The sequence below is a fragment of the Vulpes lagopus genome, chromosome X (genome assembly GCF_018345385.1).
Source record: "Vulpes lagopus strain Blue_001 chromosome X, ASM1834538v1, whole genome shotgun sequence".
NCBI classification, from domain to species: domain Eukaryota; kingdom Metazoa; phylum Chordata; class Mammalia; order Carnivora; family Canidae; genus Vulpes; species Vulpes lagopus.
The window spans coordinates 44579381-44651469 of record NC_054848.1 but is presented as its reverse complement, the minus strand read 5'-3'; the positions used below and the strand labels follow the sequence as shown (position 1 = coordinate 44651469).

General features: G+C 42.6%; 1 protein-coding gene, 1 non-coding gene and 2 pseudogenes across 3 annotated transcripts; 3 read left to right on the top strand and 1 right to left on the bottom strand.

The window, feature by feature from the left end:
* The first annotated feature begins 27997 nt into the window (after positions 1-27997).
* LOC121483622 (melanoma-associated antigen D4) lies at positions 27998-35686 on the top strand. Of its 2 annotated transcripts, none has more exons than XM_041742323.1 (13): positions 27998-28133; positions 29091-29331; positions 29603-30439; positions 30814-31017; positions 31125-31188; positions 31435-31514; positions 31892-31983; positions 32710-32789; positions 32872-32914; positions 33326-33388; positions 34364-34478; positions 34834-35264; positions 35457-35686. In XM_041742323.1, the coding sequence occupies exons 2-13, from the start codon at positions 29122-29124 to the stop codon at positions 35464-35466; spliced, it is 2229 nt and encodes a 742-aa protein (XP_041598257.1). In that variant the 5' UTR covers positions 27998-28133; positions 29091-29121; the 3' UTR covers positions 35467-35686. The 2 variants fall into 2 exon arrangements, with proteins under 2 accessions (XP_041598257.1, XP_041598258.1); XM_041742324.1 differs by lacking the exon at positions 27998-28133 and adding an exon at positions 28149-28267.
* Positions 33991-34122, top strand: LOC121483723. Its single transcript, XR_005985832.1, has one exon. It is a non-coding gene; the product is annotated as a small nucleolar RNA SNORA11 (small nucleolar RNA).
* Positions 35687-36310: 624 nt separating the features above from the next.
* Positions 36311-43907, bottom strand: LOC121482510 (annotated as a pseudogene).
* Positions 43908-54336: 10429 nt separating this feature from the next.
* On the top strand, positions 54337-55446 carry LOC121483236 (annotated as a pseudogene).
* The last annotated feature ends 16643 nt before the right edge of the window (positions 55447-72089 follow it).

The window sequence follows — 72089 nt, the reverse complement described above, 5'->3', positions numbered from 1 at the left end:
AGAATATGTAACCTCCAAATCAGCTCTGCAAGAAATTTTAAGGGGGACTCTTTTTTTTTTTTTTTAATTTTTTTTTTTAAGGGGGACTCTTAAAAGGCCTCTCAAAAGGTGCAGGGTTTAAGACTGGATAAAGAAGCAGGACCCATCTATTTGCTGTCTACAAGAGACTCATTTTAGACAGCAGGACACCTACAACCTGAAAATAAAAGGTTGGAGAACCATTTACCATTCAAATGGTCCTCAAAAGAAAGCAGGGGTAGCCATCCTCATATCAGATAAATTAAAATTTACCCTGAAGACTATAGTGAGAGATGAAGAGGGACACTATCTCATACTCAAAGGATCTATCCAACAAGAGGACTTAATTATCCTCAATATATATGCCCCGAATGTGGGAGCTGCCAAATATTTAAACCAATTAATAACCAAACTGAAGAAATACTTTGATAATAATACACTTATTCTTGGTGACTTCAATCTAGCTCTTTCTATACTAGATAGGTCTTCTAAGTACAACATATCCAAAGAAACGAGAGCTTTAAATGATACACTGGACCAGATGGATTTCACAGAAATCTACAGAACTTTACATCCAAACTCAACTGAATACACATTCTTCTCAAGTGCACATGGAACTCTCTCCAGAATAGACCACATACTGGGTCACAAATCGGGTCTGAACTGATACCAAAAGATTGGGATAGTCCCCTGTATATTCTCCGACCATAATGCCTTGAAATTATAACTCAATCACAACAAGTAGTTTTGAAGGACCATCCTGCTAAAAGATGAAAAGGTCAACCAGGAAATTAAGGAAGAATTGAAAAGATTCATGAAAACTAATGAGAATGAAGATACAACCGTTCAAAATCTTTGGGATGCAGCAACAGCAGTCCTGAGGGGGAAATACATTGCAATACAAGCATCCATTCAAAAACTGGAAAGAACTCAAATACAAAAGCTCACCTTACACATAAAGGAACTAGAGAAAAAGCAGCAAATGGACCCCACCCCCAGCAGAAGAAGAGAGTTAATTAAAATTCGAGCAGAACTAAATGAAATCGAGACCAAAAGAACTGTGGAACAGATCAACAGAACCAGGAGTTGGTTCTTTGAAAGAATTAATAAGATAGATAAACCATTAGCCAACCTTATTAAAAAGAAGAGAGAGAAGACTCAAATTAATAAAATCATGAATGAGAAAGGAGACATCACTACCAACACCAAGGAAATACAAACGATTTTAAAAACATATTATGAACAGCTGTACGCCAATAAATTAGGAAATGTAGAAGAAATGGATGCATTCCTGGAAAGCCACAAACTACCAAAACTGGAGCAGGAAGAAATAGAAAACCTGAACAGGCCAATAACCAGGGAGGAAATTGAAGCAGTCATCAAAAACCTCCCAAGACACAAGAGTCCAGGGCCAGATGGCTTCCCAGGGGAATTCTATCAAACGTTTAAAGAAGAAATCATACCTATTCTACTAAAGGTGTTTGGAAAGATAGAAAGAGATGGAGTACTTCCAAATTCGTTCTGTGAGGCCAGCATCACCTTCATTCCGAAACCAGACAAAGACCCCACCAAAAAGGAGAATTACAGACCAATATCCCTGATGAACATGGATGCAAAAATTCTCAACAAGATACTAGCCAATAGGATCCAACAACACATTAAGAAAATTATTCACCATGACCAAGTAGGATTTATCTCCGGGACACAAGGCTGGTTCAACACTCGTAAAACCATCAATGTGATTCATCATATCAGCAAGAGAAAAACCAAGAACCATATGATACTCTCATTAGATGCAGAGAAAGCATTTGACAAAATACAGCATCCATTCCTGATCAAAACCCTTCAGAGTGTTGGGATAGAGGGAACTTTCCTCGATATCTTAAAAGCCATTTACGAAAAGCCCACAGCAAATATCATTCTCAATGGGGAAGCACTGGGAGCCTTTCCCCTAAGATCAGGAACAAGACAGGGATGTCCACTCTCACCACTGCTGTTCAACATAGTTCTGGAAGTCCTCGCCTCAGCAATCAGACAACAAAAAGACATTAAAGTCATTCAAATTGGTAAAGAAGAAGTCAAACTCTCCCTCTTCGCCGACGACATGATACTCTGCATAGAAAACCCAAAAGCCTCCACCCCAAGATTGCTAGAACTCATACAGCAATTTGGTAGCGTGGCAGGATACAAAATCAATGCCCAGAAATCAATGGCATTTCTATACATTAACAATGAGACTGAAGAAAGAGAAATTAAGGAGTCAATCCCATTTACAATTGCACCCAAAAGCATAAGATACCTAGGAATAAACCTAACCAAAGAGGTGAAGGATCTATACCCTAAAAACTATAGAACACTTCTGAAAGAAATTGAGGAAGACACAAAGAGATGGAAAAATATTCCATGCTCATGGATTGGCAGAATTAATATTGTAAAAATGTCAATGTTACCCAGGGCAATTTACACGTTTAATGCAATCCCTATCAAAATACCATGGACTTTGTTCAGAGAGTTAGAACAAACTATTTTAAGATTTGTGTGGAATCAGAAAAGACCCCGAATAGCCAGGGGAATTTTAAAAAAGAAAACCATATCTGGGGGTATCACAATGCCAGATTTTAGGTTGTACTACAAAGCTGTGGTCATCAAGACAGTGTGGTACTGGCACAAAAACAGACACATAGATCAATGGAACAGAATAGGGAACCCAGAAGTGGACCCTGAAATGTATGGTCATCTAATATTCGATAAAGATGGAAAGACTATCCATTGGAAGAAAGACAGTCTCTTCAATAAATGGTGTTGGGAAAATTGGATATCCACATGCAGAAGAATGAAACTAGACCACTCTCTTTCACCATACACAAAGATAAACTCAAAATGGATGAGAGATCTAAATGTGAGACAAGAGTCCATCAAAATCATACAAGAGAACACAGGCAACACCCTTTTTGAACTCGGGCACTGTAACTTCTTGCAAGATACATCCACAAAGGCAAAAGAAACAAAAGCAAAAATGAACTATTGGGACTTCATCAAGATAAGAAGTGTTTGCACAGCAAAGGATACAGTCAACAAAACTAAAAGACAACCTACAGAATGGGAGAAGATATTTGCAAATGACATATCAGATAAAGGGCTAGTTTCCAAAATCTATAAAGAACTTATTAAACTCAACACCAAAGAAACAAACAATCCAATCATGAAATGGGCAAAAGACATGAAGAGAAATCTCACAGAGGAAGACATGGACATGGCCAACATGCACATGAGAAAATGCTCTGCATCACTTGCCATCAGGGAAATACAAATTAAAACCACAATGAGATACCACCTCACACCAGTGAGAATGGGGAAAGTTAACAAGGCAGGAAACAACAAATGTTGGAGAGGATGCTGAGAAAAGGGAACCCTCTTACACTGTTGGTGGGAATGTGAACTGGTGCAGCCACTCTGGAAAACTTTGTGGAGGTTCCTCGAAGAGTTAAAAATAGACCTGCCCTACGACCCAGCAATTCCACTGTTGGGGATTTACCCCAAAGATTCAGATGCAAAAAAAAAAAAAAAGATTCAGATGCAATAAAACGTCGGGACACCTGCACCCCGATGTTTCTATCAGCAATGGCCACAATAGCCAAACTGTGGAAGGAGCCTCGGTGTCCATCGAAAGATGAATGGATAAAGAAGATGTGGTTTATGTATACAATGGAATATTACTCAGCCATTAGAAACGACAAATGCCCACCATTTGCTTCAACGTGGATGGAACTGGAGGGTATTATGCTGAGTGAAATAAGTCAATCGGAGAAGGACAAACAGTGTATGTTCTCATTCATTTGGGGAATATAAATAATAGTGAAAGGGAATATAAAGGAAGGGAAAAGAAATGTTGGGAAATATCAGGAAGGGAGACAGAACATAAAGACTCCTAACTCGGGGAAACGAACTAGGGGTGGTGGAAGGGGAGGAGGGCGGGTGTTGGAGGGGAATGGGTGACGGGCACTGAGGTGGACACTTGACGGCAAGAGCACTGGGTGTTTTTCTGTATGTTGGTAAATTGAGCACCAATAAAAATTAATTTAAAAATAAATAAATAAATAAAATCTTAAAAAAAAATAAAACTCGATGATGTAAGAGGAAAATACTGCCCAAATTGCTCCATAGAGACAATGTAATCAAAATAATTTTTAAATTTTTTTTTAACTTATTCATGAGAGACACACAGAGAAAGAGGCAGAGACACAGCCAGAGGGAGAAGCAGGCTTCTTGCAGGGAGCCGGATAGGGGACTCAATCCCCAAAGCCCGGGATCATGCCCTGACGAAAGGCAGACACTAAAAGGCCGAACCACCTAGGCTTTCCTGTAATCAAAATTGTAAAGAGACCAGGGATTTCAGGGAACAACTGAGATTTCCCCATTAGGTCAGGAAAAAGACTGTCAAGAAACAGAACCTGAGGTTACAGACTCATGCGCAATGTATTTCAGATATTACTGTATCGATTTAATTATAACATATACATAAACATTTTAAAATATACCCCCCTAACATGGCAGAAACATGATCAGATGTTACAATTTTGATCACTCTCTGTCTCTCTCAATCAGAAATCTGTACATCCTAGGATTCAACAAAGGCAATCATAAGAGGAAAGTATAAAGCAATACAGGCCTACCTCAAGAAGTGAGGAAAGACTCAAATACACAGCCTAACCATACACCTAAAGGAACTAGAAAAGGAATAGCAAATAAAGCCTAAAGCCAGGAGAAGAGAAACAACAAAAATTAGAGCATAAATAAATGATATAGAAACAAACAAACAAAAACCCCAAAACAGATCAATGAAACTAAGAGATGGTTCTTCTAAAGATTCAGTAAAATTGATAAACACTTACCCAGACATATCAAAAAGGAAAGAAAAAAAATCAAAAACTAGAAAAGAAATCACGAATGAAAGAGGAGAGATCACAGCCCACACCACAGAAATACAAAGAATTCTAAGAGAATATTATGAAAAATTATATGCCACCAAACTGGAAGAAATGGATGAATTCCTAAGAACATACAAATGACCAAAACTGAGAGAAGAAATGGAAAATTTGCACAGACCCATAACCAGCAAAGAAATTGACTCAGTAATCAAAAATCTCCCAACAAACAGAAGTTCAGGGCCAAATGGCTTCCCAGGGCAATTCTACCAAACATTTAAAGAAGAGTTCATATGTATTCTTCTCAAACTGTTTCTGAAAAGAGATGAAGGAAAATTCAAAACTCATCCAGCATTACCTTGACTCCAAAATCAGACAAAGTCCCCACATAAAGGAGAATTTCAGGCCACTATCCCTGATGAACATGAAAGCAAAAGATCTCAACAAGTTACTAGCAAAACATATCCAACAATACATTTAAAAAATTATTCACCCTGGGGGGGGCCCAGGTGGGCACTGCAGGGAACTCACTTGGGCATCCAGTGCTGCCCAGGCTGGAGGGATGCCTACCTGGCCCCATGCTCAATGTAAGCATGAATCCAGGCCTGAGAGGAGCAAACTCTGCAGAAATAAAACTCCTAAGAGAAAAAAAAATTATTCACCATGATGAAGTGGGATTTATTCCTGGGCTGCCGGGTGGGTCGATATTTGCAACTCAATCAACGTGATACACCACATTAATAAAAGAAAGGATAAGAACTACATGGTCCTCTCAATAGATGCAGAGAAAAGCATTTGACAAAATACAGCATCCATCCTTGGCAAAAAGCCCTCAGCAAAGTAGGGTAGATGGAAAATACCTCAGCATCATAAAGGCCATATACTTAAGATCCACAGCTAATATGATCCTCAGTGGGGAAAGACTGAGCTTTTACTGTATGGTCAGGGACAGGACAAGGATGTCGACTCTCACCATTGTTATTTAACATGGTCCTGGAAGTCCTAGCAATCAGACAAGAAAAGGAAATAAAAGGCATCCAAGTCAGCAAGGAAGAAATCAAACTTTCACTATTTGCAGATGACATGATACTCTATGTAGAAAACCCAAAAGACTCCACCAAAAAAAAAAATTGCTACAACTGATATATGAATTCACAAGGTCAAGGATATAAAATCAATGAACAGAAACCTGTTGCGTTTCTATACACCAATAATGAAGCAGCAGAAAGACAAATCAAGGAATTGATCCCATTTACAATTGCAACACAAAAACATAAGATACCTAGGAATAAACCTAATCAAAGAGGTAAAAGATCTGTATACCCTGAAAACTGTAGAACACTTCTGAAAGAAATTGAGAGGACACAAGGAAGTGGAAAAACATTCCTTGCCCATGGATTGGAAGAACAAATATTACTAAAATGTCTATGCTGGGCAGCCCCGGTGGCTTAGCGGTTTAGCGCCACCTTTAGCCCAGGGCGTGATCCTGGAGACCCAGGATCGAATCCCATGTCAGGCTCCCTGCATGGAGCCTGCTTCTCCCTCTGCCTGTCTCTCTCTCTCTCTCTCTCTCTCTGTGTGTGTGTGTGTGTGTGTGTGTGTGTGTGTGTGTGCATCTCATGAATGAATAAATAAAATCTTTAAAATAAAATAAAATAAAATGTCTATGCTACCCAAAGCAATCTACACATTCAATGGAATCCTTATCAAAATACCACCAGCATTTTTCACAGAGCTAGAAAGAACAATCCTAAAATTTCTATGGAACCACAAAAGACCCCAAAGAGGCAAAGCAATCTTGAAAAAGAGAAGCAAAGCGAGAGGCATCACAATTCCATACTTCAAGCTATATTAAAAAGCTGTAGTCATCAAGACAGTATGGTACTGGCACAAAAACAGACACATAGATCAGTGAAACAGAATAGAACACCCAGAAATGGACCCACAGCTATATGGTCAACTAATATTGACAACGCAGGAAAACATACCAGTAAATAAAAGAGTCTCTTCCACAAATGGTGTTGGGAAAACTAGACAGCAACATGCAGGAGAATGAAAGGGACCCATTTCTTACTCCATACACAAAAATAACTTCAAGATGGATGAAAGATCTAAACGTGAGACAGGAAACTATCAAAATCCTAGAGGAGGGGTGCTGAGTGGCTCAGTCAGTTGAATGTCTGCTTTCAGCTCAGGTCGTGATCTCAGGGTCCTGGGATCGAGCCCCGCATCAGGCTCCCTGCTTTGTGGGGAGCCTGTCTCTCCCTCTGCCTCCCTCTCTCTCTCTCTGTCTCTCATGAATAAATGAACAAAATCTTTAAAAAATCCTAGAGGAGAACAGAGACAGTAACCTCTTTGACATGAGCCGTAGCAAATTCTTACTAGATATGTCTACTGAGGCAAGGGAAGCAAAAGCTAAAATAATAAAATATAAAAAATAGCAAAAGCTAAAATAAAATATTGGGACTACATCAAAATAAAAAGCTTCTGCACATCGAAGGAAACAATCGGCAAAGCTAAAAGGCAACCTGGGGTGCCTGGGTGGCTCAGTTGGTTAAGCGTCTGACTCTTGATTTCAGCTCAGGTCATGAACTCAGGGTTGTGGATCAAGCCCCACATCAGGCTCCATGCTCAGTGAGGAGTCTGCTCAAGATTCTCTCTCTCTCTCTCTCTCTCTCTTTCTCTCTCCTCTCCTCTCCTCTCTTCACTCTCTGTCTTTCTCTCTCTCCCCTCAGCCCCTCCCTCCAGTCTCTCTCTCATAAATAAATAAACAAATTTTTGTTTATCTAAAAGGCAAACTACTGAATGGGAGAAGTTATTTCCAAATGATATATCTGATAAAGGGTTAATACCCCAAATCTATAAAGAACTTATCAAACTCACCCCCTCCAAAATAAATAATGCAGTTAAGAAAGTGCAGAAGACATGAACAGACATTTCCCCAAAAAAGACATCCAGATGGCCAACAGACACATGAAAGATGCTCAGCATCACTCATCATCAGGGAAATGCCAATCAAAACTACCACCTCACACCTGTCAGAATCACTGAAATCAACAACACAAGAAACAGCAGGTGTTGGTGAGGATGTAGAGAAAGGGGAACCCCCTTGCACCGTTGGTGGGAATGCAAATTTGTGCAGCCAGTGTGGAAGACAGTAGGGAGGTTCCTCAGAAAATTAAAAATAGAACTAACCTATGTTCTAGAAATCACACTATTGGGTATTTACTCAAATAATACAAAAACGCAAATTTAAAGGGATACATGCACCCCTGTGTTTATAGCAGCATTATTAACTATAGCCAAATTAAGGAAGCAGCACAAGTGTCCACCAATAGATGAGTGGATAAAGAGGATGTGGTGTATATACACAATGGAATATTATTCAGCCATAAAAAGAAAGAAATCTTGCCACTTGCAATGGCATGGATGGGGCTGGAAAGTATAATGCTAAATGAAATAAGTCAGTCAGGAGACAAATACCATATGATTTTACTCATGTGTGGAATTTAAGAAACAACAACCACAACAAAAACAAAGAGTAAAGGGGAGAGAGAGGGGGAGAGAGAGAGAGAGAGAGGCCAAGAAACAGATTCTTACGTATAGAGAACGAACTGATGGTTACCAGGAGTAACGAACTGATGGTTACCAGGTGGGGAGGGGATGGGTGAAATAGGTGATGGGGATTAAAGAAAAGTATAGATGAAGGACTCCATAAGAAGAGTTAATAGAAAGTTATAATGAAGACATTGCATCATTGGTGCAAGGATAAACAGGCAGATGGAATAGACTAAAGGGGGTCCAGAGACACACATGCACATATATGGTCACTGATGTTGTAAATGCCATTGCAGTGAGGTGGGGGAAAAGGTGGTCTTCTTAATAACTGTGTGGTATCAATCATATATCTCTATAGGGGAAAAGAGAATATTCCCCCATCTTCACAATATGTGAAATAATCCATTTGAGATGTATTTCATATCTAAGTAAGAACTGTAAAATAATAAAGCTTTTAGAAGAAAATACAGGCAGGCAGCTGGTGTGGCTTGCTGGAGCCAGCACGGGCAATAAGGACCTTGTTCTCTAAATATTGAGGTTCTGTGTTCTGACTGTTGATCACAGCTTTCCATAGCTGAGGTACTGGCAGCTTCCCAAAAAGCTAAACACAGAACTACTGTATGACCTAGCAATTCCACTTATAGGTATAGATCCGGAAAATTTGAAAGCACAGATTCGAGCAGGAATTTGTACACCTATGTTCTATAGCAGCATCACTGACAGTAGCCAAAAGGTGTAAACAGCCACATGTCCGTCAACAGATGAATGGGTAAACAAAATGTGGTATATGCATACAATGCAATATTATTCAGACATAAAAATGAAATTTTGACATATGCCTCAATATGGATGGACCTTGAAAACGTTATGCTAACTAAAATAAGCCAGACACAGTAAAACAAATACTATATCTGTATTTATACCATATAATGTATTCCACTTTCATGAGTTACCTAGAATAGGCAAAAGGTAGAATAGAGATTGCTAGGGGCCAGTGGGAGGAAGAAATGGGGAGTTATTTTTTAATAGGTACAGAGCTTATGTTGGGGATGGTGACAAACTTTTAAGGTATAGTTAGTGGTGATGGTGATGGATACGTTGTGAGTGTATTTCATATCACAAATTCTACACTTATGAGTGGTTAAAATGGTAACTATTATGTTGTATACATTTTACCCACATTTTTAAAAAAGGTATGATCATTTTGGAGATTTCTTTGGTGCTATTTAATAAAGCTGAGTGTAGGCAATATCTTATGACCTAGCTGTTCAGCTCCTAGGTAACTACACAAATTCACATATATAAGTCCAATTTTCACTAAGTATGTACAATATTGTTCATATAACAAAATATTTACTATCCCAGACAAAAAAACCTACTCAAATATTTATAACAAGTAAAATTAATGAATAAATCATACACATCACATGATAGAATACAATGTAACAGTTAAATGATTGAATAACTGGCAGACCCAAGAGCATGGATAAAACACAGGAAAGTGACGTTGAGTGAAAAGAAGCTAAACACAAAAGACTCTACACCATATGATTCCATTTACATAAATTTAAAATCAGACAAAACTAGACCCTGCCACCGGAGGTGAGGATTGTGGCAACTTTGCAGATAAGGGATGGGGGTCACTGGGAAGGGGCACAAGAGGGGCCTTGTAGGGAGCTACGTGATATTCTACATTTCAAATTGAGTGGGGATTGCATAGGTGTGGTGTGTTCACTTTGGGAAATTTCATGGAGCAACACACAATCATGAGTGTATTCGGAAAAAGAAAAGGGGAGATGGGGGGGCGGGTGTTGTGATAGAAAGTGCAGGGGAACCATCCTCTTCATATGTTATCTTCCAAGGCAGGGATTTTCCTGAGCCCGACAAAATTTAAATGAGTCATGAAAATAAGAAAGGTCCCAAATATATAATGTTACTGAGAACCTACTTTCTTAACTTTGGAGGAATCTTCCAGAAATATATGTCCCAAAACCAAGATTCATCTCTTTCTTGTTCCCTTTCTCTTTATTCTAGCATACCGATAAAACAAAATGTAGTATATTTTTGTTTTGATTGGCACGTATGGTACAAGCCAATTTTTGTGATATTCATTTCTTTCAAGTCTCCCCCCCTTTCTTGCTTTCTGTCCACTAACCCATCCGTTTATTTCATAGATGAATAATAAGGTATCCAAAGTGATTTTGAGCCACTGTTAGAACTAAATAATTCTGGATGTTAAAGTTGCTATAGTTTATTGTTTTGCATTTATTTTTCCTCATAGTCCTTGATTTCTTTTAACAATCGAGATATCATAATAAATTTATGAAATCACACTCCTATATCTTTAAATTTATGTACACTTCGCCCTCGTACATTTTGTAAATGTAGCTCCGTGTTGTTAATTAAACCATGTGTTCAATTTATACCCACCATTGAAAACTTTAAAATCCTCAGCATCTATATGCTAGGTTTTGTTGCTTTTTTTTTTTTTTTTGACTTTTTATTTAAATTCCATTTAGTTAACATATGGTGTAATATTCGTTTCAGGGGTAATTTTGTGTGTGCGAATTCACATTTGTTTTTGTCAATAGACCCACATTTTATCGGTTTCCAGGATTCTTCTTCCTTAACCTTGGAGTAATCTTCCAGAAACTACTATCTCTTTGGGTAAAGAAATCATTAACTGAAGATTTACCTCTTTCTTGTTTCCTGCCCTTTATTTTATCATAGTCTAATAAAATAAAATCTAATACTTTTTATTTGAATAGCATGTATGTTAGAAGCTGATAATTGTAAAAATCATTCCTGTAAATTTATCTACCTTTTTTGCTATCCCTCTGCTACCCTGCCAGTTTATCTCACAAGTGAAAAAATAGATGTTTGTATGGAATGATTTTGAGCCAGTGTTAGAACTAGCTAATTAATTCTGAACATTACAATTTGATATAATTTATTGTATCCACCTTCATGTTTTCTTGTAGTGCTTGATCTTTTAAAATAATCAACATGCTATAATAAACGTATAAAATAAATATCCTCTGTTTATTAACTTATATAAACCTCACCCTGTTATATTTTATAAATAGAGTTCTTTGGTGTCAGACAAAGCACGTAACCGATTTCCACCATGATTGAAAGTTTTAAAGTCATCAGCTATTACATGCTAGATTTTATTGCCTCTTCATTTTCTAATGAAAATCCACTTTTATGAATTCACATTTGTTTTTCTCAACAGGTCCACGTTTTGACAGTTTCCAGAACTGGTGCATTTGAGGTTGTAACAGCAAAACCAGTTTTTCTACATGACCTGGTTTTTGCATGATCAACTCACTTTCTATCTGTGGTTCTAGCTCACAGGGAAGAGGGTCAGGCTTCTCTTTCCACTCCCCAGTCCAGGAAAGGCCCTGATCCCAAGCCCCTTCCTCACCCCTCCCTCGAGGGAAGACTCCTGTGATGGGCCGGATTCTGGAGCACTGAGTGCAGTACCACTGCACACTGCAAGGTGACACTCATGCATATAGGACATATATGTGCTTTCTTTCTTACAATACTAAGTGGTAAGCTGAGCCAGTGCCGACCTGGAAAGGCTGGGTGCTGCCACATCACTCTCTCTTCCTTTCGTCTCACTGGAGATTTTGGGCTGAGTCCTCATCCTTGCACTTCAGGGGTCAGTGGTGGTAAGATGCAGAGTGAGTCAAAGGAATTCTGCTTTGTTCTTGAGCCCAAGTCTGTGCTTCAATCCTACTCGACCGGAAGGCTCTAAGTTGAGGGGGTATGGGGAACTAGTCCTGTGAACAATATTCCAAGCCCTTGCGTCTGTGCCTCACTTAGAGAGAGCCCCGGGAGAGGGCAGAGTGGCAGTGTAGGGTAGGAGGAAGATGTTGTTTTGTCCTCTGGACAAACACTAGTCCCATACTGTCAGATTCTTACCAATAACTCCACACTTTCACATGCCTCTCACCCTGCTGCAGATGGTAAGCACACATACCCAAATGTCATAACCCCACATTGAAATGTCACATGTGCCCATTCCAATAGACGTGCCCTCAGGTGTTGCCATAATCTCATCCAGACACCAGCACTTGGTGTTTGCAGGCACAGTTGGTGGACTCAACTCATGAGAAGAGAAGGTAAAGGTCTGTTGGTAGGAGGACTGGTTAAGGCCCCCTGAATTTCAGTCTTTCCCTCACACCTGCTTTTCCATCAGGGGCTCATGCACTATTGTCTCGTACCATGAATCTTAAACTGGTCCCATGTAAACAGGTTGTCCTCATTTAGGCCTCATTTTATCTCTCAGCACTTTGTCCTTGACATTTAGACTGTCCGAACTGGCAACACATCCCATGGTTGAGTTACTGGCTTCTGACATTTCTCAGATAGAATTGGCCACTTCAGGTATATTTAGTAACTACTCCCACATATGCAAATAATTATCCACTTAGTTTGCACACAATGTTATTTTATGTACCTCACATTCCACAGTTATCTACAACTGGACAACACATGCCCCTACTGCCTGTTTGAGAAATGCCTTTTGGCTACCATTAGGCTGTGTATTAACAATGCTTTGCATATTTCTTATTGTACCTAGCCAATAATGGCCCTTCTCACCCTCCTCCCCCCAAAAAGAAGGATCTGAGGATAAAAGGGATCTGAGACGAACTTTTCCTTAATGACCACTCTCTGAATAAGCCTCACAAGTATGTTAGTTAGTTGGCCTCTCGGTTAGGCCTGTATTGACTGTCCCAGGGATACCATTTACCCTCAGAAAGCCAATGTTTCACTCTCATAAGCTCTCGTCATGTTTGCTTTCCTTGTCCTCCCCAAATAAAATCCACTGTGAGGACACACACACACACACACACACACACACACACACACACACACTGCATACACCGTTACTCAAAGGTACCCAAAATGAGATCATTGTAAATTTTTACTTCCCTCATATCTCAGGAGATGGGAGGGGAAGATCTTTTTTTTTTAATAATAAATTTATTTTTTATTGGTGTTCAATTTGCCAACATACAGAATAACACCCAGGGCTCATCCCGTCAAGTGTCCCCCTCAGTGCCCATCACCCATTCACCTCCACCCCCCGCCCTCCTCCCCTTCCACCACCCCTAGTTCGTTTCCCAGAGTTAGGAGTCTTTATGTTCTGTCTCCCTTTCTGATATTTCCTACCCATTTCTTCTCAGGGAGGGGAAGATCTAATGGCAAAACTAAGATCAGGATGTTACAGCAGCTTCATATTGGCATATGAATGCTAAAATGTGGCCATTTGTCTTCATTGTTTCCACCTCAAAATGTGCTTGCAATCAAGTGATCGTGTTTACAAACCTTTTCGTGGCTTGGGATATTCAATTCTCTATTCCAGCTTAGAGGTTGGACATGATGAATTCCCAATACCAGCAGCAGGGCAACTTCCATCTGGAAGTTGTTCCTTGTGTTGTCCCTGACAGGATTCAATTCCTTCCCAGTGCCCCATGTTGGGGAATTCTCCATGGCATATTACACGAAAGACTTGATAAAGTATTTCTTTTTTTTTTCCCCTTTCTACAAATACAATGCATACATCAGCCTGCTGCCTTCACAGCATGTGCTTCCCACATAGCCACCTGAATGCAGCTTGCTTCAGAACGAGGAGTGTGTTCCTGTTCGTGTTTCTTCCCTGTAGCCTTATCACTGGTGAGATCTCAGCTACCAGCTTTTCACCAAAAGCAAGGAGTGACGTGGGACCATTGATGTCTTGATGTTTACAAACAGCTCTAATTTTTTCATCGCCAATGTTGAGAGATGATAGTGATAGAAAGAAGAGAAGAGGGGAAAGCTCTGCAATTCATTATTTTGGTCACCACCCATAAGGTGTGTCACTGTGGAGAGAGGTGCTCCTTAACTTTCTTCCTGCCCCTGGCTTTCTGCTTGTCAGAAAAAGCCTTGCAAGTCCTACTTCCTGTCCCTCTCCCGGACCGCTCCCTCATCTCCCCTGAGTCCTCCCCATCTCTTTGCTGCTACTTCTCTCTCCCTTGTTCCTAAGTCTTTTCAATCCTCTGACTGGTTTTTCTGCTTAGTCCCTCCTTCTCTCTTCCATCGTTACCCACCTCCACCCCCCGCCCCGTATTGCCTATCTGCGGTACCTTTCACCCCTTTGTTCTCCCTCACATATCCCTCTCTTTGTTTTCCCACTGTCAGGGCCACACGGAGCCACATGTGTGGGAAGACTGTGAATATATACATTCATATACCGATCCCTCTACTGACCCTTCCATCCTTTCCATTCAGTTTTCCAATTCATTCGTCTATTTATTTATGCCTCCCACAAACATATTGGAGAGTCTATTATGGAACAGGCATTGGAGTAGGTCCTCAGGATAATCAGTGGAGAAAAAAACAGACAATGGCAACTCTCACCATGGGGCTTGGGCTGGAATGGGGAGACAGATGTTTCAGAAAGGGTCTCTCTAACGAATGTATACTTTTATGACAAATACTGAAACGGAGGAAGTTTTCAGGGTGCTAAGAGAAAGGAAAAGAGGATGAGTAATTTACTTTGGGGATAAAGCAGTTTGTGGCCAGAGAAGACCTTCATGAAAAAGTGATATTTAAGTTGAGGTCTCAAAACTAAGCATGAGGTAGACAGATGAACAGGAGAGGAAAATGGGTTACCACCTCAGGGTCCCTAGGAGCAAGCACCATAAATAAGGTCCCTAAGCCAATCACAAGTATGACTCTCACAGGCCTAAAAGAAGATCAGGATAGTTCCAGTAAAGGGACAGTGGGGGATACTTTAGGGTCAGAGATTGGCAAAATCTTATTTCCAGCTCATATTGCTATTCTCATGATTCTTCCAGACCAGGCCCCCCTCACTTGCCATTCATTTATCTGATATTTTTTGTTTGCCTTTTCCACTCCCCGCTCTATGCCTCTCACAGAGACAAGAAATCTTAGTGTGTTTAATATGTATCATTTTCTTTAGCAACTGAAAAATGCATAGCGTGAGACATGTCTTCTTGGTGTAGGTAGTATTTCATATTTATATTTTATAAATATGCTATATATATGTATATGCTTCTATAAACATATATATAAATATCAAAAATATGTCCTCGCAACTTCTTGCAAGATTCATCCATGAAGACAAGAGAAACAAAAGCAAAAATGAACTATTGGGACTTCATCAAGATAAGAAGCTTTTGCACAGCAAAAGATACTGTCAACAAAACTCAAAGACAACCTACACAATGGGAGAAGATATTCGCAAATGACGTATCCGATAAAGGGCTAGTTTCCAAGATCTATCAAGAACTTATTAAACTCAACAGCAAAGAAACAAACAATCCAATCATGAAAAGGGCAAAAGACATGAACAGAAATCTCACAGAGGAAGACATAGACATGGCCCACAAGCACATGAGAAAATGCTCCGCATCACTGGCCATCAGGGAAATACAAATCAAAACCACAATGAGATACCATTGAGACATGACACACCATGTGAGAATGGGGAAAATTAACAATGCAGGAAACCACAAATGTTGAAGAGGATGTGGAGAAAGGGGAACCCTCTTGCACTGTTGGTGGGAATGTGAACTGGTGCAGCCACTCTGGAAAACTGTGTGGAGGTTCCTCAAAGAGTTAAAAATAGACCTGCCCTACGACCCAGCAATTGCACTGCTGGGGATTTACCCCAAAGATACAGATGCAATGAAACGCCGGGACACCTGCACCCCGATGTTTCTAGCAGCAATGTCCACAATAGCCAAACTGTGGAAGGAGCCTCGGTGTCCATCGAAAGATGAATGGATAAAGAAGCTGTGGTCTAGGTATACACTGGAATATTACTCAGGCATTAGAAACTACAAATACCCGCCATTTGCTTCGACGTGGATGGAACTGGAGGGTATTATGCTGAGTGAAGTCAGTCAATCGGAGAAGGACAAACATTATATGGTCTCATTCATTAGGGGAATATAAAAAATAATGAAAGGGAATAAAGGGGAAAGGAGAAAAAATGAGTGGGAAATATCAGAAAGGGAGACAGAACATGAGAGACTCCTAACTCTGGGAAACGAACGAGGGGTGGTGTAAAGGGAGGTCAGCAGGGAGATGGGGTGACTGGGTGACGGGCACTGAGGTGAACACTTGACGGGATGAGCACTGGGTGTTATTCTATATGCTGGCAAATTGAACACCAATAGAAAATAAATTTACATCAAAAAAGTAAATAAAATAAAAAGAATAAAAATATGTCCTCATCCTTTGTCCTTTTTTCCACAGCTGTATTGAGTTAAAACTGACACACAGTAGACCCAACAGACTTAAAGTGTACAGCCTGGGGGCACCTGGGTGGCTCAGTCAGTCGAGCACCTGACTCTTGGCTTTGGTCAGGTCATGATCTCATGGATCGTGGGATGGAGCCCCAAGCTGGGCTCCGTGCTCAGCAGGGAGTCTGCTCAAAGATTCTATCCCTCTGCCCCTCCCTCTACTCTGGGGTACACTCTCTCTCTCTCTCTCTCTCTAAAATAAATAAATATAAGTCTTTAAAAATTAAAGTGTACAGTCTGATGAGTTTTGGTATATGTACTTGTGAAATAATCAGCATAGTCAAGATAATGAGTATATATGTAAATATATCAACAACCAAGAATATTCTTGTGTACCTTTGAAATCCATCCTGCCCTCCTCATGCCCTTATCACCAGGCAACCATTGAACTGATTTCTGTCACTGTAGATTAGTGTTCATTTTCTAGTATTAATAAATGTAATTATACCACCATGTTCTTTTTTTGGAGGGAGGGGAGTGTTCTGGTTTCTTTTCAGATTTATTCATCTTGCTGGATGTATCGATAATTCATTCCTCTTTAATGGCTTATGACATGTACGGATATACCACAGTTAGATCATGCCCCCGTTGGTGGACATTTGGTTTGTCTCCATGTTTTTGTCTATTACAAATAACATTTGCAAGGGACATTCACAAATACATTTTTTGTAGAAATAGGTCTTCCTTTTCTCTATGTATACCTTGGAGTGGAATGCTGGGTGGTATGGGGGGTGTATATTTAACTAGATAACTACCAATCGATTTTCCAAAGTGATTCCCTACCTAATAATAAATAATGGTGAGCATGTTTTCATGTGTCTACTTGCCATCTGTATTACTTCTTTATTGAGGTAATCTGTTGAAATATTTGCCCATGTTTTTAGGTTTTTAGTCGGATATTTGTCTTCTTTTGTTTGAATTGGAAGAGTTCTTGACATAGTTGAAAAGCGTCCTGTGTTGAGGAGACAGAGAGAGAGAGAGAGAGAGAGAGAGGGAGAGAGAGAGATCCCATTTTCAAAACAGTGACATTTGAAGACCAAAATTTTTAAAAATTTTGGTGAGGTAAAGTTTACTAAAGTTTTTCTTGTATACTTTGTGCTTTAGACAACCTATTTTGAAACACTTTACTCAAATCCAGCACACGATGAAGGTCATAATTTCTTATGCTTCCTTGTAGAAATTTTAGAATTTTAGCTCACATCTAGGTTTTCCACCCATTCCAAGTTTGGTTTTGCTTATGTTCTCAAGTAAGGTTAGAGGTTTCTTCCTTCCTTCTTTCCTTCTTTCCTTCCTTCGCATATGGCTATTTTATTTTTTCCACGACTGTGGTTTGAAAAGATTAGTTTTTCCCCATTGAATTTCCTTGGCACCTTTTTGAAAAAGCAATTGACTTGTGTGTATTTGTGTCTGGAATCATTATCTAGCTCCATTGTTCTATTGTCTATACATCAATGGCAAGCTCTCTTGATTATTGTAGCTTCATAGTAAGTGTTGTTTTTTTCTTTTTCAAAAGTTTTTTTTTAATTAATTTTTTTATTGGAGTTCAATTTGCCAACATATGACATATCACCCAGTGCTCATCCCATCAAGTGCCCCCCCTCAGTGCCCATCACCCAGTCACCCAAACCCCCCGCCCACCTCCCTTTCCACCACCCCTTGTTCGTTTCCCAGAGTTAGGAGTCTCTCATGTTCTGTCACTCTCATTGATATTTCCCACTCATTTTCTCTCCTTTCCCCTTTATTCCCTTTCACTATTTTTTATATTCTTCAAATGAATGAGACCATATAATGTTTGTCCTTCTCCGATTGACTTACTTCACTCAGCATAATACCGTCCAGTTCCAACCACGTCGAAGCAAATGGTGGGTATTTGTCGTTTCTAATGACTGAGTAATATTCCATTGTATACATAAACCACATCTTCTTTATCCATTCATCTTTCGATGGACACCGAGGCTCCTTCCACAGTTTGGCTATTGTGGACATTGCTGCTAGAAACATCGGGGTGCAGGTGTCCCGGCGTTTCACTGCATCTGTATCTTTGGGGTAAATCCCCAGCAGTGCAATTGCTGGGTCGTAGGGCAGGTTTATTTTTAACTCTTTGAGGAACCTCCACACAGTTTTCCAGAGTAGCTGCACCAGTTCACATTCCCACCAACGGTGCAAGAGGGTTCCCCTTTCTCCACATCCTCTCCAACATGTGTTGTTTCCTGTCTTGTTAGTTTTCATTTAAATTCCGCCTAGGTAACATACAATGCAGTATTACCTGCAGGTGTACAATATAGGGATTCAACACTTCCATATAACACCTGGTGCTTATCACAACAGGCACGCTTCTTTATCCAGATCACCTACAAAAAATAAATGTTGAAATATGGTGGTATAGATCCTTCAAATTGTTTTTTCTTTTCCAAAATTGTTTAAGCTATGCTAGGTGTTCTTCAATCAGTTCCTTATAAATTTTAGAATCCGTTTGCCTCTTCCTACCAAAACCCTAATGGGATTCTTATGGAGATCGTGCGGAGTCTATTGATGAATTTGTGGAGAATTGACTCTTTAACAATATCTGGTCTTTGGTGTCATGAATATAGTATATCTCTCCATTACTTTAGGTTTTCTTTAATTGTTTTTCAGCAATATTTTAGCGTTTTCAGGTAAAATGTTGCATGTGTTTTGTCAGATCTGTACCTAAACAGTTCATATTTTTAGGCTATTATAAATGGTATTTTTGCTACTGCAAATGGTATTTTAAATTTCGTTTTCTTGATTATTTATTTTTGTTGTATAAAACTCCATTGATTCCTGTAAGGTTATTGATAATACGCACCTACACATTTTTAATGAAAGATCCTTGGTGACAGTTCTCCCATTCCTGATGTTGGTAACTCGTGTCTTCTCTCGTTTATTCCCCTAATCATTCTAGATACAGGCTTTTCAATTATATTGATATTCTTAAAGATCAAATTTAATGTCTTTTATTTTCTCTGCTGTCTACTTCAGTGACTTCCGCCCTTTCCCTTATTTCCTTTCTTCTGCTATTTTGGTCTTCATTGTTTATGCATTTTTATTTCTTAGTACTGAAGTTAAGGCCGTTGGTTCAAATCCCTGTTTTTATATATAGGCATTTTTGTTCTATAAATTTGTTTCTAAGGACCGCTTTAGATGCATCGTACAAATTACAGTAAGTTGTGCTTTAATTTTCATTCAGTTCAAATGACTTTTTAAATTTCTTTTTGATTTCCTCTTTCACCCATCTGTCATTGAAGAATGTATTACATACTTTCCAAGTACTTTTGAAATATTGCAGATACATTTGTGTTATCTACTTCTAATTTAATCCCACTGTCCTCTAGGAAGATCCTTTGGGTGATGCTAATATCCTTTCAAATTTAGTAAGACTTCTTTGTGGCCCAGAACATATTGCCTATCATGGTAAATTTCCATGTACAAAGACATTAAAGGCATTCAAATTGGCAAAGAAGAAGTCAAACTCTCCCTCTTCGCCGATGACCTGATACTCTACATAGAAAACCCAAAAGCCTCCACCCCAAGACTGCTAGAACTCATACAGCAATTTGGTAGCATGGCAGGATACAAAATCAATGCCCAGAAATCAATGGCATTTCTATACACTAACAATGAGACTGAAGAAAGAGAAATTAAGGAGTCAATCCCATTTACAATTGTACCCAAAAGCATAAGATACCTAGGAATAAACCTAACCAAAGAGGTAAAAGATCTATACCCTAAAAACTATAGAACACTTCTGAAAGAAATTGAGGAAGACATAAAGAGACGGAAAAATATTCCATGCTCATGGATTGGCAGAATTAATATTGTAAAAATGTCAATGTTACCCAGGGCAATTTACACGTTTAATGCAATGCCTATCAAAATACCATGGACTTTGTTCAGAGAGTTAGAACAAATTATTTTAAGATTTGTGTGGAATCAGAAAAGACCCCGAATAGCCAGGGGAATTTTAAAAAAGAAAACCATAGCTGGGGGCATCACAATGCCAGATTTCAGGTTGTACTACAAAGCTGTGGTCATCAAGACAGTGTGGTACTGGCACAAAAACAGACACATAGATCAATGGAACAGAATAGGGAACCCAGAAGTGGACCCTGAACTGTATGGTCATCTCATATTCGATAAAGGAGTAAAGACTATCCATTGGAAGAAAGACACTCTCTTCAATAAATGGTGCTGGGAAAATTGGACATCCACATGCAGAAGAATGAAACTGGACCACTCTCTTTCACCATACACAAAGATAAACTCAAAATGGATGAGAGATCTAAATGTGAGACAAGAGTCCATCAAAATCATAGAAGAGAACACAGGCAACACCCTTTTTGAGCTCGGCCACAGTAACTTCTTGCAAGATACATCCACAAAGGCAAAAGAAACAAAAGCAAAAATGAACTATTGGGACTTCATCAAGATAAGAAGCTTTTGCACAGCAAAGGATACAGTCAACAAAACTAAAAGACAACCTACAGAATGGGAGAAGATATTTGCAAATGACATATCAGATAAAGGGCTAGTTTCCAAAATCTATAACGAACTTATTAAACTCAACAGCAAAGAAGCAAACAATCCAATCATGAAATGGGCAAAAGACATGAAGAGAAATCTCACAGAGGAAGACATGGACATGGCCAACATGCACATGAGAAAATGCTCTGCATCACTTGCCATCAGGGAAATACAAATCAAAACCACAATGAGATACCACCTTACACCAGTGAGAATGGGGAAAGTTAACAAGGAAGGAAACAACAAATGTTGGAGAGGATGCTGAGAAAAGGGAACCCTCTTACACTGTTGGTGGGACTGTGAACTGGTGCAGCCACTCTGGAAAACTGTGTGGAGGTTCCTCAAAGAGTTAAAAATAGACCTGCCCTACGACCCAGCAATTGCACTGTTGGGGATTTACCCCACAGATTCAGATGCAATGAAACGCCGGGACACCTGCACCCCGATGTTTCTATCAGCAATGTCCACAATAGCCAAACTGTGGAAGGAGCCTCGGTGTCCATCGAAAGATGAATGGATAAAGAAGATGTGGTCTATGTATACAATGGAATATTACTCAGCCATTAGAAACGACAAATACCCACCATTTGCTTCAACTTGGATGGAACTGGAGGGTATTATGCTGAGTGAAATAAGTCAATCGGAGAAGGACAAGCAGTGTATGTTCTCATTCATTTGGGGAATATAAATAATAGTGAAAGGGAATATAAAGGAAGGGAAAAGAAATGTTGGGAAATATCAGGAAGGGAGACAGAACATAAAGACTCCTAACTCGGGGAAACGAACTAGGGGTGGTGGAAGGGGAGGAGGGCGGGTGTTGGAGGGGAATGGGTGACGGGCACTGTGGTGGACACTTGACGGCATGAGCACTGGGTGTTTTTCTGTATGTTGGTAAATTGAACACCAATAAAAATTAATTTAAAAAAATTTCCCTGTACATATGAAAATAGTGTGTGGGTGTGTGGTCTTTATTGTTGGGGAGAGTGTTCTAAAATGTTAATTAGATTAATTTGGCTGATAGTGTCTTTCAGTCTGTACGACTTACTGATTTTTTTTTTTTTTTTGGTCAACTGGTTCAATTGTTGAGAGGAAAGAGTTAAAAATCTCTGACCCTAATTGTGAACTTTTATTTCTTTCTTGTATTTTCAAACTCTGTTGTTTATAGGCATATAAACATTAAGAATTTTTACATCTACTTGATGAATTGGCCATTTTAGCCAATTATAAATGATTCTCTCTTATATATGATCCTCTCCATCCCTGGCAATATATTTTGTTCAGACATCTGCTTCGTCTGATACTGATATATCCACTACAGCTTTGTTTTAGTTACCACTAGCATGAGATATCTTTTCCCATATTTTTACTTTTAACCTCTATGTACCTTTATATTTAAAGCGGGATTCGTGTATTTGGCATACAGCTGGATCTTATTTTTAAAATCCCATGTCATGCATCATCAGGGAAATGTAAACTAAAACGATGAGATGCTACTGCACACCTATTAAGATGGCCCAAATCCAGAACGGTGGCAATACCAAATGCTGGCAGGGATGTGGAGCAACAGGAACTCTCCTTCAGTGCTGGTGGGAATGCAACATCGTACAACCACTTTGGAAGCCAGTTTGACAGTTCCTTACAAAACCAAATCTACTCTGCTATGTGGAGCGCTCCTTGGTATTTACCCAAATGAGCTGAAAATTTATGTCCACACAAAATTCTCACATGTATGTTTCTAGCAGCTTCGTTCATAGTTGCTAAAACTTGGAAACAACCAAGATGACCTTCAGTAGGTGAATGAATAAATAAACTGTGGCACATCCAGGCAGTGGAATATTCTTCAGCATGAAAAAGGAATGAGCTATCAAGCCATGAAAAGATATGTAGGAACCTTACTTAAATGCATATGACTTGCTGAAAGAAGCCAATCTGAAACAGCTACATATGATTCCAACTATAGGACATTACAGAAAAGGCAAAACTATGGAAACAGTAAAAAAAAAAAATCAGTGGTTGTCTGTCGTTGGGAGAGAGAGAGGAGTTTGTATGTGGAGCACAGAGGATTTGGGGGTCAGTGAAACAATTCTGTATGATACTATAATGGTGGATACATGTCATTCTTTTTTTTTTTTTATACATGTCATTCTATATTTGTCCAAACCTATAGAATGCACAACACCAACAGTGAACACCCAAGTAAATTGTGGACTTTGGGTGATAATGATGTGTTGATATAGATTCATTGACTGTAAGAAGTATACCAGTCTGGTGCAGGATATGGGTAGTGGGGGAGGCTGTGTCTGTTTTGAGCAAGAGGTTTATGTGATGGCTCCGTACTTTCTTCTCAATTTTGCTATGAACTTAAAAGTGCTCTAAAAAATAAAGTCATGCTGAGTGAAGTAAGTCAATTGGATAAGAACAATCATCATATTATTTCACTCATACGGGGAACATAAGAAATAGTGAAAGAGATTATAAGGGAAAGGAGGGAAAACTTTAGAGAGGGTGACAAAACATGAGAGACTCCTAATTCTGGGAAATGAACAAAGGGTAGTGGAGGGGAGACGGGCGGGGGGGAAGGGGTAACTGGGTGATGGGCACTGAGGAGGGCACTTGATGGGATGAGCACTCGGTGTTATACTATATGTTGGCAAATCGAACTTCAATAAAAAAATAGGATAGAATTTTGAAAAGGAAAAAAAATAAAGTCTGCTTAGGAGAGAGGAATCCAATTTGTCAATCTCTACATTTTATTTGGTGAATTCAGACAATTTGTACTTAATACTGTTAATGATATGGTTGGATTTAAAGCTATCATGCTAGCTGTTTTCTACTTGCTCATCTATCGTCTTGCTCCCCTCCCCGTTTTAGGACTTATTTTAAGCGTCCGACTCTTGATTTTGTCTCAGGTCATGATCTCAAGGTCATGAGATCCAGTCCCGTGTGGGGCTCCCTGATGGGCATGGAGCCTGCTTAAAATTCTCTCTCTCCCTGTCTCTCTGCCCCTCACCCCTCCTGCACATGCTCTCTCTGTCTAAATAAGTAAGTAAGTAAGTAAATAAATAAATAAGTAAATAAATAAATAAATAAAGCGAGCATTTCATGATACCATTTATCTCCCGTGTAGGCTTATTAGTCATAATACTTTGGACAGATACCTTAGGGGTTATATTTGACACTTCTTTAACCTGCCACAGTCTACCTTCAAGTAATATTGTACTACCTCACATGTAGAATTAGAATCTTACAGCAGTATATTTATATTCCCCCAAGTCCCTGTGCTGTTGGTGTCCAAGAAATTAAGAACTCCACATAATTTATATTCCACAATGCATTGGTATGAATTTACGATTACACTCTCAATTGATTCATAAGGAATGTTTAAAATAATAAATATTCAATTACTCTCATCATATTTAGCATCTCCAGTATTGATTATCCATTTGTGTCAAACATATTTACCTTTACTGTACTTTTCTTGTGCCCAAAAGGTACCCTTTAATATTTAGTGTAGTGCATATCTAATGATGATGAATTATTTCAACTCTGGTTAAGTATGAAAAAATTTTTAATTTAATTTCACTTTTAAAAGATACCCATTGAATGTAAAATTCTGAGTTGACAGTTCTTAGTTACTTCACTATTATAAAGATGGTGTGCCACTTTCTTATAACTTGCATTGTTTCTGATAAGAAGTTCCCTGTAATTCTCACTTTTGGTCCTGAATGATTCTATATTTTTTTGGTCTCCCACTTCCTTAGGAGTGAGGGGGAGCAGATTGGAAGAATGTCATGAATACACACCATGCGATATCTGTGCATTGTCACTTCGGTAGATCTTAGATGCACGCATAGCAAAATAAACACATCTTTTTTAAAAAATCGGTGAAAAAATTTCAGGTTTAAGAAACATGTTATACCATCATGCCCATAGCCATGATGGATTAACACGAACCCAACTTACTCTCCCACCTAAGTATCTATAAACCGCCCCCCCAAAAAAATTATAAAGCTTTACCTCATGGTACCACAGGCACCACGGGACGGTGATCCCCAAGAGAAGGGCGAGGCAACTAACATGGTGAGCCCTCAGATTGCCCGATTCCCCCAACTTCTTGCCTGGATAGAGTTTACAGGGCACAGCATGGGAAGACTGAACACAAACAGAGCCCACTGGAGAACCTGAATGAAGGAGACAGAGTTGTGAATTCCGAGAGGCCAACGTGCCTAGAATCTGCTGGAAGTAAGGGAGGGGAGAGCCACACAGAGAGGTAGTTCTGGAGAGCTGCAGAGGTTTCCCATCAGGGTGCAGTGCCCCAGGGTGCAGAGGTTTCCCAAGGAGCAGGGGGTGGTAGCTGACTTCCATCTCCCAGAGTGAGTAGTTGTGTGGATAATGATGCCACTTACTGAGATGATGAAGGTGGGAGTTTTAAAAGCAAGAGAGATGGGGAGTGTGGGTGTGTGGGAAGGGGTAGGTTTACCAAGTGGTTCTAGACAGACTCACTATGAAGAGCCCTCGAGACATCCAAATGGAGATGTCCTGTGGGAGAATGAATATATGGATTTGGGTCTCAAAGGTGAAGTTCAAACTGGGGCTGTAGATTTTGTAGTTATTGGCATATGAGCATAAACAGTTATATAGCATAGAGAGAGGGGCTGATATAAAAACAAATGTAATGAAAGCTCACATCATAGGGGGGAAAAAGGTTGTAGCTATGTACTGTGATGGATGTTAACTAGACTTATTGTGGTGATCCTCTTGCAATACATAAAAATACTGAATCACTATGGTGTACACCTGAAACTAACATAAGGTTATATGTCAATTATATCTCACTTCTAAAAAGGAGAGAGGAAGGAAGGAAGGAAGGAAGGAAGGAAGGAAGGAAGGAAGGAAGAAAGAAAATTTAAATAATAAAGCAAACAAAAGGAATAAAAGAGTCCTCCATGGTTTTTGTAAAAAGAACAGATTCAGTCTGAGATGGGAACATAGTATTTTCTATGAGCACTGAGCAGTTTGTCGAGGCTTTCATTTCTAGGGTCTGGTCACCTCCCACAGAAACAAGGGCTGAAGACAGCGGAGGTTGCTATGCAACAGCTGAGGAAAGCCATCCAACCAGCCAGAACTGATATTGGTCACTGGAGAGTAAAAGCCGTGGTCCTAGCAATAGCTTCCATTCATGTACAGGAGTTCCGGAGAGGCTGACACAAAAAACAAATATAAAAGTCCACCATGGTTTTTGTAAAAAGCACAGGATCGATTTGAGTTGCAAACCTAGCGTTTTCTGCCTCCAAAGCAGTCTCTCCAGCCATTCTGGAAGCCTAGCGGTATGTGTTGGGTTGGGTAAGACCCCAGGAAGTGCTTCCTGTGCTTCCCATTTTGCATATCGAGAAAGCGGGCTCAGAGACCTCCAGTGACCTGAGTAGGCTCACACCGCTAGTAGCAGACTGGCTCAGCACTTCATGCCTGGAATTCTGAAGACCAGCCTAGCTTTTTTCCACAAGACCACAGCTGCCCCAGGCCCCTGCCCTGGAAGGAACCCCGGGCAAACATTTACTCTGAATCAGGGCTTGCCATGGCTCAGACACACAAGTGCCTGATTGTCCTGGCCGCCCCAGCGGGCACCAGGAAGGCCTCGGGGGGCAGCGCGTTTGTGCCACTCACAGCAAAGAGGCCTGACCGTTGGGGCAGGGAGCGGACCCCAAGGAGCAATTCCCACACCTGGAGGGACCCACGTACATTAGGCGAAGGGTGGAGCCTGGGGAATGTCTCTCTACCCATGTCCCTACCCATGCAGAGCTTGAGCTTGAGTCTTGGAGAGCACAAGCTTCACTTGTTTGGGACAGGTGTTGGCAGGCAGGAGAGGTGTGTGTGTTGGGGAGGTGGGGGGGGTGGAACTGTCGCTCAAACTGGAGAGGGGAGCGTGCCTCAGTCCCCAGGCCAGCACTGCTGGGACGTGGGGTTTGGAGTCAGGAAGACTCAGGCACACATACTGCATTTTCTATTTACTGGGTCTGTGGCCTTGTCAATTCACGCGGTGTGTCGGCACTTCAGCTTTCTGATCAGTAAAATGGGGATGTTGACATCTACCACCTCCCAGGGCTGCTAAGAGAGTAGACCAGCCCCAGCAAAGATAGGGCTCTGATGCCCAAGCTGCATAAAGAGTGGCTGGAGAAGCAGATGTTCCCAGTGTGTCTGGGGGCCATAGAGGTGGAGAGTGCTGGGGAACACAAAGGCAACTGGCATCTTCTGGCCATTTCCATTCGCCTTGTTAGAGTTAGAGACCCAGCTAGAGACCTTTGCGTTTGTGACCTAGGGGTCATGCTAGGGAAGTCAGGCATAGTGTATTCCACACCACACTGGAGGAGTTTAGCGGGAACGGGAAGGGCAGGGACCAGAAGCATTGTGCAAAGGTGCGGGGATTGAGGGTAGATGATTGGGTGGTCGAAGCGCACCACAGGCTGCGAGTGCGCGCGCCTCTGGTAAGAGGAGGGGTGGGGGGTATCTGGCGGGAGGGAGAAAAAGTCCCCCACCGCGCCCACCCACTCGCGGAATCGCATGCGCACTGGGGACCTGGTGGAGAGGGCTTTTGTTGGGAAAGCGGGCGGGCTGGAGGGGTCCGCGCATGCGCCGGCTTCCCAGCCGCGGGGGGTGCGCGGGGAAAAGGGGCGGGGTGGTGGGAGCTGCTGTGCTGGCAGCAGTAGGCGAGGGCGCGGCTGCGGGGTTCCTGGTGCTGAGGACGGACGCCATTGGAACCCCAGGGAAGGTAAGGATCCAGCCTCAGACCGGACCGGGAGAGGGCGAGTGGCACCCGGCACGCTGCGCCCTCCCCGCCCCCACACCCGGATCCGAACAAAGCCCAGGCACTCAGAACCGAGCCCTGTTAGACCCACGGTCTAGGTAGGAGCCCACCCCCTCGCCGTGCCGTCTCCCGCCAGGATCTCTGCCAGGAGACGCAGAGCCCTGCGTACACCGGAGCCCACCATCCGAACCCCACCATCCGAACCCCTTTAGCAGATCCGTGTGCTCCGTGCTGAGCTTCCTTAGAGCGGAGGCCCTACCCCCACCCCAACCACTCCTGGATCACTCCCAACCAGCTGACCCGCGTTGCCCCCTTCCTGGAGTTGCAGTCCTGGGGTTTGAGACCTCCAGCGTTCCAATTCATGCCTCACTTACTCCGAGCTCCTACCCCCCCCCCCCCGACACACACACCCCTAGAGCTGCTGTATGAGCCCAACCCAGACCTGAATCAGCTGAATGCCCCCACCCGGACCTAGCGAGAGGGTCTCTGGATTCAATTTCCCATAGCTTTCCGGGGTCCCTGTTGTCTGAGCCCTCTCATGTCATCTGCTCCCCCTTCATCACTAAATCAAAACCCTTTGTTTCTCCCTCTCTCGATGCACATCCCCTTTGGGACTCTTCAGACCCAAGCCCGCCAGTCCACCCCCTATTCAAAGCTAGCCACTGGGATGGGGAGCTTGCCCATCCTAAACTCCCTTTAAGTGCGAGGTCTCCTCCGACCACCTCTGTCCCTCTCTTAGGGTTCTGCCTCTGACACTATCTAACCCAACAGAACCCCCAGACCCCCACCCCCTCCCTGGCCCCTCCCTCTGCCTTGTACTGCCTAGTAACCTGATGACTGCCGCCCCCCACCTCCTGAGAGATCCCACCTCCCGCTGTGTCCCGCCCTCTCCCGCTGAAGAGGCCTCACCCTCCCTCCCAGGCCGAGCTCTCTTCTCCTTGGGACCCCCAGCATGGCTGAGGGAAGCTACCGCACGGAATCGGAAACCTACAACGTTGAAGACATGGATGAGGGCAGTGATGAAGTGGGGGAGGAAGAGATGGTTGAAGGAAACGACTATGAAGAATTCGGTGCTTTTGGAGGCTACGGCACCCTCACCAGCTTTGACATCCGTATCCTCAGAGCCTTTGGGAGCTTGGGTCCAGGCCTTCGCATCTTATCGGTGAGACCCCTTGTGGGCCACCTGCTGGCCCTGGGCCCTTTCCCCTGTGAAGCTGCTGGAGAGGGGGCTGCTGTGGATGAAAGGGAGGGTTGCGTGGGGAAGGACTGCCCAGCTTCCCCAGCCTTCCCTCTCCTGCTCAGAGAAAGGGGGTTTCGGAAGTCTTGGGGGGGGGAGCTGGCTGCAGGGGGGAGGTTGGCCAGCACCGGGAAGCATGATGTGCAGCACATGTAGAGCTGTCTGCCCTCCCCTCCCTTTCTCTCTGGCCTTGCAGAATGAGCCCTGGGAACTGGAAAACCCTATGCTGGCTAGGACTCTGATGGAGGCATTTCAGCTGGATCCAGAAACACTTGCCAATGAGGCTGCTGCCCGTGCTGCCAACGTAGCCCGCGCAGCTGCCTCCAACCGTGCTGCTAGGGCCGCTGCTGCTGCGGCCCGTGCCACCTACAATCAGGTGGTTGCTAACCACCCGGTGACCACAGACCAGGCTTCAGGAGAAGATCCTCGGCCCATGACATATGGGGCCCAGGGTCAGGCAGCCACCCCTGAGACAATCTGTGCTGCTCCACACATCTCCCAGATGCTAGTCAACAGTGAGATGGCCGCCCCAGGAGCTCCGGCAACGTCCACACAGCCCCAGACAGCCTCCCATGCCCAGGAGGCTGCAAACGAGGGCCCTAGTAGCGCCTGTGCTTTCTCTCAGGCTCCATGTGCTAGTGAGATGGATGCCACTCAGCCCAAGACAGCCTTCCTGGGTCAGAACGATATCTTTGATTTTACCCAGCCAGCAGGTGTCAGTGGCATGGCCTTCCCACGCCCCAAGAGACCTGCCCCAGCCCAAGAGGCCACCACAGAGGGCCCCAGTGCTGCCTCCTCCGGGGTGCCCCAGGCAGCACCTGCCAGGGAGGGGGCGGCCACCCGGCCCAAGACGACCAAGTCTGGAAAGGCTCTTGCCAAGACTCGGTGGGTGGAGCCCCAGAATGTTGTGGCAGCAGCTGCTGCCAAGGCCAAGATGGCCACAACGAGCATCCCTGAGCCCGAGGGCGCAGCTGCCACTGCTCAGCACAGTGCTGAGCCCTGGGTCAGGATGGGAGGCAAGAGGACCAAGAAGGTGAGACCTCCCTGCTATCTCCAACCCTCCTTTCTCTGTTCAGCCCTCTTCTCTGGCCCCTCCCCTCCCCTCCCCTCAGCCCTCCCCTCCCCTCCCCACCCTCCTCCCCTCCTCCCTTTCTCTCAGCTCTTGCATGTTTGTCCAACACGAGTTTGCTAGCATGCTCAGACTCTACCGAGTCTCTGCCCTCAGGCGTGGAGGAAGAAGAGGTTGGCTCAGTGCTGGGCACGTAGTAAGCACTCAGCACATGTCATCCACTGTTTGTACTACTCTTATCTCCAAGTACATGCTCTGGTTGAGATGTGTGCTGGGCACTCTTGCACAGTGAGCCTGCTAGCCCTGGGTCTCTCCTCTCTCTGACACTCTGACTATAGTCCAAGCACCTGGATGACGAATATGAGAGCAGCGAGGAGGAGAGAGAGCCTCCTGCGGTCCCACCAACCTGGAGAGCATCGCAGCCCCCATTGACGGTGCGGGCTCAGGTGGCTCCCCGGCCCTCGATGGCCCTGAGGTCCCAGGTGCCCTCAAGACACGTACTGTGCTTGCCACCCCGCAACGTGGCCCTTCTGCAAGAGAGGGTAAGAAACCTGCTTTTCTCCCATCTCCCTCCTCTCCTCTCCTGTGGGCCAGTTCCTGGAGGTCACCCATGCCTTGCTCTCCCCGTGTGCTCCTCTTCCTCCTCCAGGCAAATAAGTTGGTGAAATATCTGATGATTAAGGACTATAAGAAGATCCCCATCAAGCGCTCAGGTGGGCAGCCCGGGCCCCCTCCCCGAGCTCTGCACACCCCCCACAATCCCCATCTCTACCCTATGGGGCCTGACATCAGATGTCTCCACCCGGCAGGCCCAGCTGATCCCTCCATGTGCACAGTACGGGGTGGAGGGGGGAGTGGGGTTCCCGACGGTGCTCCCCTCAGCAGGGTTGACCGAGGGTTGCTGCAGCTCTTTGGCCCCTGCTCAGCCCAGGTGCTCTCTCCACCCCACTCCCCCGCAGACATGATGAAGGATGTCATCCGAGAATATGATGAACATTTCCCTGAGATCATCGAACGAGCAACATACACTCTGGAAAAGGTGTGCGAGGGGCAGAGGCAGCTCACTGTGGTACAAGAGCTGCAGGGAAGCCTTGCACCCTGCAGCCCCCTGAGGTCCACCTTCAGTACACCTCCTCTGGTGGGCTCTCCTAGCTTCTCCCGCATGATCCCTTCTTCGAGGCTTCCCCTCCCTCATGCTGTCTGTTCTCTGAGCCTCCCTGGTCTCCTGAAGCGGGTCCCACTGCTTTGGCCAGTGCCAGAGCTCCCACAGGGCAGTTCTCTGCAGCCTCTCTCCTTGGGCCTTCCGAATAACTTCGGGGTGCCTGTGGAGGGAAAGTCCTAGCGGGGAACTCAAGGACTGCCTGCAGGACAGGCAGCATGGGTTTCTGATCCCATGTTGTCTTCTCCCCTACATAGAAGTTTGGGATCCACCTGAAGGAAATTGACAAGGAGGAACACCTGTACATTCTCGTGTGCACCCGGGATTCCTCAGCTCGCCTCTTGGGAAAGTAAGAAAGGGCAGGAGGGTTGTGGCCTTCCTCACTGTGGCCTCCCGCTCCCCTTCCTCTCAGAGCAGCTGGAAAAGGGGCCTTTGGTGCCTGGCACAGCTCCGGCTCCCAGCACCGCAGTCCATGGTACCCAGTGATTAGGGGATGAAAGGGGAAGTGGCCTGGGCTGAAGACTTGCTCGATGCTCTGGATGCTCTCGGGGCTTCCCCTCCCCATGCCCATAACCCCACCCCCCACACCACCTCCAAACCCCATCTTCTGGGAAAAAAAGTGGGCTCCTTGTTGCCTGCCTCTTCCTGCTATGTGCCTGGCCTGGGCTTGGCAGTGGTGGTCCTGGAGGAAGGAAGCTTCCTGTCCAGTGTAACTCCCGATGCTCAAGGGGCAGGGAAGGTCTGGATGTGCCCCCGAACACGAACACGCTACTGCTGCTGCTGCTGCTGCTGCTGCTGCTGCTGCCGCTGCTGCTGCCACTGCCAAGTGGTTGCTCCCTGCCTGACCCCCTCCTGGATGGAACTCTGTGAGGGGGCATTCACATCCACATTTGAGGCATGAAGCGATTCAGTCTCAGACAGAGGAATGCATGGTCTGGATTAGAGAGCAACTCGTGCGTAGTGTGCGAAGAACCACCCCGTAACCCAGGCCTGTGGGCAAAGCTAGTTGGGTGAGCCAGCCCTAGTCTCTTGGGCAAATGGCTGCCGGACAGGATCCCTCTTTCTACCCCTCTAGGACCAAGGACACTCCTAGGCTGAGCCTCCTCTTGGTGATCCTGGGAGTCATTTTCATGAATGGCAACCGTGCCAGCGAGGGTGAGTGGCTGGACCCGCAGCCAGGGGGTTGCCCAGTCTCAGCCTGGTGTGCTGAATTCTTGTGTCTCTTCTCCTCTCGCAGCCGTCCTCTGGGAGGCACTACGCAAGATGGGACTGCGCCCTGGGTATGATTGGGCTCTCGGCTCCCACTCCTCAGTGCTGTCCTTGGGCACTGGTGGCCCCAGGATTGTAAATAGCCTGGTGGCCTCGTGCAGGAGGGTGGATGTCCTGGACTGGGTCGAGCGCTGAGGGTGCATGGTGAAATGGCCCTGGACTCTCAAGCCCCTTTCTGCTCCGTGTCCCCCCTCTGTCCCCAGATGAGATCTCAGAGAACCCATCAGAATTGAGGGTTCAAATCCTACCCTTGCTGAGGGCATCCCTGACATGGGGCCATGTGGCCCCTGCTGCCACCCCAGACCTCCATGGGGATGCCCCACAGGCTGGGACGCTCTCCATCCCGCTAGGGAGCACACCTGCCCACATCCGGGCACTGCCATTGTGTGTAGTTATGGATTCCTTCCTTTCCTGGCCCTCAGGGTGAGGCACCCATTCCTTGGAGATCTGAAGAAGCTCATTACAGAGGACTTTGTGAAGCAGAAGTAAGTATTGGCCAAGTTAACTCTGTCTCACACTCACGCATTCCTCGTGGACTGATCAGGCTGAGCGAGCCACTCCCCATGCCGGATCTTAGCACAGAGGGATAGGCGTCTCTTCTGTGAGGGTGGGTGAGGTGTGTGAGTGTTGGCGGGGAGTAGACTTCCAGCGCAGCCTTGGAGAGAGGGAGTAGAAGTCGACAGAGACCCCAGTGCAGGGTGTGTTAGAACCACCGTGCCATTTGGCCCCTGTCCCCCTAGGCTGTAGGAGAATGTCTCCTGCTTTACATCCCAGGAACCTGGGGCTCAGAGAGTTGGAAGCCTGAGCGTGGCCCCAGCTGGTGAGGGGCCCATTGGGTCCTGGAGCCCAGCCCGCCTACCTTTCTGGTCAGGGCCCACCCGGTCCTTGGTCCTTGGAGAACACGTGTGTACTCATGCAGGCGCACTACACATGCCCGGGTGCACACAGACATGCAAATGTGTGCGCACACAAACAGACACGGAGTTGGGGGGTGTGCGGGGAGTATGCTGGGCTTCTCCCCTTTACAGTCCTCTCCTATGCTGGATTGTCCTGGGGTTCCGCCAGGCCATGGGCGGGACCCTGCCGTGGAGTGTGCTCAGAGCAGGGGACCCGAAGAAATGGCTCCTCTGTTTATGACACACCCAATGGGAATCTGGGTTCATTGTGACAAGGGGCCAGAAACTGGTGGCCTTACTACAAATAGAGACACCCTACACGTGTTCCACTCTGCACTTCCTGTGGCGTCTGGGCACGACTGGCGCCACGTGGAGGCCTCCGTCCTGGAGGCAGAAACCCTGGGAGTGAGCATGGGCGTGAGGCATGGGCTGGAGGGCCAGGACAGTCCTCCTGCAGGAGCTGAGCTGCAGTATCGGGGCTGGGAAGGGACGACCCGGGAGCCCTTGGCACAACAGCAGGTCTGCTTGGCTGGAGGCAAACGTTTATCTTCCTCTCGCACTGAGGTACCTGGAATACAAGAAGGTCCCCAATAGCAGCCCACCCGAGTATGAATTCCTCTGGGGTCTGCGAGCCCGTCACGAGACCAGCAAGATGAGGGTGCTGAGATTCATCGCCCAGGTAACTGCCTCTGTTTGGGGCCAGGCGGTGGGGTGTGGGTTTGGTCTGTGCCAAACCTCCTCTGTTTCTTGGTCATGGCCCCCTTCCTTAGGCTGTCTGTCCAGTGAGGATACTGACGCATTCCTAAGTAGGTGTCTTCCCCAAGTTCACAGAGATAGTAAGTGGGAGGCCTGGGGTGAGGTCCTGGGGCTGGCAGGGAGTCCTTAGGAGAGCCGGATCCCAGTGGTCTTTCCTTTTGTCGGGACCATGCACAAGGCACTGGGGGTGGGAGCTGGTGGTGGCAGTGTATGGCAGGAAGCAGGTGCCCCGTGAACGTGGGGTCGCTGTTTGCATGGTCTCTGTTGCTCTACCGCAGAATCAGAACCGAGACCCCCGGGAATGGAAGGCTCATTTCTTGGAGGCCGTGGATGATGCTTTCAAGACGATGGACGTGGATATGGCTGAGGAACATGCCAGGGCCCAGATGAGAGCCCAGATGAACATTGGCGATGAAGCTCTGATTGGACGGTGGAGCTGGGATGACATACAGGTGGAGCTCCTGACCTGGGATGAGGATGGAGATTTTGGCGACGCCTGGGCCAGGATCCCCTTTGCATTCTGGGCCAGATACCATCAGTACATCCTGAATAGCAACCGTGCCAACCGGAGAGCCACTTGGAGAGCCGGCGTCAGCAGTGGCACCAATGGGGGGGCCAGCACCAGCATTCTGGATGGGCCCAGCACCAGCTCCACCATCCGGACCAGAAATGCCGCCAGAACGAGTGCCAACTTCTTCTCCTGGATCCAGTAAGATTTTCAGTCCATAAACAAAACCCCGAAGCAAGGGATGGGAAGGGGCTGTGAGGAGTCCAGTCGGGGGAAGGCCTGGGTGCAGTGGGGGAGCAAAGAGTGTGAAAGACCCTTGTTTCGTTCTTCGTACCCCTCCCCCACTGCTGTGTGTTTACACTTCTGCACCTGCTCCTGTGTCTTCCTTTACAGGCAACGCTGACGCTGCCGAACCGCAACCATCCCTCACCAAGCCAGAGTGCCTCCTCGGATCCCTCCTTAACAAGGCACTCTAGGCAGTGCCCATCCCAGATGGCATGCAAGATGAAGCTCTCTTTGCCCTTCCTGCTTTCATCATGTGCTTTCCTTGTGCGCTTCCGTGGTGCGCCTTTGTCGTGTTTTCATGTTTTTGGTATCAGTGTTACATTAAAGTTGCAAAGTTACTTGGGGCGTTTCCTCCTTCCCTTGTGCATGGACCTGGGGACGTGGCTATCTGGGGGGCACGTGGTTGAGGGCTCTGAGGTAGATACTACCCGCCTCTGCCTGGAAGGCAGCAGGTGTGGGTAGGGTGCTGGGAAGATGTGGAGGTGCCAGCTGGGTGTCCAGACCATGAGTTTTGAGAGGCTCCAGTCCCCACGGTGGCGTGACTTCCTACAAGGTACAACCTCACTTGGGCGCCAACGGTGGCAGGGGGTGGGGGGTTGGCAGGAAGAGGGGTGGAATGAAAGGCTGTGGGTTGGTGCCACTATCCCTCCCACCAAGGTACAGGGTCCACAGACATCCACCAAGACCCTTCCACCCCATCTTTGGAGGTGCCATCTTGGAACCCTTCCCTCATCATCCACACAACTTCAGCACCTCATCCCTCCCTCAGGTGGAGTCTTCAGGACAATGAGATAGGCCTCGGGGACATTTTCACCCCTCCAGCAGGTTGAGGGAGGAGCCATAATTGCCCACAGAGTAGGTTTAATGAAAACAGACCTCAACAACCTGTGACCGGACCCGAGGCCTGTTTGTGGGCTCCAGAGCTCTCCTTTTCTGGGAACCAGTGAAGGCCAAGGCTGGGCCTAAGTTCTGGTGTCTTCCAGGGCTTGGGGTGATCTCTGTAGGAGCGGGGTTGGGACTGCGATTCCTGCAAGGGACGACAGTAAGAGCAGAGATGCCTGGGAAGGGCTCAGTGGCACGCAGTAACAGTGTCCAGAGCTCTCTCAGGTCCCTCAGTGATGCCCACAGTTGAAGGACGAGGCCCCAGGTTAAGAAGAAGAAGAGGATCGTATGAGGACCCCTGCACACCATTGCCTCTTTTCCCCCAAGAAGAGGTTCCCTCCTCTCACCCAGACTTGGCTCCTGACCCAGATCCAGGCACATACTTTCACAGGCCCAGTGGAGAATGAAAACCGTGGGACCCCTTGCTCGGAAATCATTAAGAATCCCAAGAGAGTGACGGTAACGTCACAGCACAGGATTGAACTACGTGTGCAGGCCCTCGGAGCAAGGGTCCCATGGGGCTGCATAGGTCACACCCTCAGGACGCTAGCTGTATAAGGTTTCCTCCCCTGAAGTCAGGCTTCAGCTGGGTTTCTGCCTAGCCACACTGCTGTGGTGTCTGCCTGCCTGGCTGCTGGGTCCCTGCTTGGCCACGTGGACACTGTGATTCCGACAGAAATCGAGTCCCCTTCACTTTGGCTTTCCTGATGCATGGTCTGGGATGAGAGAGGGATGAACGATGCCTGGCATCTGAGTCCTGGGGTGATGAATGATCCAAGATTTTTCTGGCACGCTCACCCTGGGAACCTCCCAGGACCCTGTTGTGCACACAGCAGGCACATGCCTTTTCATGGATGAGGGTGCAGACACTCACCCAAAGACACAGGTGTGAGCGTGAGCACTGTGTGCAGAGGACACCTGAGGTACAGCGTCTCATCTGGCGAGGAGGAGAAAGCAGCTCTCAGAAACAGGGTGCTGGTGAGGGTGGCACCTCCCCAGGCCTGTGGGCTTGTAACACTCCCCTCTTCCATCTTCCTTTCCCCTGGCTGGCCCCTCTCATGGGGTGGGCAGGATGGGGGCAAGGGGCTTCCCTGGAGCTGCACTCTGCATGGGACAGTTGAGAGCAGGGTGGGCGGGGAGGAAGAACACAGTGGGGTGGCCTCTTGGAAGAGGGAGGAAGGAACACCCAGGGGAATGCTGACAGATTGACTCTCAGGCTGGTCACCTGAGAGGCAGCCCACCTGCTTACTCACAGGGCAAACGTGCCACCAAGGCAAGTCTCCCTCCTGGGGCCCCAACCCAAGATCCTCCAAGGCTAAATGTGTGCTCTGTCCACTGTAGCTGGCTGCCACCACCTTGGAGGGGCTCACAGTGTCATGGGAGCCACACTTCTATCTCTCACCACTCTCCAACAGCAGACACTCTCACCCATCCAGGCTGTGCTTAGTACTTCCCATCTCCCTTCACTGGGCCAGGACCCCACCCCTCATGGCTTCCCTGTCCCCATGGTTCATCCTGGGCTTTTAAGGCCCCCACCACCCTCCCAGCCTCCTCCTCCTCTTTGTCATCATCACTGTCAGGCCCTGGAGCCCAGTGCTTGGGTGCAAGATCTCATTCCATCCTCCCTGGTACTCTGCAGGGGTGACTGTTCCCACGGCACACATGACAAAATGGACTCTGAGAAGGGGAGTGACTTGCCTGAGGCCTCTGACCTAGCTCTGCCACCACCCGGTCGAGTGACCTTGGCTCAGCCTTTTCTCTCTCTGGCCTTCAGAGTTCCCACCTCTCACAGCACAGGATTGGGCTAGATGTACTCTTAGGGTGCCCCAGCTCTGAGGTCCTGTGGATCTGCTTTCCCCTGTCACATCATCTCTCTGAGCCTCAAGTGTTTCCTCACTGAGTAATAAGGGTAAAAGCATGTACCCAGCACTGCCTGGCCCAGTTCCCATGGGGGCTGGGAGCAGCTGGTATGGCCTGTGCATGAAAGCGGGTAGGAAGTGGGTAAAGCAGTGGGAGAATGACAGGTGCATGTGCCCCCTTCTCAATCTCCACATGTCTGAGATGGAGGTCCTCTGGAAAGCACCTGAGACTAACACCCCTCCCTGTCCCCCTGAGCCCTGTGACCTCAGGCAAGTCACTCCACCTCTCAGAGCCTAGTCTCCATTTTCTCATCTGCGCAGCCAGGGTTACTTACAGTGCTTGCCTCACCGTCTCCAAGATGGTAGCGAGCAGTAGAGATTGGAAGGTATCGGAAATCTACTAGCACCAGAAACCTCAGCCCAAACTCAACCATCTTTTCCAGTGAGGAGACGGAAGGCCAGACAGAGGAAATGACTTGTCCGATGTCAAGCTGCCAAGTTCCCCGGGGTTCAATTTTGGATGACTCCATACTGCAAGTGTGCTTTATTTGGAAACTACCATCATAGAAATGATACAAATCTGCAGGACATCGTACACTTCCAACATGACTTTGAATGCTGCTCACACACCCTCACGGTTTCCCGAGGTGCCAGCACTTCAGTTTCCATGTCAGAAAAGGGCTCTCACACCTGAAGGTGACACAACAGTTCCTTGCTAGGCTTCCCGCCTTAGTCTGTGGCTCAACCAATGCAGGCAATTTTCTTTGGAAATAGTTGACGTATCTATGCGTTACAAAGCTCAAGAAATGAAAGCAGTGTACATACCAATCACCACATGAAGGAAGAAAATTACAGAGACTGTGGGGTTACAGTTTAGGAGGGTGTGGAACAAAGCAGCTCCCCTACCCTGTCCATGGAAGTCTCGATTTGTACCTGGCCTTTGAAAAACATTAGGCAATTACAGCATGGTGCTACCTCATGAGCCTCAGGGGAAGAGATATCAGAGACAAGGTCTAGGTGAACGTGGGCCTCCTGACATAGAGAGGGAAGAAATGGAAAGATGTAGTTCTACTACCACTAGCCCATCGCTATTAGCCAGGAATCTGAGATCCCTGAGAGCTGGAGAATCACGTGCCTTGTGGAAGAATAGCAGCTGCATGTGATGCTTTAGCCTGTTTCTGAAGCTGTCTATGAAACTTTGGGGTCCCAGCAACTGGAATGGAGACACAGTGGAGCACCCTTACAATCAGGCCACCATCTCAAATCTCCTCCTCTTGCTTTTTTTCCCCCTTGACCTGAAGAAAAGGGCACAAGGCACAGGGTCAGAATGCAGTGAGGGCAAGGGTAAGTTAAGAGAAAAAAAAAATCAATGCAGAAGGCCGTTTCCCAGGAGATGGAGTCCAACCATTGTAGTTTCAAATTCTTGTTCTGAAGCACACTTTGTTCATCTGTGTGGTGGCGGGGGTGGGTGGGAGGGGAGGCTGGCCAGAGCCTTCTGCATGGTGCCTACGAGCACAACCTTTGAATGATGATAAGGCCCTGAATGTTTTCATTATCACAGGTCTCTGTTTTGCCTTTTAGCAACTTGAGGCACTCCAAATTGACCTAACAATGGGGTTCTCTTTATCAGCTTTATTGAGGTTTAATTTACAAACAAAATAATGCCCATTGAAGTGTCCAGTTCCATGGACACTGACAAATGTTTCCATCCATGTCACTCCCACTCCAATCAAGGAAGAGAACATTTTCACCACTTAATCGTGTTCCCTTGCACCCCTTCCCAGTGAATCCCTAGCATCCACATCCAGCCTTAGGCCACCAGTGACCTTCTTTCTATATCACCATAGATTAGAATTCTCTTTCCTAGTGTCTGTTATACACATAAACGTGCAGTATGTAATCTTTCGTGCCCGCCTTCTTTTGCTCTGCTTGAATGCTTTGGCTATTCATCCGTGCGGTGACACCATGAATCAGTAGATTAAATCAAAATGGTGGGGCACCTCGGCGGCTCAGTCGGTTAAGCTTAAGCGGTTAAGCGTTTGTCTTCAGCCCAGGTCATGATCTCAGGGTCTTGGAATGGAGCCTGGTTTTGGGCTCCCCATTCAGCGGGAAACCCACTTCTCCCTCTCCCTCTGCCCCTCCCCAAGGCTCATCCTCTCTCTAGCTCTCTATCTCAAGCCAATAAATAAAACTTTTAAAAATCAATCAATCACTCAATCAAAATGGCCCCTATTCACAGACAACCTGATTGTCTGTGTTAAAGTCATACAGACATACAAAAATATCCTAGGACTAATAAGCTAATCAGTCTAGAGTGCAGGATACAAGATCAAAACACAAAAATCGACCATATTTCTATACACTAGCGAAGAAGAGTTGGAAAATGAAATCTACCACTCAAAAAAGAAAGTCAATTCTTAGATGCGAATCTAACAAATGATGCAGGGTATTTATGTGCTAAAAACAGCAAAACACTGGGGAAAAAAAGAAATAAAGGAATATCCAAATAAATAGAAGAACATGCCATGGTCACAGATTAGAATATTCAATATGATAAAGATGTCAATTCTGAAATTTATGTCTGGACTTACTATAATTTCAATCAATATCCTGGCAGCAGGATGTGTTGTAGATATAGACAAGGCTATCCTAAAGTTTATATGGAAAGAAAAAACAAACACACGAGCAAAAGGAATAGGCAAAACAAGTATGGGGGAAAAAATAAATGTGGAGGAATCACATTACCTAAGTACAGAAGGTTTCAACATATGTGTGGAAAAACCTGAATGTCCATCGAAAAGAAAAAGAATCTCACATCTTATAACCCAGGAAAAATAAATCTTAGATATAAATCAAGACTATAAAACTGCAAAACATTTAGAAGGAAACAACAAAATCTTTGACCTGCATTTGAGAAAGATGTTCTATGTAAAACACCACCCACTTTCCCGCCACCTTGTTTTTTATCTGCAAAAAACGCTGTTGAGGGTTTGAGCAGAAAAATCTCAGGCTGGGAGAATGGATTTACAATTACCTAAACAACAGAGAGCTTGTATCCAGGGTATATGAGGAGCTGTCAAAACTCAACAGCAAGAAAATAATGGAGAACATACTTGAACAGATACCTCAACCAAAAGGATATATAGGTGGCAATTGAGCACATGAACGGATGATCACACTCACTGGCTCTCAGGCAATGCAAATTAAAATGATGGTGAGAACCCAGTATTCCTATATTAAAATTGCTGAAATTGCCACAAAAAAAAAAAAAAAAACAAGCAAGGAAACCACAAACACGTGACAATATCAAATGGTGTTGAGGATGGGCAGCAACTGGATTCACCACATATTACTGGAGGGAACGTAAGGCAACACAACCACTCTGAAAAACAATTTTATTGCTTTTTATGAAGTTAAACATATACTCAGCCATATGGCCCTAGCAATCGCACTCTCAAGTATTTCTCCCGGAGACGTTTCAACTGGATTTCATACAAAAACCTGTAAATGAATGTTTGTAGCAGCTCTGTTCCTAATCACTCAAAACTTGAAACAACCCTAGTATCCTGCCAACAAAGTGTATTCTTTCCATACAATTAAATACTATTCAATGGCCAAAAGGAATGAAGCACTGATATAGTCAACAACTTGGATAAAACTCAGAAGCATTCTGCTTAGTGGTAGAAGCCAGTCTCAGAAGGTCACATTTTAAATGATTCCATTTCTATGGCTTTCCTGCTGTGACAAAACTATCATAAAAGAGAGCAAGTCAGTGGTCCCATAGTGAGGTGTAGAGAGAGTATGTGACTACAAAGGGATAGCACCAGGGACTTCAGGGGGGCTATGGAAGCATTCTGAACACATATGGTGATGGTGGCTACAAGAATCCATACATGTGTTCAAATCCCTAGAACCAGATGTCCAAAAGAAGTCCATGTCACAATTTTTAAAATACAATTAAAGAAAGAATGGCAAAATAGTTCTTTTCGACCAAAAAATCATTAGAATTGAACAGCAGTGTACTCCACTATAGAAAATATTGACTACATTCTTTTAGGGTTAAAGAAAACCACCCCAAACGTCAACCCAGATAAACCTGAATGAATGAATAGCTATATAAATGGTAAATACAGCGAGGGTTAATTATTTTACCTTTCAAAACCTTTCTTTAAAAGTTAACTGAATGTTGGGAAGCCTGAGTGGCTCAGTCGGTGAAGCGTCCAGCTCTGGATTTTGGCTCAGGTCATTATCTCAGGCTCCTGAGGCTGAGCCCTGCATCAGGCTACATGCTCAGCAGGGAGTCTGCTTGACATTCTCTCTCTCCCTCTCCTTCTCAGCCTTCCCCTTTTCCTGTGTGCCCGTTCTCTCTCTCTCTCTCTCTCTCTCTCTCTCTCTCTCTCTCTCCCTCTCTCCATCTCTCAAATCAATAAATAAATCTTTTTTTAAAAAGTTAACTCTGTTTACACCACCAATAACAATGCATTGTGGGGGACACAATGTATGTATAAATAAAGTCTATGGAAATAAAAGCAAAGAGATGGGAGTGTAGAAATAAGAGCATACTTTGTACATGAAGAAAAATTTTATCATTAAAGGTAAAATGCCTAATTTTTTTTTATTGGAGTTCAATTTGCCAACATATAGCATAACACCCAGTGCTCATCCTATCAAGTGCCCCCCTCAGTGCCCGTCACCCAGTCACCCCCACCCCCCACCCACCTCCCTTTCCACCACCCCTTGTTCGTTTCCCAGAGTTAGGAGTCTCTCATGTTCTGTCTCCCTTTCTGATATTGCCCACTCATTTTTCTTCTTTCCGCTTTATTCCCTTTCACTATTTTTTATATTCCCCAAATGAATGAGACCATATAATGTTTGTCCTTCTCCGATTGACTTATGAAATGCCTAATTTTAACTATGTATAATATAATCCCTACAGGAACCACTTGAATGTAAAACAAAAGGAGTAAGTATTAAACCAATATTGAAATATTGTAGATTGAAATTGGGATACAGAAGAATATTTCAAACTAAGAAAGGAGAATGAAAAATACTTCAGTGATACATAAGCTGGTGAGGGAATTGGGTTAAAGAAAGAATGAAAAGAAAAATAAAGGAAAGAAGGAAATAAAAGAAGGAAGGAAGCAAATAAGCAAGCTTGAAAAGAAGAAAGAAAAGAAGAAATAATGCTACTCAAAAAAGATGATGACTTTAAAGCCAATCATGTCTATAATTAAGCTAATTGTACATGTTCTAAACTTTCCCAGTGAAAGGCAGAGATTGCTAGGCAGGAGAGCTGCAAGCCACAATATGCCATTGAATGGAAACTCACTTTGGTGTTTTTTCATTATAACAATTTTTTTTATTTAAAGACTTATATAAGAATACTTTATTCTTGTCTCTTATCAATGTTTCTACCTTATATTTGCCCCTTTCCTCTCCTACTTGGCGAGATTTGGCTTTACCTTCAAGGATCATTTTGTAGTTTCTGTCTACTTGTAGTCTAGTGGTAGCCACCTGGCTAGGGTGAATGCACACATGGACAGTTGTGCCATTTTCCTTCTCACACTGTACTCATTCAATGTAGATGACATATTTCTTCCTGTGAACCTGGACTACTTTGAAATTTTCTGGCCTTTGCAGTGTCCTGGCACAACCTGTACCTCATCATCCTTTCAGGTGGGCATAGATTAAAGGTTGTACTTCTGTCTCAGCTCTTTAGGAAGAGGGGAAGACATAACCTTCCTGCAAATGTGGGAAGGTGCACTGCAATGTCTTTCATGGTTTTGCTCTGGTCAGAAGTCACAGAGGGATTGAACATCACGTTGGTTGCTGGCGCTTCAGTGATGGCTGCAGAAGGGAAGTGTGAAACTCACTTTAAGATGGAGACAGAGATCGGTTAAATGTAAAAGGATTGAAAAAGAGATACCATGTCAACATAAATTGTAAGAAAACAAGTTATGATAATGGCTAAGTTAAATGTTTGGACCAGGAGTATTACCGATGATACACAGGGACATTTAATAATGATAAAAGCATCAATGATTCAGGAAAGCATAACAATCCTCAGGTACACTGGAAAGCAGAACTTTAAATGGCATAAAGTGAAAACTGATAGAACTGAAAAGACATATAGACCAATATATTTAATAGTTGGAAATTTCAGAACTTCTCTTAGATTTTGATATAGCAAATACATAGAAGGTCCAGAAGTATGAAGAAGACTTTAACAACACTACCAGCTAAATCAACTCAATTATAGAACATCCCACCCACTAGAGTGGAATATGCGTTTTCTTTTTTAATTTCTTTTTTAATTTAATTTATTTTAATTTAATTTAATTTTTTTTGCATTTCCTTTTTAAAAAATATTTTACTAATTTACTCACGAGACACACACACACACACACACACACACAGAGAGAGAGAGAGAGAGAGAGAGAGAGAGAGAGAGGCAGAGACACAGGCAGAGGGAGAAGCAGGCTCCACGCAGGGAGCCTGACGTGGGACTCAATCCCCGGCTTCCAGGATCACACCCTGGGCTGAAGGCGGCGCTAAACCGCTGAGCCACCCGGGCTGCCCGACGCATTTTCTTGACAAGCAATGAAATGTGCAACAAGCACGAGTCTATCATGGGTTATAAAATAATGCTCTATCAATGAAGAAGGACTGAAATCCATGTAAAGGATGTTCTCTGGGCACAGTGGAGTTAAACGAGCAATCTATAGCAAGAAGATTTCAAGAGAATCCGCAAAACATTGAAATTAACCAACGGACTTCAAAATAACACAGGGCCAGAGACAGGCACTGGGGAAATTTGAAAGTCCTTTGAACGGAAGAGAATTGTATCACATCCTGTAGACTCTTGTATGATTCAGCGAAAGCACCACCTAGAGAGAAAATTGTAGCTTTACGTGTTTATATGAGGAAAGAAGAAAGGTTTAACATCAATAAAATACGAAGCTAAGATGCAACAAAAAGGTGTAAAAAATGAACTGAGAGGAAGCAGAAAGAAGGAAGCAAAAAGAGATATCAGAAGCTGACGTTCGGGAACCCTGGGTGGCTCAGCGGTTTGACGCCTGCCTTTGGCCCAGGGTCCGATCCTGGAGTCTCCGGATCGAATCCCGCATCAGGCTCCCGGCATGGAGCCTGCTTCTCCTTCTGCCTGTGTCTCTGCCTCTCTCTCTCTCTCTCTCTCTCTCTCTCTCTCTCTCATAAACAAATCTTTAAAAAAAAAAAAGAAGCTGACGTTTATGTGTGGAACTTAAGAAACAAAAAGATAAACATAAGGGAAAGGAAGGAAAATAAGATAAAAAACAGAGAGGTGGCCAAACCATAAGACACTCTCATCTCAACTCTAGGAAACAAACTGAGGGTTGTTGGAGGGGAGGTCGGTGTGGGGATGGGGTAACTGGATGATGGGCCTTAAGGAGGACACGTAATGTGATGAGCACTGGGTGTTATACCCATCTCATGAATTATTGAACACTACATCTGAAGCGGATGATGTACTAAAGGTTGACTAATTGAATTTATATTTAAAAATGCCTTTTCTGGAGAAAAAATGAGTGGGAAATATCAGAAAGGGAGACAGAACATGAAAGACTCCTAACTCTGGGAAACGAACTAGGGGTGGTGGAAGGGTAGGTGGGCGGGGGGTGGAGGTGACTGGGTGATGGGCACTGAGGGGGGCACTTGATGGGATGAGCACTGGGTGTTATTATTTATGTTGGCAAATTGAATACCAATAAAAAATAAATTTATAAAAAAATGAAAATAAAAAAATAAAAAATGTTCTTACAAAAAAAATTAAAATGCCTTTTCTGGTTTATATAAGTATCACATTGCAGCTATCATAAATTACCACATACTTCAGTGGCTTGAAACAACACAGGTGTGTTATCTTAGGGCTCTGGAGGTCAGAAGTGCAAAATGGGTCTTACAAGGCCAAAATCAATGTGTCTATGGAGGAGTTATGTTCATCTGAGGCCCCTAGGGGAGAATCCGTTCCTTGCCTTTTCTATGCTCTAGAGACCATCTTAATAGATTACAAATCTATTAATCTGATTATGTTTGAAAGGACTTACATTTTGAGAGAAACCTCATTTTGCCATAAAGAAAGTCTTCCATATTTTGGGGTTTCAATTTACTAACATTTGTTAAAATTTTTCGTGTCTATGTTCTTGAGGGATATCGATCTGCAGTTATATTTCCTTGTAATGCCTCTGGTTTTGGCACAAGGACACTTCTAGCTTTCACAGGATGAACTGAGAAGTATTCCATCTTCATTTTTTCTGACAGAATTCTGTAAAAGTGGCGCTATTTCTTCCTGAAATAGTTTGTAGAACACACATCAGCGGGGCCAGTGGTGCCTGGAGCTTCCTTTGTGAGAAGGTTTTTAGCCACAGATTCTATTTCTTTAAGGGATACAAGTATATTTAAGCATTCTGTATTTCCTTGTATGGACTTTGGTAGATTGCATCTTTGAGAGAATTTGTCCATTTTATCTACGTTGGCAATTTTTCGGTAATGAAATTATTCATACTTTCCCTTATTGTTACTTTTGCGGTTCTGCACTCTAAAGTCATGTTCCCTCCACTATTCCTGATACAGGTCATTAGCGTCTTAACTAATTTTTCTTGATTAGTTTATATAGAGTTGTATTGATTGTATTAATTATTTGATTAAGCAGCTGTTGGGGTACACCTGGATGGCTCAGCGGTTGAGCATCTGTCTTCGGCTCAGGGCTTGATCCCGGGGTCTGGGGATCCAGTCCCACATCAGGCTCTCTGCAGGGAGCCTGCTTCCCCCTCTGCCTATGTCTCTGCCTCTCTGTCTCATGTCTCATAAATAAATCTTAAAAAAATAAACAGCCATTGGTTTCGTTCCATTTTCCTCTGTGGTTTGTCTTCTATTTCATTGATATCCTTTTTCGAGAAAATGTTTTATTTAAATTTAGTTAACCTATAGTATATTATTAGGTTCAGGGGTAGCATTTAGTGACTCATCAGTTGCATATAACACCCAGTGCTCCTTACATCAAGTATCCTCCATACAGTGTATCAGAAAAGAACAAACTACCAACAACATACACAATGCTTGGGAATATCAGAAGCATTACATGGAAGACTGGAAACACTATTCTGCATGCTGTCTGTTTCATTTGGCATATAATTCTTGAGAAGTTAAAACTCAAACGAGACAAGGGAGCTAGGTGGTTGCCCAGGGCTGGAGGTGGAACAAGGAGAATGACTTGAAAGGCACAGGAGAGCCCGTTGGAGGACACTTGAAATGTTCTCCATCTTGATATTGGTGATAGTTACACACACGTTTCAATCTGTCAAAACCCATCAAACTGTACACTTACGGTTCATTGTCCACTGAGTTTATTGAACATAATATATGTCTCAACAAAACAAAAAATAAACAGAACGGATATTGTACATATAAAAAAATAAAAATATCTGAAAGCAAGAACTGTGTTGGGTATGTTTTTAACACTTGGTGAGGAGAGATTAGTGCACTCGATGATGGATCAGATAAAAATATCCGGAACAAAATGCAGAGAGAAAACACGTTGGAAAATACAGAATGGGTAGGAAGAGAATCAGCGGATGCAGAGGCGAACGGACATGTAACATATTTTAATTGGAGTTAAGTGAAGGGATGATAGAGAAAAGTGCCTAGGCAATATTTGAACTGATAAGGGCCTGGTGTTTCCAAACTGATGAATAACATCTTGCTCAAGACTCAAGGAAGACTAGAATCCCAAGCAAGATAATTCTAAAGGAAACAGCTTTTAAACTTACATTGTCAAACCAAACCAAACCAAACCAAACCAAACCAAACAGAAAACAACAACAACAACAAAGAAAGGCAAACCAGAAGAACATCATGAAAGCAACCAGGGTAAATGGTTGCTTCAAAACTGGACAAATGGGAGTGACAATTGACTTTCAAGGAAGTCCAGAAGTCTGTACGATGATATATTCAAAGTACCGAAAGAATGTAATGGCCCACTTAGGGTTATATAACCAGGAAAAATACCACCCAAGAAGAAAGGGAAATAAAGATACTTTCAGACAAACAAAACAATGAATGTTTCATATTCCTGTTTTATTACCCAGCGATCATGCCTCTTGGTAATTACCCAAGTGAGTCGAAACCATTTGTCCACTCTAAAACCTGCACACAAAAATTTACAGCAGCTTTATTCATGATTGCTAAAACTTGAATGAAATAATTACAGCATGGTGACTATAGCTCATAATAATGCATCGTATACTTGAAATTTGCCGAGAGAGTACATACCAAGTGTTCTCACCGCAAAAAAAAAAAAAAAAAAGTAACTGCATTAATTGGTTTGATCATGGTAGTCATTCCATTGTGTAGATCAAAACCTTACGTTGCCCCACCTAAACGTATACAATTATTACTTGTCAACCATACCTCGTTAGAGCTCGAACAAAAGATGACCTGTAATAGGTAAGTGGATAAACTGTGCTACATCCATGTAATGCAGTATTATTCAGCGATAGCGAGAAAAGAGTTACCGAGTTGCAGACACATTCAGGAACCTAAAAGCATGTTGCCACATGGAAAAAGACAACCTGGAAAGGCTACCTACTGTATGATTCCAGCAAGCACATATGCTATTCTGGAAAAGGCAAGACTGTGGAAACCCTAAAAAGATCAATGGTTGCCAGGCTTTGGGAGGAGTGAAGGAAGGAAGGAAGGATAAATGGAGCAAAAGAGAGCCGTAGGACAGTGAAAGTATTCTCTATGTTACAGTAATGATGGACTCGTCGTTACACACTTGTCAAAAGTACAACACAGAGAATTAACTGGGGTGTAAACTATAGATTTTAATAATCATGAATCAATATTGATTGGTTCATCAGTTGTAACAGATGGACCGCAGTAATACAAGATGTCAATGATAGGGGAATCCAAGGGCAGGGTGCAGGTGGTGGGGAGGAGTATGCAGGAACTCTCTATACTTTCCAAACAATTCTGTATAAGCACAACACTGAGGCAAATGTTAAAATCTATTAATTTAAATTAGAAAGGGATGTTTCACCAGCACCACCACTCTTAAGGAAATACGTAAGTGTATTCTTTGAGCAGAAAGAGAACGACCCCTGATCAAACTTAAAGATGAGGAAGTAATGAAGCTGGTTTTAGAAAATGACACTAAAAAGGATAATGTCTTTTGAGGTTAAAACCACGTGTGGTTGCATTTGTCTGTCTACGAGCGATTAAATTGGCAGCAGCAACATTAAAGTAAGGAGAGAGTAAATGTGCGCTAAGTGTTCTAAGGAAGTTACATTTTCTGTGATGACATGAAAAGGTCAATTTATATTAGATGTTGAGAAGTTAAAAATGCATGTAGTAGTCTCCAAATAACTGCTAAAAGAACAATTAAAAAGCAAATATCTACCAAGGTGGTAGAGGTGGAAAATAGACGCATTTTTAAATTAATCCAAAAGAAGGCAAGAACTAAGAGATAAATGAGCATAAACAAGCAGGAGAAATAGAAGATACTAAGATGTTAGATATGAACCTGAATGTGTCAATAATCACTTTAGAGATAAATACTCCAATTAGAAGACAAAGATTAATAGTCTGGATGCAGAGGATGAGGAGGAGGAAAAAGAGGAGGATGAAGGAGGGGTAAGGAGGAGAAGAAGATGGAAACCAACCTTATGGTGCTTACAAAAATGTACTTCAAGTATAGTTGTACAAAAATTCAACGTTACAAATTAGAAAAACATATACCTTAAAATATTAAGAAAGACAAGCTGGTGTAGCTTGATTTACATCAGAAACAATGGCCTTTTAGGCAAAGAAGCATTACAATAGGTAAAAATGGATGCCTAATAATCATAACAGGCATAACTCACCAGAGATATAAAAGTTATGATCCTGTTTGCACTGAACAGCAGTCTCAAAATATAACACAAACCTTGGCAGAGCTGCGAGGACATATATGTGAATCCATAAGCATGATGGGAGGTTTTAAAACAATTTTCTCGCTACCGACAGAATGTACTGATAAAAAATTACAAAGATATAAAAGATTTGAAAAATACAATGAACACTCACACAGTGAGAAAGGTGAAAATTAACAAGACAAATGTTGGAGAGGATGTGAAGAAAGGAGAACCCTCTTGCACTGTTGGTGGGAATGTGAACTGGTGCAGACACTCTGGAAAACTGTGTGGAGGTTCCTCAAAGAGTTAAAAATAGATCTGCCCTACGACCCAGCAATTGCACTGCTGGGGATTTACCCCAAAGATACAGATGCGGTGAAAAGCCGAGACACGTGCACCCCAATGTTTATGGCAGCAATGTCCACAATAGCCAAACTGTGGAAGGGGCCTCGGTGTCCATTGACAGTTGAATGGATAAAGAAGATGTGGTCTATATATACAATGGACTATTCCTCAGCCATTAGAAACGACGAATACCCACCATTTGCTTCGACGTGGATGGAACTGGAGGGTATTGTGCTGAGTGAAGTAAAAAGTCAATTGGAGAAAGACAGTCATTATATGGTTTCACTCATACAGGGAATATAAAAAATAGTGAAAGGGATTATAGAGGAAAGGAGAGAAAATGAGTGGGAAAAATCAGAGAGGGTGACAGAACATAAGAGACTCCTAACCCTGGGAAACGAACAAGGGGTAGTGGAAGGGGAGGTGGGTGGGTGAGGGGATAGGGTGACTGGGTGATGGGCACTGAGGGGGGCACCTGACAGAATGAGCACTGGGTGTTATACTATATGTAGGCAAATCGAACTCCAATAAAAAATACATAAAAAATACAATGAACAAACTTGGCAATATGCATGTATGTTTTTATTGTTTTTAAATTTTAATTCCAGTATAGTTGCTATATAGTCTTTATTTATTTCAGGTGTACAATATAGTGATTCCACATTTCTGTACATTACTCAGTGCTCACCATGATAATTGTACTCTCTAGTCCCCACCACCTATTTTGACCATCCCCTCATCAAACTCCACTCTGGTAACCATCAATCTGTTCTCTATAGTTAGGAGTCTGTTCCTTGGTTTCTCTCTCTCTCTCTCCTTCTCTCTCTCTTTCTCTCTCTCTCTCTCTCTCTTTCTCTCTCTCTCTCCCTCTTTTCCCTTTACTCCTTTGTTTCCGTTGCTCCTTTACTGCTTCCATAATTAGGCAATTGTAAGTAATGCTGCAATACATATAGGTTTATAACCCATATAACTGTGGGTCAAATATCCCTTTGAATTTAGTGTTCTTGTATATTTTGTGTCACTACCAAGTAATCTGATTGCTGGATCATATGGTAGTTCTACTTTTAACTTTCTGAGCAACCCTTTACTGTCTTCTACAGCAACTGTAGCAGTTTGCATTTCCATCCAGTTACCCTTCTCCACAACCTCGTCAACACCTGTTGTTTCTTGTGTTGGTGATTTTAGCCATTCTGACAGGTGTGCGGTGTGATCTCATTGTACTTTTGATTGGCATTTCTCCGATGATCAGTGATTTGGAGCATCTTTTCATGTATCTGTTGGCCATCTGGATGTCTTCTTTGGAGAAATATCTGTGCATGTCTTCTGCTCATTCTTAAGTTGGATTTTTAAATTTGTTTTTTTAAGGAATTTATTTATTTATTTATTTATTTATTTATTTATTTATTTATTTATTTATTTATGAGAGATACAGAGAGAGAGAGAGAGAGAGAGAGAGAGAGAGAGAGAGAGGCAGAGACACAGGCAGAGGGAGAAGCAGGCTCCATGCAGGGAGCCCGACATGGGACTCGATCCCGGGTCTCCAGGATCACACCCTGGGCAGAAGGCGGCGCTAAACCGCTGAGCCACCAGGGCTGCCCTTAAATTTGGTTTTTAGGTATTGATTTGTACAAGTTCTTCATAGATCTTGGATATTAACCCAATATCATTGGATGTATCATTTGCAAATATTCTCTCCCATTCAATAGGTTGCCTTTTAGCTTTGTTGATTGCTTCCTTCGCTGTACAGAAGCGTTTTTAAAAGTTTATTTATTTATGAGACAGACAGAGAGAGAGAGAGAGAGAGAGAGGCAGAGACGTAGGCAGAAGGAGAAGCAGGCTCCATGCAAGGAGCCCGATGTGGGACCGATCCCGGGACTCCAGGATCACGCCCTGAGCTGAAGGCAGACGCTTAACCACTGAGCCACCCAGGTGTCCCTCTACAGAAGCTTTTTATTTTGATGTAGTCCCGACAGTATATTTTTGCTTTTCTTTCCCTTGCCTCGGGAGACGTATCTAGAAAAATGATGCTCTGATTGATGTTGCAGAAATTACTACGTGTGTTCCCTTGTAGCATTTTTATGGTTTCAGATCTCTCATTTAGATCCTTAATCCACTTTGAGTTTCTTTTTGTGTATGGTGTAAGACAGCAGTCCCGTTCCATTCATTTGCATGTAGCTATCCAATTTTCCCAACAGTCTTTGTTGAAGAGACTGTCTTTTCCCCCGTTGTATACTCTCACCCTTTTTGTCATACCTTAATTGACCATATAGCTGTGCATTAATTTCTGCACTCTCTATTGTGTTCCACTGACTATGTGTCTAGTTTTGGGGCAGTGCCATACTGTTTTTGATTACTACTGCTCTGTAATAGAACTTGAATTCTAGAACTGTGATACTGCCAGTTTAGTTTTTCTTTCTCAAGATTGCTTTAGCTCTCTGTGGTCCTTTGTGGTTCCATATAAATTTTTAGGATTTTTTTTTTGTTCTAGTTCTGTGAAAAGAGCTGTAGTTGTTTTGATGGGGATTGCATTAGATCTGTAGATTGCTTTGGGTTGCATAGACATTTTAATAATATTTGTTCTTCCAATCTGTGAGGATGGAATGTTTTTCCATTTCTTTGTGTCCTCTTCACGTTCTTTCATCAATGTTTTGTAGTTTTCAGAGTACAGGTCTTTCACCTTTTTGGTTAAGTTTATTCCTGGGTATTTTATTCTTCTTGGCGCAATTGCAAATGGGATGGTTTTCTCAACTTCTCTTTCTGCTGCTTCATTATTAGTGTATAGAAAGGCAACAGAGGGACGCCTGGGTGGCTCACTGGTTAAGAGTCTGACTTCGGCTCAGGGCGTGATCGCGGGGTCCTGGGTTCAAGTCCTGCATCGGGCTCCCCACAGGGAACCTGCTTCTCCCTCTGCCTATGTCTCTGCCTCTCTCTCTCTCTCTCTCTCTGTCTTTCATGAATAAATAAATACAATCTAAAAGAAATGCAACAGATTTCTGTACATTCATCTCGTACCCTGTGACTTTACTGAATTTGTTTATTAGTTCTATTTGTTTCTTGGTGGAGCCTTTTGCATTTGCCATAAATTGTATCATGTCATCCATCTACAAATGTGAAAGTTTTAGTTCTTCCTTTCAGATTTGGATGTCTTTTATTCCTTTTTGTTGTCTGATTGCTGTGGCTAGGACTTCCAGTACTGTGTTGAATAAAACTGATGAGAGTGGACATCCTTGTCTTGTTCCTGAAGTGAGGGGAAAGGCTTTCAGTAATTCTCCATTGAGTATTGATGTTGACTGTGGGTTTTTCATATAAGCCCTTTATTGTGTTGAGGTGTGTTCCTTCTGCACCTACTTTGTTGAGGGTATTTATCATGAATGGATGTTGCACTTTGTCAAATGTTTTTTTCTGCATCTATTGAGAGGATCATATGGTTTTAAACTTCCTCTTATTAGTTTGATGTATCGTGTTGAATGATTTGCAAATGGTGGACCGTTTTTGCATCCTGAGAATATATCCCACTTGATTGTGGTGAATGATTTTCTTAATGTATTGTTAGGTTTGGTTTGCTAGTATTTTGTTAAGGATTTTTTGCATCTATGTTAATCAGAGGTATTCATTCTCTTTTGTTGTCGTGTCTTTGTTTGGTTTTGGTATCAGGGTAATGTAATGCTGGTCTCATTGAACGAATGCATTTATATTGGTGCACTCGACAACTGCAGGATACATGGGCTTTTAAGTGCTATTTATATTTATCAAAACTGACTACACGTTGACCATAATGCGCATCTTAGCAAATTTTGAGACAATGAAATAATAAGGAGTAGTGTCTCTGACTACCATGCCATTAGGTTTTAAGTTAATAACCAGTGATAGCTAGAAAATCACCCATGTGCTTTTTATTAAGAAATATCCTTCCTTAGAGGATATTTAACTCAGAGCCCAAAGAAGAAAGTGTTAATGAAATTTTAGGAAAAGATGGCATCCTGCAAGGAAGGCACCGGCTCTGCTGCCCCTTCTTCCAGCTCCACCACCGGCCAGGCGGGGAAAGGCAAAGGCAAAGGCGGGTCCGGAGATTCTGCCGTGAAGCAAGGGCAGATAGATGGCTTGGTGGTATTAAAAATAATCAAACATTATCAAGAAGAGGGACAAGGAACCGAAGTGGTTCAAGAAGTGCTTTGGGGCTTGGTTGTAGAAGATTGACTTGAAATTACCAACTGCTTCCCTTTCCCCCAGCACACAGAAGATGATGCTGATTTTGATGAAGTCCAGTATCAGGTGGAAATGATGCGCAGCCTTTGCCATGTCAACATCGATCACCTCCACGTGAGCTGGTACCAGTCCACATACTATGGTTTGTTCGTCACCTGAGCACTCCTGGATTCTCAGTTCAGTTACCAGCATGCCATTGAAGAATCTGTCGTTCTCATTTACAATCCCATAAAAGCTGCCCAAGGGTCTCTCTCGCTGAAAGCATACAGACTGACTCCTAAACTAATGGAAGTTTGTGAAGAGAAGGATTTTTCTCCTGAAGCATTGAAAAAGGGAAATATCACCTTTGAGCACATGTTTGAAGAAGTGCCGATTGTAATTAGAAATTCACATCTGATCAACGTCCTAATGTGGGAGCTTGAGAAGAAGTCAGCTGTAGCAGATAAACATGAATTGCTCAGTCTTGCTGCCAGCAATCATTTGGGGAAGAATCTACAGTTGCTGATGGACAGAGTGGATGAAATGAGCCAAGATATAGTTAAATATAACACATACATGAGGAACACGAGTAAACAACAGCAGCAGAAACATCAGTATCAGCAGCCTCACCGGCAGGGGAATATGCAGCACCAGAGTCAAAGAGAAGCCCCACTGGCCTGAGGAGGATCTGTCCAAACTTTTCAAACCACCCCAGCCTCCTGCCAGGATGGATTCTCTACTCATTGCAAGCCAGATTAACACTTACTGCCAGAACATCAAGGAGTTCACTGCCCAAAACTGAGGCAAACTCTTCATGGCCCAGGCTCTTCAGGAATACAACAACTGAGAAAAGGAAGTTTCCAGAAAAGGAGTTAACATGGACTCTTGAGATCACATTGGGGCGACCCTTGGAAGAAATACATTTACGTATTGAAAAGTCTTTCTAGCTAACAATAAGATAAAAATAAAACAAAAAATTTAAATACATATATTTTAACTGCGTATTATGAAAATTTGTAGGATACTGCCTTAATGTATATACTCCAAAAAGAAAGGCATAAAAAATAAATATAACCTGCATGTCTATTTCAGTAATTTAATAGAAGGGCAGACTAAACTCGAAGAAAGCAGGTGAAATGAAATAAGGATAAGAGCATTAATACATTAAAGATAAAACAAAATAGCCAGGGTTGGTTCTTCAGAAGGACAGCACAATTGACCATCACCTTTGTGGGCCTGAAGGTAAAAGAGAGAAGTTATCTAAAAAACAATGTCTGGAACAAATGAAGAGACATAGCTACGGACAATAAGGATATTACAAGATCATTAGTCAAAATCATGAGCAGCTGTATGTAAATAAATCTGAAGGTTTAGATACAATGTACAAACTTCAAGAAAACACAAATGACACAAAAACAACAAGCCATCCTCTGAATGCTTCTAAATACTAAATACATGGAATCTGAAGAAAACAGCAACAAACAATTTCCATATTCTGATGACCCCACCAATTAAAACTACAAAACTTTTAGGAAGAAATAATGGCAATCTTGCATACCAGCCAGAAAATAGGAAAAAAGAGGAATCACCTCTCATTTCATTCTATGAGGCCTAAACATTATAAGAACATTATAAGAAATGAAATGCACAGGCCAATCCTTCACAAAAGCATAGAAGGAAAAATCACGAATAAAACACTAACAAAACAAATCCCGTTATATGTTTTAAAAGGCTAATATATCAGAAGAAAGTCAAGACAGTTCTACAAATGGAGTGGTTGAGCACTTGAAAAATAGATGTATTTCACAGAATTAATATATTAAGAAAAATTCGTTACATTCCCTGTAGATGCAGAAGAAAATATGTCATGAATTTGAGTTTTAAAAACTAAACACCCAACAATGTGGAGAAAGCGAACCCTTGTGCACTGTTGGTGGGAATGTAAACTGGTACAGGAACTGTGGGAAATAGTATGGAAGTTCCTCAAAAAGTTAAAAATAGAACTGCCCTAGGATCTAGCAGTTCCGATTCTGAGTTTATATCTGAAGAAAATAAAAGCACTATCTCTAAGAGGTATCTGCACCCCGGTGTTTATTCCAGCATTATGCACAATAGCCAAAACTTGAAAACAACCTAGGTGTCTATCAACAGATGAATGGATAAAAAAGGTTTTATAGTGGGGTATTATTCAGTCATAAACACGAGGAAAATCCTGCCACCTGTGACAACATGGAAGGCCCCTGAGGGCATTCTGCTAAGTGAAATAAGTCAAACAGGCAAAGACAAATACTGTATGATCTCACTTATATGTGGAATCTAAAACAACGCCATCATAGAAACAGACAGTAGAAGGTGCTTGCCAAGGGCTAGGGGGTGGGGGATGTGGGAAGATGTTGGTCAAGGGAGGCAGACTCTCAGGTATAAGATGAAAAAGTTCTGGAGTACTAATGTTCAGCATGGTGATAATAGTTAACAATAGTGTTACATGTATTTGAAAGTCGCTAAAAAACAATATCTTAAATATTCTCACCAAACTATTATAATTATGTACTGTGAGGGAATTATGAACTGACTTTATTGTAGTGATCATTTCACATATATGTGAGTGTGTGTGTATACAATCATCATGCTGTTTAAATTTACACAATGTTATATGCCAAATATATATACCAATAATGTTGGAAATATTTTAAAAAGTAAAAATACATTTATGATAAAACCTCTAAGCAAACTAGCAATAAAAGAGAACTCTCTTAAACCAATCAGGAAAAAAAAAACAACAGAAAAAAACCCAAACCAATCAGAATATTTTGAAAAGCCTACAAAAACAGGAGCAGCTGGGTGGCTCAGTCAGTTTAGCTTCTGACTCTTGGTTTTGGCTCAGGTCATGATCTCACAGGTTGTGAGATCAAGCCTGGCCTTGGCTCCCTGTTCAGAGGGGAGTCTGCCTGAAGATTCTCTCCCTCTGTCCCTCCCCCCACTCATAAGTGCGCTCGCTCTCTCTCTCTCTCTCTCTCTCTCTCTCATAAATAAATCTTTTTTAAAAAAACTTGAAAATATAAAAGCCTACCAAAACCATTGCACTTAATCATGAAATATTGAAAGTCATCCCTCTGAGACCATGAAGAAGACCAGGTTATCCCTTGTCAGCACAAACAATACCATAAGGAAAGAAAAAGTAATAAAAATGATCCAGGCAGTACAGCCCTAAATGCATACACATGTGAATCAAAGGACATGCATATGAATGTTGTCCACAGTAATATTTTTAATACTCCAAGACTGGAAACTACTGAAATGTCCATCAGAAACAGATTGTACAAAAAATCGTGGTATATTTACACACGTTGAAATATTATTCAGCAATGAATATCCAGGAACTCAGTTAACAAACTACAAAAGAATGAAGAGTAGTAAGTGAAAAATATAATGTTGCCAAAAGAAAGCTAGATTACAAGAACGTGTACTATAATGATTGTATTTATCACTTGCAATGAAGTTCAAAAATAGGCAAAATTCAAATGTTAAAAGTCAAAATACTGGTTAGACTTGCTGAGGTGGCACATAGCAATGACTAGGTAGCAGGATAAGGCTGATTTTTGGTTGCTGGCAATGCCAGATCTCTTGACCTGGATTGTAGCTACTCAGATATTTGTGATATAATAATTTACTGAGTGGTACATTTATGATTCATGCAATTCCGTTTTGGTGTTGCATTCCACTGAAAAGTTAGAGAAACATATTCTAATAAGGAGAGTCCCAGGAGTGTACATAAAGAATCGATTCTTTGGTGATTTGTATATTCTCTGACCACCATGCCATTAAACTGTAAATTAATAACCCAAATCATTAGAAAAATCCCTCATATGTTTGTAAAGAAAGAAATATCTTCCTGAATACCCAGCGCTCTGAGAAGAAATCACATTGAAATTTGAAACTATTTTGAACTGACTAGTATGAAAACTCGAGAGTCTTGTGCCTGCTATAATTATTGAATCTCTCCTCCTGTGATGGTTTGGTTTCTCAGGGAAGGATCTCCTGCATCTATGGGAAAAGGCAAGATGCCAGCAGTTTGTACAAGTTGGGAATGAAGCTAGGAATTAAACTGTTATGTAGCTTTTTTACTTAAATCCCTATATTGGGTTTGGATGCCTGCCTTCACCTGAGGCTGAGATCTCAAAGTCCATTAATCATCCATTTATCCCCTTCAGAGAGTAAGTGTTTCCTCAAGCTCCCAAGGGTTTGGGGAAAGCAATTTTCCCTGCCAGAGGTTGCCGAGAGGGGTTCTGGGTGTCTATCTGTGTCTTAACTATGCTTTAGAGCCATCATGTAATTTACAACCCCTACCATTACCCCTAAAGTGCAGGGGAACATGCCACTGCCAATCTCACAAACTACTGAAGGTCTGGTGAGGAGGATTAAAGACCATTGCTTTGGACTTTTTGTCACTGGTGGGTTAGGATTAAATGCTCTTGAGTCAGTTAAGTCAGACATCACTCATCTGTCTGCTTTCCACCTTCTCGTACTTTATAATTATTGTCTCCTCACCCATCCTGTTTGTCCTTGTGGGGTTAGGTGTCTAATGAAAGGGATATAGCCAGGAGTACCGAAGGAAGAATCAACGGAAGAACAAAGAATGAGAAGGAGAATGGATGAAGGACATGAACAGAGGTGCCTGGAGGCACTTGGAAACAGGAGCAAGCGTCCACTGACACGATGAAATAGCTCCTCACCCTGTTTCGGTGCATGTGTTAGATCCCAAGGAGTGGGCATGCAGTTGGACTTCATGTTCACACCTTGGGTAGTGGAGGGCAGGATCGCTAGGTCCTGTCATGAGAGTTCCATCCCGCTGCAAACGATGGAAGAGGATAGTTGTCCTCAACATTAAGGGGAAGAGAGTTACCTAAAGAGGCGATAAGAAAACACTGGAGGGCAGAACGCCAAATGCCAGTGACATTCCCTCCACTGAACCCACCATGGAAATTAGTTCCCCTATTGTTCATAGTCATAGCTCCTTGTCATTTAATTACATATCACTTATCATAATTTGCAATGTAACAATGATGCCTTTGTGATTCATTTTATGACGCACTGCCCTACCAGGCTGAAAGCTCAATATGCGTGGCCATATTAGCCGATCATAATTGGATGAATTAATTCTTAGTCACTCCATAAGCAGCTGGGTAGGGGCAGGGGAGAGTGGGTGCGAGGAAGAACAGAGAGAAGGAGGAGGGAAAGAGAGGACAGAACAAAGGGGGACCAAAATGAAAAACTAAGGAGGGAGAGACTGAGATGAGGGATAGAGGAAGATGCAATGAGGAGAAACCGAAAAACAATGCAGGGAGGAGTGAGAAAAGGAAGAGGATAATGAATCCTGTGGGCCTGCAGTATGCTGCAGAGAAATGTGTGTTTCCTTGTGTGTGTGTGTGTGTGCGCGTGCACCTGCGTGTTTTCTGTGTAATAATAATTACAGGGCTGGGCTCAACCTACCTGTAAAAATTGTGAATTCTTTCAAATATGAGTGCGTTGCTCAAATCTCTTCCCCTGAGGGCCTTTATGTCAGGACCACCTCTGCTTTTCTCCCACAGTCCAATGCATCACTCAGCTTCAGTTCCCCTGGTAACCAAGCTATCTGTTTCCTGTCATGTCTAGGGACTAAGAATGAGACAAAGAGAAAGGCAGAGAAATGTGTCTTCCACTGAGGTACCCAAGCCCCTATTCAGGGATTTAAAAGCACAGTCTAAAAAAAATTAAAATAAAAAAAAAAAAAACAATAAAAGCACAGTCTATTTAGTTCCATCTTGCCCTGTGCCCATGCCTGGTGGAGGAGGACAGAAATTGTAGAGAGGTCCAATATGAACCCAGAATTTCTACCTCTCCATAATGTAGCCACATGGTTGGAAGACCTGGACTCCCTTGCCCCTTAGCCACCTTCTCACCAATAATTTGTTGTACCCCCAAATCATGCCCATGAAACCCAGGATTCCTGCCCCATAACCTGCTCCTCCTCGTCCTACCCTGTAGCCTCTATCACATTATGGGTGGTGGGGGTTCCAGTAGCCCCATTTTCTGACATGAGCCTCAGTTCTGGCCAGATTTCAAAAAAGTACTGCTTCCAGAAAAGATCTTTGATCCACAGTAGTGGAGTCACTCAGGACAGACAACTTCTTCCTCTCCTGTTTAGCCTGGGAGACCTCTACCCAGACCATGAGACCAGTTATTAAAACTCCTACTTCCTGCTCCACCTCCCCTGTTCCACTAAGGGCCTTGGAGAGACTCAGAGGAGGGAGGTCTCTGCCAGGCTCCCAATTTTGGAATACAGCAAAAGTACTGAAGCGCCCCTTCCCTCTCCCCTTATCCAGTGTAGCCAACTTCTTCCTTTGCATTTTCTCCCCATTTCTGAGGCTGGGCGAGCATGGTGCCAGGCAGGACAATGAGGCTTCCCGGTGCACCAATTTGTGAAGAGAGACAGCACCAAATGTGAGGGCATGTCCCATCTGCCCCTCCCTTCTCTCCCAGTTTTGTAGATATCTCTGGAAGTCCATTTGTCCAGCCTCACTCTCTTTTCCTGGGTCGCAGCTGGGCACCATTTCCCATGTACTGGAATCCCTTCCCTGTACTGGAAGTCCAAAAAATCTGAGGAATCTCATCCCCACTCCTATTGAATAACCCATACTGGACAGAACCCAAAGCTTTGCCCATTCTCCTGATCTCAGGGTCTCTTTGAGTCACCCAAGTTATGTTTGTAAGAGGAGTTTGCTTCAAGCCCACTGCCAGTATCCACCTGCCAGCCACTTCTCTATGTGTCAAAACCCTCTCAGGGGATCACAGATTGGATTGGATGCTGGTCTCCGTCTGGATGTCCAGGAGGAGATTCCCTTGGAGTAGGACCAAAGTGGAACAGTAATGCAATGCTTTGCCTGATGCCCTTCTCCTGAAATCCCCCCAAACACCACTCTAGACTTTATGAGAGCAGTAGATCTTACTGTCAGGTAAAAGGTAAGTAGAGGAACTAGAGGCAATTATAATATGGAACAAAACTACTGGGAAATGATGGCTAAATATCAATGTTCTTAGAGCCCATAGAAAATCACCCATCACCTTCTTCCCCACAAAAAGTTATGCCTTCTGAGGATATTCCACTCTGGTTTGATTCCTGTTCCTAGCTTTTCTTCTGTCTTGAGGACTGCCCTTTTCTCCCCCCACCCCCTGCCCTCAAGGAAGAGAAAGTCCCCTCCATTCTCTCCTTCATTGTAGGGATTTGGCTTTTTCTTAACAATGGGATCTTTCCACATCTCCAACCCCCAACTCTGAACATACAAACACACCAAGGCACTCACACGCATGCCCTAGATCTAGCAGTGGCACACAGTAATCCCTAACCAACACACTTCTCAACATTTAAATTTGTCAGTCTACATTAACCTCCAGTACTCAGTCTGGATCTCATGGACTTCAAACCTCATTCCCTCATCCTCTGGCCATTACTGGTTTGCTAATATTCTCATTCTCAATTTGGCCATACATACAAGGATGTAAGTATCAGCATGTCTTTAAGTAAGAGTATGAAGCCTGAGGCAGGTAGGTCATAATTATAACAAGGCAAGATCTCTAGTTGATCTAATCCTTATTCTGACCCTTTAAAAGATCTAACTCCCGCAGGTAATCACTGTTTCTCTTGCATCCTCATGTTCTTTTGCTCTAGTGGTTATTCCCATCAGCATACAATCATGCTCCATTCTACTCCATTTTAAACAAATACCTTCCTTGATTACACTTCCCTACCAATTATTGGTCCACATACCTGCTACCCTTTTCAGCAAAGCCTTTATCATAAGTTGTCTAATTGGGCTGTCTCCTATTCTCCCCTCTCCCTCCAACAAATCTTGCATCCCCCTCTGCCATGTACTGGAATGGCAGTACAAACTTCTTTTTTCGTGCTCTTCGTGCTTTCGTTCTTTTTTCGTGCTCTTCAACAACCAGCATGATGTGACATCACAGTATCATTGCTGTGCTTCTGTTTAACTTCTTAGTAACATTAAACATGCTGCCTGCTTCCTCTTCCTTGATATCTCTTGAATTTCATGAAACCACTCTCTTCTGGTTTTCTTCCTTCCTGCGTGGATCCCATCCTTTGACTTAGTTAAGGGCTCCTCTTCCTCTAAACATCTATACAGGTTGACACGCTCTAGGCTGGTGCTCTGTATCCTCCTTTCTTCCTTTTGTACATTTTCTAAGTTACTTTTAATCAACTTATATGACTTAAATATATACAGCTATTCGTATGTCAATCACATCTCACTAATGTGGCTTAAAAATAAAATAGAACATATTTCTTTTCCCCCTTATGACTGCAAACACACACCTGCCAACCTCTGTATGAATCAGGGTGTGATTATGATAGAAAAAGGCTCAAGTTTGTTCAATCGAAAATAAATCTTTTTGAGAAGAAATCACAAGGGAATTTACAAAATATTCTGAACTGAATCAAAGTTAAATTTGTAGGACACATCTTAAATCAATCATCTTCTGCCTTAAGAAATGAAAAAAAAAAGAACAGAAAATCAAATCCATGGTAGATAGAAGAATGAAATGCTTAAAATAACAGTGAAGAGCATCAAAACAAAACTAAAAAACTCTAGAAAGTCAACAAATTCGAAAAGTCATTCTTTAAAAATAATCGGCAGGTTTATATAGCCTGAGACATACAAGATCAAGAAAAAGAGAGGAAGTCTCAAAATCATAAGAAATGCAGAATTGGACATCACTATAGGCTCTGTAGAAATTTAAAAGAAAGTAAAATATACCATAAAAACTGGATAACAACAATTTGGAACATTTAGGTGGAAAGGACAAAACTCCTTGAAACAATACAAACTTACCAAACTGACATATGGCAAAACAGGCTATGCACATGGTCCCACATAGAACTTACGATCCAAACTTTCCAAATAGCACACTCCATCCCAGTCAGTTTCACCAGTGTATTCTCTTAAACATTTAAGGAGGACATTATGCCATTTCTACACAAATTTTTCCAGAAAATTGATTAAAAGTGAAAATGTCCCAAGTCCTTCTATGAGGCCAGTGTGAACTGGATAAAATGTTAAGTTGCTTAAACATTTACAAATCTGGTAATGTAATGTATCCCAACAGAATAAAAACAAAATGATATGGTGTTATGAATAGAAAGAAAAGAAGCTTTTGACAGAATTTAACACACACATATGATAAAAATTCTCAGAAAATTGGGAAGAGAAGGAAACTTCCTCAACCTGTGAAGGATAGCAGTGAAAAACTTATGTGTAACATTATACTCAAACATAAAAGGCTAAGTGTTCACCCCATAGGATCAGGGGCAACCCCTCCCTTATTTAACGATGTACCAGAGGTCTTCATCAGTGCTAGAAGACAAGAAAATAAAATAAAAATTATAAATATTGGCAAAGAAGAAGTCAAAATGCGATTTTCTAGATAACATGATTTTTTTCATGGAAAAACATGTTCAGCCTACAAAAACTTGCTCCAAATAATAAGTATGTTTAATAAGGTTGCAGGCAGGTATTAAGGAGGGCAGTTGTTGTGATGAGCATTGTGTATTTTGTGTAAGCAATGAATCACTGAATTCTAGTCCTGAAATCAATATTGCACTGTATGTTAACTAACAAAATTTAAATTAAAAAGCAAGGTTGCAGGTAAGTCATTAAAAAAAGTCAGCTGTCTCTATATACTGATTATTACCAATTGGAAGTGCAGTTTAAGAAATAATACGGTTATAATTCCAAATATCTAAGAATAAATCTAGCAAAAGTGTACAATATTCCTACACCAAAACTACAAAATATCATGAAGAGAAAGCTTAAGAGAACTAAATAAATGCAAAAAGGCTAAAAAACAAAAAGTTTTAATCGCAGTGTAGTTAACGTCCAGTGTTCTATCATTTTCAGGTGCACGATGTAGTGATTCAACAATGCCATATACTGCACGGTGCTCATCAAGGTAAATGTACTCTTAATCCCCTTCAACCTGTTTTACCTACCCATCCCCCACCCACCTCCCCTCCGGTAACTCTCTGTTCTCTATGGTTAAGAGTATGTGTTTTGGTTTGTTTCTTTTTTTAGAAAAACTCAAGTTATATGTCATTTCTCCCCTGATTGTCTACAGATTCATTTTGACTGCTATGAAAACTGCAGCAGACTTCTAAAAGTAATTTACAAATTGACTAAAAACGTATGTAGAAAAACCAAGTATCTGGAATTGTCAACACATTCTTGAGGAAGACAGGTTATGTTACCCTACGTCAGGACTTGCTATAAAGTTACAGTAATCAAGACAATATACAGCAATCAAGACTTTAAGAGTAGACAAATAGACAAATGGATGATAATCAACTCCAGAAATAGAGCCACCTATTCACATAGCCAACTGATTTTCATCCAAAGCATCAAGCAAATTTCGTAGCTTAAGGTTTCAATGTCCTCCAGCCAAAAGAGCTCCAGGAACATTAATTAAACAAGTTGCAATGAGGGGGAACACACACCATGGAGAATCACAGGGAGTGTCAGTAAGAGGCTGTTAAAGAGAACCTTCTACAGGATTTGAGCTTTGGTCGAATGATTGAAGGATGATGTAACACAAGGGAAGATCCAGTCTAATTTGAATGCTTTCAGAAGGCATGGATAATCTTCTCATTGGTTGTCTATCTCAATACACCTTATCTACAGGAAGGAGGGATTCAAAGGATGATAAATTTATAGTTGGTAAAGAAGCAGCAGTCACTCATTTTGTCCAAGAGAGTGGGTGTATGGTATTTTATGTGTGGCACAGGGACTTTCCTTTTGCCTGTGCTTGGACACAATTATGGAACAGCCATGCTTTGTTTCATTTTATCATGGTCTCAGAATAACCCTGTCTGAGACTTGTATTTAGTGAATATGTTTCTGTTTGTTAGTAGAATAATGTGGCCTACCTGTGGGATTATAGGGGAAAGGAGAGAAAATGAGTGGGAAAAATCAGAGAGGTGACAAAACATGAGAGACTCCTAACTCTGAGAAACGAACAAGGGGTACCAGCAGGGGAGGGGGGGGGAATGGCCTGACTGGGTGATGGGCACCAAGGGGCACCTGACTAGATGAGTACTGGATGTTATATGTTGGCAAACCAAACTCCAATAAAACATAGATGATAGATAGATAGATAGATAGATAGATAGATAGATAGATAGATGATATAATATTATATATATATACATATATACACATACATATATAGAAACAAAGGGATAGAAGAAAATTATTTGCTCTGATAAGGATCACACTCAGACAACATAATTAATGATGAATTACTGAAAGTGTTCTTCCTGAGACTTGAATGGTAGAAAGGATCCAAGGTTGGCTATTATCTCCACTTGTGTCCAAAAATATCGTGGTAACCCTGACTACTGAAGTAGAGGAAAATCAATTTAAAAAATTGATCAAGGGGCATCTGGGTGATTCAGTGCTTGAGTGTCTGCCTTCAGCTGAGGGCATGATCCCAGGGTCCCGGGATTGAGTCCTGCATTGGGCTTCCCGTGGGGAGCCTGCTTCTCCCTCTGCCTATGTCTCTGTCTCTGTCTCTGTCCATCATGAATAAATAAATAAAATCTTAAAAATAAATAAATAAATAAATAAATAAATAAATAATTGATCAACTATATTGAAAGGAAGGAATTAAAATATCTTTATTCACAGATGGTATAGTTACATGTATACTCAATTCAAAAGAACCTACAAGCTCTTAGAATACATACGTGAGTTTAGCAAGATCACAGGGTATAAAGCCAATAAATAAACATCAATCATTTTCTATGTATTAGCAACCAACCAATGTTTTCAAAAAAATTAAAACCAAACCATACACAATAGCACTAAACAGACAAAATACAAAGGAATCAATCAAATGAAAGAAGTGCAAGGTCTCTGCAATTAAACCACAAAATGCTATTCAAAGAATTTTTTAAATTCGAATGCTGGATGATTTCACTCATATGTGGAATTTAAGAAGCAAAACAAATGAGCAAAGGGGGAAAAAAGAGAGAAGAAGACAGGCAAAACAAGAAACAAACACTTAACCACAGAGAACAAACTGATGCTTACCAGAGGGGAGATTAGTGGGGGGATGGGTAAATATGTGATGGGGATTAGGCAGTGCACTTGACATGATGAGCATCAGGTGTTATATGGAAGTCTGCAATCATTGTATTGCACACCTAGAACTAATATTACACTCTATGTTAACTATTTGGAGTTTAAATAATTTTTGTATTGGAGTTCAATTTGCCAACATATAACATAACACCCAGTGCTCACCCCGTCAAGTGTCCCCCCCTTAGTGCCCATCACCCAGTCATCCCAGCCCCCCACCCATCTCCCTTTCCACCACCCCTTGTTCGTTTCCCAGAGATAGGAATCTCTCCTGTTCTGTCACCCTCACTGTCATTTCCCACTCATTTTCACTCCTTTCCCCTTTAATCCCTTTCACTATTTTTTATACTCTTCAAATGAATGAGACCATATAATGTTTGTCCTTCTCCGAATGACTTGATTCACTCAGCATAATACCCTCCAGTTCCATCCATGTTGTGTCTGTTTTTGTGCCAATACCACACTGTCTGATGATCACAGCTTTGTAGTACAATCTGAAATCCAGCATTGTGATGCCCCCAGTTCAGGTTGTCTTTTGTATTATTCCCCTGGCTATTTGGTGTCTTTTCTGATTCCACACAAATCTGAAAATAATTTGTTCCAACTCTCTGAAGAAAGTCCATGGTATTTTGATAGGGATTGCATTACATGTGTAAATTGCCCTGGTTAACATTGACATTTTCACATATTAATTCTTCCAGTCCATGAGCATGGAATATTTTTCCATCTCTTTGTGTCTTCCTCAATTTCTTGCAGAAGTGTTCTGTAGTATTCAGGGTATAGATAGTTTACAACTTTGGTTAGGTTTATTCCTAGGTGTCATATGATTTTCGGTGCAATTGTATATGGGATTGACCCCTTAATTTCTCTTTAGTCTCATTGCTAGTGTACACAAATGCCACTGATTTCTGGGCATTGGTTTTGTATCCTGCCACACTGCCAAATTGCTGTATGAGTTCTAGCAATCTTGGGGTGGAGTCTTTTGGGTTTTCTACGTACAGTATCATGTCATCGGAGAAAAGGGAGAGTTTGACTTCTTTGCCAATTTGAATACCATTTATTTCTTTTTGTTGCCTGATTGCTGAGGCTAGGACTTCCAGTACTATGTTGAATAGCAGTGGTGAGAGTGGAAATCCCTGTCCTGTTCCTGATCTTAGGGGAAAGCCTCCTATATGGTTCTTGTTTTTTCTCTTGCTGATATGATCAATCACGTTGATTGCTTTACAAGTGTTGAACCAGCATTGCATCTCGTGGATAAATCCCACTTGGTCATGATGAATAATCTTCTTAATGTATTGTTGGATCCTATTGTGTAGTATCTTGTTGAGAATTTTTGCCTCTGTTTTCATCAGGGATATTGGTCTATAATTCTCCTTTTTGGTGGGGTCTTTGCCTGATTTTGGGTAATTAACATATCTTAATTCTAAGGTGATGCTGGCATCATAGAAGGAGTTTGTAAGTATTCCTTCTCTTTCTATCTTTCTGAACAGCTTTAGTAGAATAGATGTGGTATCTTCTTTGAACGTTTGATAAAATTCCCCTGGGAGGCCATCTGGCCCTGGACTTTTGTGTCTTGGGAGTTTTGGGATGACTCCTTCAATTTCCTCCCTGGTTATTGGCCTGTTCAGGTATTCCTATTCTTCCTCTTCCAGTTTTGGTAGTTTGTGTTTTTCCAGAAATGCATACATTTCTTCTAGATTGCCTAATTTATTGACGTATAGCTGGTCAGAATATGTTTTTAAAGTCATTTGTATTTCCTTGGTGTTGGTGGTGATCTCTCCTTTATCATTCATGATTTTATTAGAGTCTTTTCTCTCTTCTTTTTAATAAGGCTGGCTAATGGTTTATCTATCTTATTAATTCTTTCAAAGAACCAACTCCTGGTTTTGTTAATCTGTTCCACAGTTCTTCTGGTCTCTATTTCATTCAGTTATGATCAAATCTTTATTAATTCTCTTCTTCTGCTGGGTGTAGGATCTATTTGCTCTTTTTTCTCCAGCTCCTTTATTTTTATTTTAATAATAAATTTATTTTTTATTGGTGTTCAATTTGCCAATACAGAATAACAACCAGTGCTCATCCCGTCAAGTGCCTCCCTCAGTGCCCGTCACCCATTCCCCCCCAACCCCCGCCCTCCTCCCCTTCCACCACCCCTAGTTCATTTCCCAGAGTTAGGAGTCTTCATGTTCTGTCTCCCTTTATGATATTTCCTACCCATTTCTTCTCCCTTCCCTTCTATTCCCTTTCACTATTATTTATATTCCCCAAATGAATGAGACCATATAATATTTGTCCTTCTCCTATTGACTTATTTCACTCAGCATAATACCCTCCAGTTCCATCCACGCTGAAACAAATGGTGGGTATTTGTCATTTCTAATGGCTGAGTAATATTCTGTCTCCAGCTCCTTTAGGTGCAAGATTAGCTTTTGTTTTTGAGTTCTTTCTAGTTTTTGAATGGATGATTGTATTGTGATGTATTTCCCCCTCTGGGCTGCTTTTGTTGTATCCGATAGATTTTGAATGGTTGTATCTTCATTCTCATTAGTTTCCATGAATCTTTTTAATTCTTCCCTAATTTCCTGGTTGACCCTTTCATCTTTTAGCAGGATGGTCCTTAACCTCCACGTGTTCGAAATCCTTCCAAACTTTTTCTTGTGATTTAGTTCTAGTTTCAAACTATTATGGTCTGAAAATATGCAGGGGATGATCCCAATCTTTTGGTATCGGTTAAGACCTGATTTGTGACCCAGTATGTGGTCTATTCTGGAGAAAGTTCCATGTGCACTTGAGAAGAATGTGTATTCAGTCACGTTTGGATGTACAGTTCTGTAAATATCTGTGAAATCCATCTGGTCCAGTGTATCATTTAAAGCTCTTGTTTTTAAAAAAAAAAAAAATAAAGCTCTTGTTTTTTTGGAGATGTTGTCCTTAGAATGTCTGTCATTTGTAGAAAGTGCTATATTCAAGTCACCAAGTATAAGTGTTTTATTATCTAAGTATGTCCTGACTTTGGTTATTAATTGATATACTTGGCAGCTCCCACATTTGGGGCATAGATATTCATGATTTTAGGTCCTCTTCTGGATAGATCTTTTAAATATGATATAGTGTTCCTCTTCATCTCTTACTACAGTCTTTGGGATAAACTTTAATTTATCTGATATAAGGATGGCTACCCCTGCTTTCTTTTGAGGACCATTTGAATGGTAAGTGGTTTTCTAACCTTTTATTTTCAGCCTATAGGTGTCCTTTTTGTGTGAAATGAGCCTCTTGTAGACGGCAAATAGATGGGTCTTGCTTTTTTATGGAGTCTGAAACCCTGCGCCTTTTGATGGGGTAATTAAGCCCATTCATGTTCAGAGTTGAAAGATATTGAAAGATATGAATCTAGTGTCCTCATGATACCTATTCAGTCCCTGTTTTTGTGGATTGTTTCCTTGGACTTCCTCTTTCTTTTACCGGGTCCCCCTTAATATTTCTTGCAGAGCTGGTTTGGTGGTCACATATTCTTTCAGTTTCTGCCTATATTGGAAGCACTTTATCTTTCCTTCAATTCTGAATGAGACCTGGATAAAGTATTCTTGGTTGCAGGTTCTTCTCATTTATTACCCTATATATATCATGTCAGCCCTTTCTGGCCTGCCAGGTGGAGAGGTCTGCTTTAATCTAATACTTCTCCCCATATTAGTTAGGGATCTCTTGTCTCTTGCTCCTTTAAGGGTTTTCTCTTTATCTTTGGAATTTGCAAGTTTCACTCCTAAGTGTCGGGGTTTTGAACGGCTTTTGTTGATTTTAGTGGGGATCTCTCTATCTCCTGGATCTGAATCCCTGTTTCCCTCCCGAAGTTATGAAGGTTCTCAGCCATGATTTGTTCAAATACACTTTCTCGTCCTCTGTCCCTTTTGGCGCCCTCTGGAACCCCAATTAAACGTAGATTTTTCCTTCTGAGGCTGTCATTTATTTCCCTTAACCTTTCCTCATGGTCTTTTAATTGTTTTTCTCTTTTTTCCTCAGCTTCCTTCCTTGCCATCACCTTGTCTTCTATGTCACTCACTTGTTCTTCTACCTCATTAACCCTCGTCGTTAGGACTACCAGTTTGGATTGCATCTCATTTAATTGATTTTTAATTTTGGCCTGATTAGATCTGAATTCTGCAGTCATGAAGTCTCTTGAATCCTTCATGTTTTTTTTCCAGTGCCACCAGTAGCTTTGTAATTGTGCTTCTCAATTGGCTTTCTGACATCGAATTGTACTCCAAATTTTGTAACTTGTGGGAGAGAGTACTGTTTCTGATTCTTTCTTTGTGGTGAGTTCTTTCTAGTCATTTTGCTCAGTGCAGAGTGGCTAAAAATGAGTTGTACTTGTTAGAAGCGCAAACTCTTCTCTCTGTAGCATTCCAGCTGTTGTGTCTTTAAAGCTCCGGTCAATTTCCTAGGTTTTCAGGATGATTTGAAAGTTATCTAGGTAAGCTGGTGGGACAGGTGACTTTGGGACCCTGGCCCTCTGCCGTCTTGCCCCACCCCCCATTTGTTCTTTTTATCTCTAGTCATTAAATCAGTGCTGCTGCATGACACTGTAACTCTTGACTTTTTATATCCAGTCATAGACTTTCAGCACAGTATTTATTTTGAAATAAGTAAAAATTCTTATTTTTCTCTCTTATTAATGTAAAGTTTGGCACTCTTGTCTGATGCCATCAGACATCTTGATTATTGTGACAACTCTAGACCTGCCTGCTCTAACTAATGTAATCATGTGCAACGTCTGCAGGTTTTTTAATAGTCAATCACACAGAGAACTGACAAACTGATACTGTGTATTGTTTGCTTCTTGATACGGAGATGTATAAAAAGTTAAAACGAACGAGTTTTGTAGTTTAGTGATGTCCATATACATAAAGGGATATATTAATACTGGGTCACTTAAATTGTTATTCACATAAGCCACTGTAGTAGATAAAACTTTATGCTACACTCATGTATGTGTTGCCCCACACTGTGTGTGATCTTGTTCTTTTTGTTAAGCAGCACTCATGTAGACAGTGCATTTCTAAACATGTTGAGCACTCAAAAGTGCAGTCAGCAGTAAGTTCTTTTAATGAATATCAGTTTTAATTTATGGACAGCCTTAACAATATTCTGTACAAAATACTGCACTGTGTTGCACAGATACTACTTGGTTTTCCTCCATTCATATTTTTATGATAGAACCTCAGCTTTTAAAATTCTGTTCTTATTCTATGAGGCATGTTGCATACTTCCCTGATTGGATGGATGGCTCAGTAAATGAAGGGATATTTAAACTTGCTACCATAATTCAACATTATTAATGGTTACCATCAACCATTACAAAGA

Excerpts from the sequence above, each read along its gene's own strand:
- LOC121483622 (XM_041742323.1), top strand. The coding sequence starts at position 29,122 with ATGGCTGAGGGAAGCTACCGCACGGAATCGGAAACCTACAACGTTGAA. Across the intron at positions 31,515-31,891 it reads CAACATACACTCTGGAAAAG|AAGTTTGGGATCCACCTGAA; the intron begins GTGTGCGAGGGG and ends TCCCCTACATAG. Across the intron at positions 32,790-32,871 it reads TGGCAACCGTGCCAGCGAGG|CCGTCCTCTGGGAGGCACTA; the intron begins GTGAGTGGCTGG and ends CTCCTCTCGCAG.